This window comes from Mya arenaria, chromosome 7 (assembly GCF_026914265.1).
Source record: "Mya arenaria isolate MELC-2E11 chromosome 7, ASM2691426v1".
NCBI classification, from domain to species: Eukaryota; Metazoa; Mollusca; class Bivalvia; order Myida; family Myidae; genus Mya; species Mya arenaria.
Genome location: NC_069128.1, coordinates 41,826,995 through 41,887,942, shown reverse-complemented (window position 1 = coordinate 41,887,942; position 60,948 = coordinate 41,826,995). Strand labels below are relative to the sequence as shown.

The following is a 60,948-nucleotide window of genomic DNA, read 5'->3' as shown; positions in this document are numbered from 1 at the left end:
GAATGTAGGTTGTCAAGTATGGGTGATATTTTTTATGTTTTTTTGTTTATGTTAAAATAACTTGCCGTATGTATTTGTTTGATCTTTAACTTTTCATGTACTGACCTTGTTCATAGGTCAATGTCACATTCGGGGGCATTCGTCACATACTGTGACAGCTCTTGTTTTTGTTATTATGCAAGTTATAGCTCTTTTTGGACTCAAGTTTTGGTCAAATTTTGTGCTCTTGTTACTATCATGGGCAAGTACGCTGTTTTAGGCTCATTATCACACATCTCAATGCAAAGTTTTAATAAACAACAAGCCTTTGGGAAAAGCAGTTATCTTTTATTATGTATAATTTAAAGTGTATAAATATAACATATATTGCACATGAATTATTTTTTGAAACACATTTAAAATTTCTAATAAGAAAAAAATAACAGCCAAATCCTTGGCCACTAATTAGCAGAAAAACAGTCAAATCAACTTCTACTAATTAGCAGATAAAAGCCAAATTGTGGCTATTTATTAGCAGAAAACAGCCAAATCCTTGGCTTATGGGTTAAGATAAGATTTTAGGTATATCTATTCAACAATTTTATTCTTGACAAAATTAAACCAAATGTGCAAGGATTTTTTTTTGTAGAAATGCATAACAATTTGAAGAGTTTCAACCCAACCTCATCCCCATGATTATGTTAATGATTACATCACAGAAACACTTTCACAATTACATGATTAAACAAGAATACAATCATGAAGATATTAGGCAAAAATATAAACGAAAGGGAAAAGATAAACAAGAGGCCCATGAGGCCCTATGATCTACTAGCAGGATTCCTTTTGTCATTTTCAGAGCATGTTGCCATAGCATCCAAAGGGAGACAAACATTACAATAATACACAACTCTTCTTTAGAAAGTTGTCTCCCTTAGAAAATTATTTTGCACATCAAGAGCTGTAATCCAGTCATACAAGGACGGATTTCAAATGGAGTTAAGTAACTACTGTTTATGTTCGATTAGGATTTGATCAAAACTGAAAAAAGTATTGCTCTCACAAGCAATTATTTACACTCCCACAGACTCTAGGACAACGGCCACCACACCATGGCATAAGCTCTTCTGGCCTTTGGTCAGGAGAGCTAAAAGAACTAATCTACTGGCCTAAGTTCTATCTCATTTTCCATTTATATGATTGTTTTAACAAGAGTTGTCACAGGAACATGACAAATACCCCAAACATTTGCTTAATCTGTGAGACAGATGACATAGCACAAGTCAGCATGTATACTGCAACATGTTTAACAAGGGTTGTCAGAGAAAAACAACAAATACCCCAAACTTTGCCTTGTCAGACAGATAGCCACTTAATGCATAAAGGCCATCCAGCATATAAACATATTTTGTACCGTAAGGCAGCAAAGAGATAAAAAAAATAATGTAAAAGAAGATTTTACCAACATCGCACAGAATGGAATGTTTAGAAACGTGAAATATAATTTCATATGTCATGAATGAACATATAGACAAGAAAATAGTGCCCATGAGAGATATATAATATTGCAATAAAGATGAAAAACAGATAGGACACTTTCACAGGAGCTTTTTAAACAAAACATCAGCCATATTGCTGAAAACAAAAGTACAATCCCATGCATACTTAAGTAGGATGCAATCTGTTTTCTGTGGTCAAAGAAATTCCCATAACAGTATGTTAGACTATCATTACTATATCTATTACCTAAACATTGCATTCATATCTGAGCCTTTTTTATCATTGCAAAGAAACATCCCGAAGGGTGGCTAAGGGCAATATCTTGCCTATAGATCAGGAACTGAAGTGAAATCCTTTAATATATTTTCAAATGATATCTTTTATACTAATTTTTATGAAAAATTGTTTCATTTTTTTATATAAATTAAGCCAAAGGTTTGAAATTCACCTGATCATAAAATACACACGTTAATAAGAAACGGCCTTAATGTGTGATGTCCATTTGATAAAATAAAATATGATTTGACTGTTGAATGAAATAAGCCCATTCCAATTTTTTTCTATTTTAAGCTTCATCTGACAGGTTTTGGGTCAAACGCACTTAAAATTATCTGATCATGATAAAAATACATGTAAACAAATAAATGATCATCAAATATTTTTTTTGCCAGTGATTACAAGAGCGCCTCAGAGAGAAGTTCATCGATTATTAGACTTTTGGATGGACAAACCCGAATTCTTATACTATTGCTTGGCATCAAATTTTTTAACAAGCCCTGCTATATAAAATTCAGAATTTGAGTAAGCCCGGAAGCCATTTTACCAGTGCAGGGCTTGTGTTAAGTTTGATCACTGGAGGACGCCAATACTCATCCTTTTTCAGTAAATCAAGGGGTGTAACTTCACAAATGTTCAATCCAGAGTTACAGGCCTTGCTGTGTGATTTGTCTCTAGTAACATGTGTACCAGTTTTATTGAATAGCTTCAAAAGTTTTTTTAGTTAAATTGGCCAATGTTAATTTATATACAGAGTAGTAAGAACTCTTTGTGTTAATTGTTAATGAGTAAGAAAGGGACATGCGAACGCAGCATACTTTCAGTGAAAGTCCTCCAAATAACAGGCAAATATTAACCTAATTTTGAAGATACCTAATTAGGAGAAAAAAAATATAATTTCAGTTTGGTAAATACCTAGTAGTGCACCAGTTAAGATTTGTAAACCTACTTCATAATAAATATTTCTAAAATCATGGCAAAATTTAAACATATAAATTCAAATAAAAATAACAAAATCTATAAAAATTATTAACAAATAAATAAACAAAACATTAAAACAAAACAATTAAGTAAAATCTAATTATTATGTCAAAGAAAATTAAATCCCATCACCAACCCAAATTTAAAGTTCATCCAATATTGTATGAACCATGAATTTACTTTAATGCAATAGTATTCTCCAATGTATCTTGTAAAACATTTTCGCATCAACAATTTAACACTACAAACATGCACATGAAACAGAGTTGTCAGACATTCTGAACACATCAGTGTGGCTTGGTCAAGTGTTGAATGACTGCGGGCGATGCCTTAAGGCATACAATGGATTTGGACTCTCTTCCATATCCTCATCTGGACTTGTAAGAGCCTGCGGACTATCAGAATCTGGGCTCCAGGAGTGGGAAAACTCTGTCTGCACCTCGTTCGGCCCGGATTGTCTGCTGTAGGGAGAGTCTTTCTTGTTTTCCCTCCGATTGCTGCGCCCGTTAGCACCACTGCCCCCTACATGAATGTCCTCAAGTTCAAATTCCTTATTAGCTGGCAGCTTGAATGTCATGTTACCATTTATTGCACTAGAACCTCCCCCTTCACTAGGTGAGTCTATAGCTTCCGAGTTCTCCTCGCTACTCACATAAAAAAGCCGCTTTTCTGTCACCCCTCGTCCATGATACCCCCTGGGCATCTGAGCTGATTCAGAGCCACGCCCAGATTGGGTAGCGCCAGAGAGGGAGTGGCTCTCATGGGGAGGGTCAGGGAGGTCGGGGGAGGAGTCGGTGGCTGCGGAGGAGGATGAGAAGGAGGAAGAGACGTCCATCTTGTAGTGATTGAAGTGGATGTCAATATCCTCATCATTGTTCATGTTGCGGGTCCATCGGAGTGTGCCCTTTAGTATGTCTCGAACCTACAATATGAAATGCAGTGGTAAAGAATAACAAGACCATACAAGCAAAAAAATGATAATTTGCATAATAAGTCATTTGACCCCAGCTATCAAAATAGTTGGGGGGTTTGACAGTACAGTACAATATTTTGTGCCATATTGAGGGACATCTCTCTTTACTATCTTTCATCACATGACAATAAGCTACTCTGGGGCTGTATTCATACAGCACATGAGTGAATTATTTCAACTTTGTGAAAAAATTCTAATTTTTGCATAAATTTCCAATCTTATATCTTGTTCATTAAATGTATGTACATGAATTTATAATTCAGACCATTATTATGCTTATGTCAATATTCTGTTGTCCGAACATGGCTAATTTTACTTTAAATTTATCTTTAAAAAAATGGCAATTTTCTACTTATTATTAAAATTGAAACGTAGTTGCTTTAAAAATAAGGCTCAGACATTAACAACAGCTGTCACTTGTAAGTGAAAATTGTCCCTGAACTTCAAGTAATGCTCGTTACAATGTGCACGGAACCATGGATGGAAAAATAACATTCCAGACAAGACTTCTATGTAATGTAGCTGCAAAATTTCATTTAATACCTCTGAGTGTGACCTTGACCTTTGAGGTGGGACACAAATGGTCTCCGTGTGGTGTATGCCTGTGCAAATCTAATTTAATCAACTCACCCATACATGAGGGAGTTACATGATAAAATGGACATTATTAAATAGAGAGACAGATAGATGGACAGACATTGCAATCATTACAAGCCACCCTTTGGGAGTATAAAACAGTTGAAAAGATTTTCGTGTGGTGAATTAATTTGTTGTAACTACGGTACAATTCAAATGTTCAAATGCCGCTCACCTGTTTGATTCCAGCAATAGACAGCAGCATCTCATCCTCGTGTTCTAGATTCTGGTGTAACAACTCCGCCTGTAGACGATCTGGGGGAGCAGAAATTAAGTTGTCATTGTTAAAGTGATGATATAAGCATCCATTAAATCATATTCCACTGGTCTTTTTTAATCTGTGTGTTTTCCTATCTAAGGTAAGATGCTGCTTTGGTAGAGCAAACATGTCATATCTCCCGGCAGCGGAGGAAATCCCCCCATATTTTTTCCATCCCTGGTCTCCTGGCGTGGGGCTGAATATCCCAAGAATTAACACAAAAAAGCTTTAAATTCTTCCTTTATGTACGTTTTATCACGGGAAGAAATCTTATCAGCAAATTTATGGTAATGCCCTCCCTGCTCTACAGCTTAAAGCTGCACTCTCACAGATTTACCTTTTTTACAACTTTTTTTATTTTGTTTGTCTTGGAATGAGCAAATTTTTGCATAAATATCTGCAAAGAAGTGACAAAAGACTGCTGACAAAAGATCAAATCTTAGATTTTCATATTTCTGTTCGAAAATTAATGCTTTATGGCTAAAAGCGTTACTAACAGTTTAAGAAAAATGCATAAAACATAAATTTTTGAACTTACATATAAAAAAAACTGTGATCTAATTTTTTGTCAGCAGTCTTATATGACTGGTTTGCATGTATTTTCCCATAAATTGGCTCGTTCCAAGACAAAAAATGTTGTCGAACTTTTCAATCAGTGAGAGTGCAGCTTTAATTTAATTACATTACAGATGATGGTGTGTTTAAACTACTTTGAGGTAAAACAGAACCCCAAAAAACAGAGCTTAAAACAGAATTCACAATGAAATTATCTAAACTGGAATAAATTGATCTTAAAACATTTAAGTAACAATTTATACCATGCATTTAATCTAAAAAAAAAAGATTTGATGTGAAATTTAAATTTATAGTTAATAAAGTTGGAAAATCACCATTTAATTGCAGCATTCTCAGGCACATGGGAAATCATAATTATCCTAAACTGCAATAGTCTAAGTCAAAGGGGGTTTAATTAGCTGACATAACTCAGGAACCCAATTTAATTTTCAGATTATTTTAGGAACTTGTTGATAAAAGATAGTCCTTCTCTTAAACCATCAGGTTCACGCAACTGCTGCATCAAAATATGTCATGTTTAAAAGTACAATATGAGTGTTTTCATTGGATGGTAATTATAGATTGCCAATTCACTGATAGATTTCTATGGGAAATGTTTAGGGATAAGTATTCTAATTGAATATAAGTCCAAGGGCATAGACGAATCAGAAATTTCTATTATGCTAAAACAAAGTTAAAAATTGATAGCAGTACCCGGTACTATGCATGTACACATACCCTGTCACTTTCATTGCATTCCTTTTGGGCCAAGTGAACAGGACTTTGTTGACCTTAAGAACTTGGTATAAATACATTGTTAACTTTTAGAGGCATAATATTTTATGATGTGCTTATACATTATATAAAACAAGCGCAGCAGAAATATTTGTTTAAAATTTGTAAGAAACCTTGCAGATCACTTACATGAAACTTCCAGAAAAGCAAAGATTCGAAAGTTAACAACGCAGACGTTAACAAGTTGTTAACTTTAACAAAGTTCTGAATAATCAGCTCCACGTCACCTACCTATATGTAGATCCATTTTGTTGGCACAATAGTTACACATGGACTGTTTGTCATGGAGCAGACCTCTCACAGCAGCCAGCTCCGTTTCTGCTGCACTCGGTGGCTGCATGAGAAATATTACGAAACCTACATAAATGCATACAATCTCCACGGAGTGTTCTCCCTTGATGATCAAAGAAGAACTTGGCCACCACGTACAAAAAGTAGCTGAATTTTAGCTATTTTCATTTTATTTTATAAAGAGTTTGCACATATTTAAGCAAAACTTATTTAAATCAAGTTTGATGTTAATAAATCTAAATCCATTTTAAATTTAGGTAAAATTTAGTTTTAACGAATCTCATATGATTTAGATCATTGTCACATGATTTATGGATAGCAAAAGTTCAAAATTCATTTTTCCTTTGTACCAGTAAGCACACTTAGTTTAATATGATATGAATATCTTAAACAGTTTTTTATTTACGATAATAGTTGTCCCATGATAATGAAAATGCACTTCACACCAAGGCTACTAGGAAGACAACTCAGTTAATATCTCTTATAAAATGCAAAACAAATATTTTTATTTTTATTTCGCTCGCTCACCCCATTATTTTTTGGAAAAAAATCTGATGAACAATTTATCAATTTGGCGAGACTATACCCTACTATCTTAAAGCAAGCACTGTCCACAAAAATGATAGTTTTGTTCTAGAGGGTGTTCAAACAACCTTAAACAATAACAGTAAACATTCACAATTTCAAATTTTCATTAGTTTACACAAATCCTCTTGTTGTATCCGTCTACGGTGGTGATATAGATATGGTCCCAAGTACCAGGGTTGGAATCCTGCTAAATATTTTTCATATCTTTTTATTTTATTCTATCTATAAAACTATTTTTATGTCTAACCACCTTGATATGTTGTTTAAATTTTTCAAAAAAGTTTTATATTTGTTACAGCTTTAGTTCTATCTAAAAAAACACTCCAAGGTACAAAAATCCACAAGCGTTCTTATTTAATTCTGTTTGTTGTCACTGTAACTGACAAATGCCTCAGAAATGCCAGACAGATCAATTATGGAATATTGGAATAAGTACATTCAGAAAGAGCTTTGATGAACTATTAGCATACATGCAGGACCCCATGATTGTTGGCTTCAAGTGTGAGGAAGCCATGAACTATGCAGTAGGGACTTTCATGTGACACATTCAAAGCGCGGGTAGGGACCTGGGACTTGCATGTGACACATTCGGAGCGCGGTAGGGACCTGGGACTTGCACGTGACACATTCGGAGCGTGGTAGGGACCTGGGACTTGCATGTGACACATTCAGAGATTAGGACCTGTGTCTTGAATCTGACATGTTACCTTTAAGTGCCAAACAATTGTGCCTTGTTGTTTTAAAATCCCATGACGGAGATACAGCTCAACACACACACACAAATAAACCAGACAGAGTGTAGCACAGGGTGGACGCTGCATTTACAACTAATTCAAAGACAAACATTATTTCAACAATCACTATTTTAAGTTACAACATAAACACTTACAGCAGTCATTTGTTTCCTAGCCTTGTTTCTTCCCCGAGTGGGCAGCGTAGCAGAATGGTGTGTCGGACTGTCAGGGAGAGACACATTGTCTGGTGTGGTTATGGCTGACCGCACACTCTCCTGTCGCGCCAGGCTGGACCCTGATGGGGCTGTCCGGAACATTGTGTCCTCAACCTGGAAGTGGGAGCAAAAAAACATGAAAATATTGTTTGAATCAGGAATAATTAAAACTGAATTTTACAATACATAGTACTTGGATATTATTATACTCATAGGAAAATTGGTGGGAAATGAAAAATCATATAAAAATATAAATTTTATGATATTCTTGAAACCAGTCTAAAATGGACTTGAAAAAAAGGTAAAACTTAATAGGTTCACAAATATGCAGGCATTAGTTTAAATCATATTCTGTGGAGGATGACCTTGTACTATTTAGAGCAAAATTTGATATGGACATTTTTTTTTTCCAAAGTATACAGAAAGCACCATTGCAAAACAATGTTTTTTTCTTATGTATTAAAGGTAAATTTTACTCTTAAGAAAACATTCCTTATTGGTTTTAACAAAACATTTAAAAAAGAAGAGACCACTTAGCAATTAAGTCTTTGGAAAAGCAAAAAAAAGACTGGTAAGCATTGGAAAAAGTAGGTAAGATAAAATTTTAGTTTTAAACAGTAGTGGGTAACTGCTAACATTGTTTTCCCCTTTAAAAAAAACAAGAAACGCCACAATGTGACAAAACAAGGTTTTCAATGATTGACAGAAGAACATCAGCCTGTGTCTGTTTTTCTATTTTAAGTAACAGTGACCTTGACCCTAGGGACCCCAAACGCAATCCCATGAAAGGTATCCATAAACTCTTCCTTTATACCAAGTTGGGTCAAGATATGTCAACCCTAACTAAAGTTATTCAGTTTCAACCTTTTTTCTATTTTTAGTAACAGTGACCTTGACCCTAAGGACCCCAAACGCAATCCCATGCAAGGTTTTCATAAACTTTTCCTTTATACCAAGTTTGGTGAAGTATGTGAATCCACTGAACAAACTTTCTACTTTTTGTAGCCTTTGCGTGGTTTTACCTGTGAGAGGCTAGCCGAGGATCCCCTCTTGTGCTGAGGTACAGCACCTGGGGTGGGCACCACTGGAATCGCATCAAAATCTTGTTATATGCATGTACAGTAAATCTTCCTAAAATTTGAATAAACATTTTAAAGGGGCACAATAAAGGTTGATGTAAAAGCAAAACAAAAAATACATATGATTTATGTACAGATAAATATTAGCTATATTTGGGTGCTTTTTTAACTGGAGAATTTGTAGCCACATAGCTTTCAATAAAAAAAACATTTTCTAAAGCTAATATTTCTTTATATGTACTCAAGTATTATATTTTTGTTTGTTTTGATCATTCAAGTCAAATGAGTAAACATAATAATGCAATATAATTTAAACAAAAATTGGCATAAACCTGTGTTGTGTCCCTTTAAACAATCCATGCTTTCATATTTGGCTTGAAATATTTTAACATGCCCAAACTGTAAAAGCAGACTTTGAAAAGACCATGACAATGGCAGCTCTTTTCACTGCTACAGCCTGTGTCTGCATTTTACACTACATTGTTTGACCTAGATAGTTCAGCTCCATATTCCAAACAATGCAGTGATTTCAGTCTAAAATTAAACTCAAAAAGGTATCCTTGAAAGCCTATATCCAAGGGTCATTGCATTGCTTATTTATCACGTTTGATTGTTTGATCTGAAAATCAATAGGGGTCTATATTATGGATCTACATGTCATAACCAACCTACCCACCAAGTTTGAGGACCTTAGGTACAAACATTTTCTTTATACTGATCTGATGGTCATTTTGTTTCTTAAGGTCAATGTGACCTTTCAATTGCTGACCTCAAAATCAATGGGGGTCATCTGCAGTTTATGACCATCCTCTGTTCCAAGTTTGAGGACAATAAGCCGTAGAATATTCTAGTTAAACAGAAAAGCTTTTTTGGTTCAAGGTCATCTGTCTGTGACCTTAAACCTACTCAGACATCAAAATCAAAAGGGGTCATTACTGGTCATGAACAACCTCCCTTCCAAGTTTGAGAACTGTAGGCCTAAGCATACTCCAGTTACCAATCAGACATGTTTCTTTTTGTTTATGGTCATATGACTGTAAACTCTGACCTTCTGACCACCAAATCAACAGGGTCATGTACTGGTCTGAACCAACCTCACAACCAATTTGGAGAACCTTAGGCCCAAACGTTCTCTAGTTCTCTTGCAAGATTTGGTCAACCGACGGATAAACCAACCAACATGTGCAAAGCAATTTACCCCCACTTTTTCGAAGGAGGAATTATAATTCATGTTTCAGAGGAATATTCATGCCAGTATGAACAATGAAGCAATTAAAATTATATTACAGAAATATCATAATAAAGCAGAATTTTATTTTATTGTAAATTTTATTTTATTTTACGGTCTTTAAAAGCTATACAACGTACATAAATCACCATTTGATTCCAGAAATCATTTAGAGTTTATTTGCAAAACAAAGAAGATTGCATTATCCATCATAAATCACAAAAATAGCATGTTATAAAGGCAGCATGCAAAATTATATACACTGTTAGAGTCTAGATAGACAATAAGATGTGAAGTCTTAGGCCAGTCTCGCCCACATTTTTTTCAAATGCCCATTAAAGCATTTTTCTGCATATCTGAGACTAAAAAAGCCTTTTTTCTGAAACTTCTGTGCAGGCTTAGGCCTAGTACTGCTTATGGTGGGCAACACCAGAGGAGATCTAATAGATTTTATGACTTTAATATTGTACCATTTAAAACTTACTAAACAAACATGGTTATTTAGCATTTTTATTTTGTAAGTGGAGTTTGACCTAAATGTGATTTCCACAACAAAATGTTATCATGGATCACCATAAAAAAAGTGAGGGAATGGGGAATAAATGTCATGTTCCAGGCAGAGGGGTCAAGCCGTAATGCAGCCATTAAAAGGCGCCGGGAGACCTTTATAAACTCAACAACAACAAGAGTTTCACAAATACCGGTTAGCTCAATCGGTAGAGCATTGGACTGTGAATCAGACAACCCGGGTTCGATTCCCAGGCGGACCAGGTTACTTCTGTTGTGATTAGTTATGAAATCCTTTCTACAACTATTCGTACTGTACCACTGCCCCTGGCATGTACAGAAGTTGTCAGTTTCTTGCAGAGGGGAAGACACCTACAAATGTAGTACTGGTTAACCGCCTGATAGTCTGCCCAGGATAGGTGTGCGGTGGTTGAACTGTCACTTTGGGACCCTTCAATGTGCTCACGCCGGGACCCGGAGTATAAACTACTAACACCACCACCGAGTTTCACAAAGTACTGTGTAAAGCTATGTGGGAGTGCTCCTTAATTAAGCCCTGAAATCACCCTGAATCAAACAGCTGAACAGAACAAGGTGGTGCTCTCTGCTAACATATCACTGTGAAGGAGTCGGTTGATAGTGATCCGTAGGATACAGTTTAAGCAGCTGATATAGGCAAAATGTCTATATTCATTTTCCTGATGATACAAAAACACATGTAATTGGATATAAATCATTGTCAATATTCGATACAAAATATGCATGTAAAATAAAATATTGAAATTCCTGCCAGGAATGGGTAGGGTGATGTCAATACTGAGTTTGGGATTTTAGGATCGGTCATCTCAGACCAATATGCATTTCAAAATATAAACATCCCTGTAAATTACCAAAGCAACAATAATAGATTTTAACCACTTTTCCAGACAATAACAGTGTAATATGAGGTCAAACAGTATGCAGGGATGATCAAGTTCAGAATAAATCCTACCATCAAAATTCAGAACTTTCAAATAAACTGTAGCTGTTTAGTTGTAAAGGTGGTTTTTGCTGGACATTTGCAATCAGGGACGTGATTTACCTGGCAGATCCTTTAAGGGATCTCCTTACTTCAAATTTGAAGCAAACTGGATTGTCAATACTAAGAACAAATAAAGTAACCAAAAGCAACCTGTTTACTTTTTTTGAATCAATGAAAAAAAAAATCAAAAAATCTTTAGCCGTTAGATCTAGGGGAATCCGCAGAAAAAACACATCACTGGCATTTATTTATCGATAGTAAATTGTACCTTAAAATGGAATTACATTTGATCCACTTTAAACAGGGTTCTTAGCCTCACTGTAACACTGCTTGTGGCTGAATCCATTTTGCAAACCAAAGTTTTTGGATCAGGATTTTCGGTGTGTTACCATCCCTGAGCTTGGTAAAGCTGGTACTTACTCTGATGAAATATGAACTTTTACTTAACTTACATTTAAGGATCCAATATTGTATCCAACGTAAAAGAGTGTTCAACTGATGAACAATTTGTTGCCGTAGGTTAAGACCTGTTGTATATGTAAAGGTTACACTCTTTGGTCGATAAGCATCCAAGTGCAATAACACTTCCAAATGCAGATACCAATTGCTTACCAAGAGCACTACAGAATGTATTCCAGCACTCTTTTGTTGTTTATAAGTAAAAAAGGGGCATAATTTAACAGAAATTATAGCCAGAGTTTTTGGCCTTGCTATGCATGTGTCTCTGGAAACATCTGTCTTAAGTTTCATTTTAATATATTGAATGTTTTTTAGTTTATTGCCAAGGTTAAAGTTTCTGCACTATGACGCAGGTGACAACGACACCATGACTTGACTTTTTTTGAAGAATATACATGCTGAGAAACAGTATTAAGTAGAACTTTTCACAGCAGAAAATACTATACACTACTTGAATATACAAATAATCACTCCCAGACTAAAACAACTCAAATGCACAAGAGATGTACCACTCTCAAACTACAGTAACAATGGAAAGACTGGTAAAATGATAAAAACACATTATAAATGCATCTGTGTGTACTTTGTATATCAATTCACATCAAACACATCAGCTTTTGATATGCAATGTGAACATCATACAAAAAAACAACAACATAAAAATGGAAATTAATCCAAACTCAGACATAAATAAGAGTGATAGGCGAGGCAGACAACAGTTTTTGTGCTTATGTACATGTAAATATCAGATTAGTGGTTCAAAACAGAGACTTATAATTACTAGTAACGTGTAAGAAAAACCAGAACAAAATAAGAAACACCAGTACTACAGAAGATGAAATTCAAATAACATCAGTCGCTGGTCACATACAAGGCAGACAACAGTTTTTGTGCTTATGTAAATATCGGATTAATAGTGGTTCAAAACAGAGACTTATAATTACTAGTAACGTGTAAGAAAAACCAGAATAAAATAAGAAACACCAGTACTACAGAAGATGAAATTCAAATAACATCAGTTGCTGGTCACATACAAGGCAGACAACAGTTTTTGTGCTTATGTAAATATCAGATTAGTGGTTCAAAACCGAGACTGATAATTACTAGTAATGTACGTGTAAGAAAAACCAGAATAAAATAAGAAACACCAGTACTACAGAAGATCAAACTAAAAAAACATTTGTTACTGGACACATGCGAGGCAGACAACAGTTTTTGTACCTGGGGAAATATCAGTTTGTAGGTTCATGGGCTCACTTGAAGATTTGGACATTTTCTGTCGCCCAGACACCGTAAGGGTCTTTGGACGGGAAGTGGTGGTATACAGTTTACGTGTGAGGGATTGCAGCGTGTTCGTACTGCTGCTGTTGGATTTGGCCAGATTCGCAGCTTGTATTGCATAAGAAAGACAAATAAATTGCAAGTCCCTGTATTTTTAAATCATGCACATTATTCTTTGTACTTTCAATCTATTTTTAATTGAAAACTGTATTGTACGTGAAGAAGTTAGTCTGACCTTGAAAAATCTTCAAATGATGACAATAAAAGCCTTGCAATTAGCTAGTTTTTATTTCAAATACATTGCACCCTCATCTGTGAAGGTACCTTATTATAGTCTCATTACCGAACTAAGATGTTAATAAGTTCATCCCTGGTTTCTGTCAGAAAAGTGATAACTCTTTAACCTAAGATGCAATACCAGCTGTATTGCAAGCTGTTTAACTAGTGTACCTTTGTGTTCGGTGTGTGTCCGTGTTCGTTCAGCCGTCTGTGCACTTTGGTAGGTATATGTCGGGGGCCGAGGGTATTGCTGAATTCAATTAAGATAAGGTAAGATTTAGGTAATTCTCAATTTTGACTTGTAGTAACATTGAGGTAGATAATGCTCAGAACACATCTTTAAAATGAAAGAAATAATGTCTCACCTTTTTGATATACTAAATTACAAGTTACAATTTTAGTACAATTTTCATAGACAACATATCAATAGTTCTTCTCGATGAAATCCCAGAATTTACATGTATTTCAAGTTATCATCTCCACTTACATGAGGATCTCTGAGGTGCCGAGCCTTCTCTATGAAGTAGTGTATGTCTCCGACAGGTGGGTACCGCATCAGGGTGATCAGACAGGACGGGTAGTCACTTGACAACACTGCAAGATTAAGGGTCAAAGTAAGTATTAACAGTTTTCCAAGCATCTACACTCACAAAAGAGTTTTGAGGTGCCAAGCTTCCTTGATGAAGTAGTGGATGTCATAAACAGGACAGTAACACATCAGGGTGATCAGTCAGGAAGAGTAGTCACTTGACAACACTGCATTGGAAAGATTTAGAGAATTCCTTTTTTTCCTCCACAACTTATTATTACATTTCACAGGCAATATACAAAAATCTTTATTTAAAGTTGTGTATGTGCTAAGAAGAATCATTACCTCAACGAGCTATTTTCCGACATGAATAACAAACATACATTACATATCAAAACATAACAAAGAGCTGTTGGCCTGGAAATAAAAGCATATGGTTTTAAATAGGTACAATATTGGAACAAGTATTTACAAAAGCCATTCCTTAATATATTCATGTAAATTACAAAAAGTTAGATGGACAAAAGCACTGTGTACACGATAAAATCAACACACAGCACAAAAATGATGTAACTCCTTTTATTTTAATATTGAGTTTCACCAATCCTGTGGTGCGCCCTGGATTTACAAATACCGTAATATACTGTGTATTGGACGTAACATAGATAGGACGCAGGCAAAAAAATGGGTAGAAACCTTTAATACCATAGATAGGACGCTGTGAAAAAATGTCAAAATTGGACCTGCAAAATTTGGCATACACCATAATTTTTTATAATAGTTTTGATGATTTATTTTTGGATCGTGAAAATGGCAAACATGCGATATTAAATATCAAAATAATATGTGTTTCTTCGTTTGTATTATGTGAATAAATTAGACATTATGCATTATAATAGTATTAAACAGTACTTTGTGAATATTATTTGCAATAAAAAGAATATCTCACAATGATCTCGCAGGTAGAGAAGCATGGCAACAAAGATATAGTCAACCAGGTCAAAGCCGATCCCATCAGCAAATATGGCGTCCCAGAGCACCAGGATATCCTGCATGGGGAACTCTCGACCAAACAGCAGTCGGATCCAGCGACTAAAATTATAATATACATAAAGATCAAAACAAATATAATGTAATTTTAATTTACTTCACAATTAAGATCATAGAAAATTTTAATTACAATTAAGATAATAGAATGTTGAATAAGTGGCATGTGGCACTGCATTCAGTTTGTCAACTCATGAATGAATACAGCACTCTTGCTGGAAATTTGTCATATCTGAGATATTCACAAAATATTACTAACAGTGTATTGTTTCTTTGAAAAGTAATTACAAGGAATGCGTATTGGAAATAGTACCTAGGTTTTGTATATTCAACTGCTAAATAACAACTTACGAAGACAAAAGGTGAGCATGCAGCAAATATCCAATATGCTCGGCATATCATGCACAGATATCATTTTTCAAAATGATTGTCATAATTATGTTAAAAACACAACACATTGAATATGAACTGCTAAAATTGGAAAGCAGACAATTGAGCCCCTCATCTGCTTATCATCAGTATCAATATATATGTATGAAGTATAAAAACCAGTAACATTACTGGAACACTTAAGAAATTTGTCAATAAATGTACATACATGCCATAAATCTGAGGTGCGATCTCCTGACGTTCGAGATGCCCGTGCAACTCATGATCGACCTTTTTCAGCAGGTAATCTTGTATCCGGGTCAATTTCGTCACAATCACATTGGAAGGGTTCAAGTCCTGTGGACGTGCAAATGGCTGAGTGGACGAATGGTCAATGGATGGCTGCGAAATGAACACATGCTATTAGACAGATAGGCAAGAATCATGGTATGTTGGGTAAAAATAAGATCATAGAGGAATTTAGTCATAAATTGAAATTATCTTAGTGCCATAGTATCATTAATTTGCTTCATATATGTGTGGATTAAAGTTTAGCCCGCGTTCATGATTAAAAATAAACACCAAGTTAAATAAATACAAAAAAATGATGTTTTTTCCATTTATTACATTTATACAGATTAATCTATCAATTGATGTGTTACGTCCATCTGAAGTTTAAGTAAAAACAAGAGCTGTCACAGTATGTGACGAATGCCCCTGAATGTGACATTGACCTACGAACAAGGTCAGTACATGAAAAGTTGATCTTGCCTTTACGTGTCAAATACATATGGCAAGTTATTTTAAATTGCCTCTGAACATAAAAAAATACCACCCATACTTGACAACCTACACTGTTATGTCCTTATATTCAGAATTCCCTTGTGAATAAACACTTAGTGTATCTTTCACCTTAGAGGTAGGGACATGGGTCTTGCACACGACACGTTGTCTTCGTATGTGGAACACATGTAGCAAGTGATTTTAAAATCTGTCCATACAAGGGAAAGTAACAGCCCTGACACGACAACCTATACTCTATGTCCTTATATGCAGCACTCCATTGTGAATAAACACTAAGTGTGACCTTGACCTTTGAGGTAGGGACACGGGTCTTGCACGCGACACGTCGTCTTGGTATGTAGAACACATGTGTCAAGTTTTTTTTTAATCTGTCCATACACGGGAAAGTTACAGCCCGGACACGACAACCTATACTCTATGTCCTTATATGCAGCACTCCATTGTGAATAAAATCTATGTGTGACCTTGACCTTTGAGGCAGGGACACGGGTCTTGCACACGACACGTCGTCTTGGTATGTGGAACACATGTGGCAAGTTATTTTAAAATCTGTCCATACAAGAGAAAGTTACAGCCCGGACACGACAACCTATACTCTTATGTCTTTATATGCAGCACTCCATTGTGAATAAACACTAAATGTGACCTTGACCTTTGAGGTAGGGACACAGGTCTTGCAGGCGACACGTTGTCTTGGTATGTGGAACACATGTGGCAAGTTATTTTAAAATCTGTCCATACAAGGGAAAGTTACAGCCCGGACACGACAACCTATACACTATGTCGTTATATGCAGCACTCCATTGTAAATAAACTCTAAGTGTGACCTTGACCTTTGAGGTAGGGACACGGGTTTTGCACGCTACATGTCGTCTTGGTATGTGGAACACATCTGGCAAGTTATTTTAAAATCTGTCCATACAAGGGAAAGTTACAGCCCGGACACGACAACCTATACTCTATGTCCTTATATGCAGCACTCCATTGTAAATAAACACTAAGTGTGACCTTGACCTTTGAGGTAGGGACACGGGTCTTGCACGCGACACATCGTCTTGGTATGTGGAACACATTTGGCAAGTTATTTTAAAATATGTCCATACAAGAGAAAGTTACAGCCCGGACACGACAACCTATACTCTATGTCCTTATATGCAGCACTCCATTGTGAATAAACACTAAGTGTGACCTTGACCTTTGAGGTAGGGACACGGGTTTTGCACACGACACGTCGTCTTGGTATGTGGAACACATTTGGCAAGTTATTTTAAAATCTGTCCATACAAGGGAAAGTTACAGCCCGGACATGACAACCTATACTCTATGTCCTTATATGCAGCACTCCATTGTGAATAAACACTAAATGTGACCTTGACCTTTGAGGTAGGGACACAGGTCTTGCAGGCGACACGTCGTCTTGGTATGTGGAACACATGTGGCAAGTTATTTTAAAATCTGTCCATACAAGGGAAAGTTACAGAGCCGGACGGACGGACGGACGGACAGACGGACGGACGGTGCGATTTTAATATGCCCACCTTCGGGGGCATAAAAACACCTTTTCCCTTTTCTTCCATTTATTTCTCTATTTAAGCAAATTGAGCTAAAAAGAATTGAGCTAAAAATGGACTCCAAACAAAAATATCACAAGTATAATACTGTAGATTGGACACAGGCATTTTTTTTAATTTTGGGGTAAAAAAGTGTGTCCTATACACAGTATAATACTGTAGATTGGACACAGTGTCCTATACACAGTATAATACTGTAGATTGGACACAGTGTCCTATACACAGTATAATACTGTAGATTGGACACAGTGTCCTATACACAGTATAATACTGTAGATTGGACACAGTGTCCTATACACAGTATAATACTGTAGATTGGACACAGTGTCCTATACACAGTGTAATACGGTACAACTAAAATGCCTTATTGAAACAGCCCCCCAGGTGCTGTGATTGAACAATTGAGGTCCATAGATGACAATAAAATAAACATTTTTACTCTGAAAGGGCAGATTGATCATGTTCGTAGGGTGCACGTCTTTGCAGAGCATAAACGTTTTCAAAAACATTCTCGCTGTCAAGAGTAACATACCCTTGTAGGATAGACTTCCTTGGAGACATACCATGGCTCCACTGTCTCCATTACCTGGGAGAACATTGCACTGAAAATACGAGAGATCTTCATCACCATATATGGGTGTAGGCTTAGAGTGGAGATTCAATCTTAAACATTCTCTGGGTTGTTGTTGTTTTTTTTCTATTGAAGTCAATGAAAGCCACAAGGTTAAAAGTGAAAGGAAAGCGAGAATTTAAGAAATAATTTTAATATTTCGCTATCACATCTTGCATGGTAATAAACAGCCGAATGTGACTTTCTAAAATGTATAGTAAAAGACAAAAAGTGAAAAATTGTTCATGATCATGAATGTTCCTTGATAAATAAATTAATACATCTTTGTCCATCAAAATGAAATCCTTTGCCGAGTTTAAATAGCAGAACATATTACAAATTCCTTCCAGGCAATCACCAATTACTCCAATTGTTTACCTGACCAAAAGCTTTCTTTTACTATGTTTTTGTGTCTCTTGTAAGCTTGATATTTTTTTACCACACCAAAAAATTTACCAGATTTGGCTAAGTATCGCAAAATCGCTCTATTAAATATAAATCAGAACAGGATTTTTACAGTACCATTAGAGAGAGAAGGAATGGAAATCGCCTTACTAAGCATCATGTTCAAGGTACTTTGGGTCCAGCATATACTTAATTCTCTCACTGAAAAATAACAATACCATGACATGAATTTTACAAAACATTAAAATTACGACACTTCAACCATAACATGCAGAAATAGGCCTTGTAGTTTTCAAGATGTTAGTTCTTGGCATCATATCAAAAATGATTAACATTAAAAGGAAATGTAATCAAAAATACCCATTAACTTAAAAAAAAAAATCACAAGAGAGTCATTGTCGGAAACCACGATTTATTATCCAAATTACAAAACAGAATACACAGTGGGAAAATAGGCTACAGAAACTTTTTAAGCATGAATATTTATATTCAACCATAAATTCTCAGCTTTTTCAGTATTGCCCGAGAGGTGTCTAAGGCATAAAATCAGAAGTTCGGTTTTCATCTCATTAATTATTCATTAGTATGAGGTATTCAATGGATTAAATCATAAAAAATAGACCAATCAAATGTCCAGATTTCATCTCATTAATTATTTAATAGTACAAGGTTTCAGTATTCAATTTGACCAGGGTATTAAATGGAGTTATACATTATGAAAAGACTGGGTACCGAACATGCAGGATACTATGACGTTTTTCTTACTTCAAGAGCTATTTCTGCAAGTCAGGGTTAACTTATACCATTTTAAATGTATAACTTTCTTCAATGATTTAATGTTTTATTTCAACAAAACTAACACAATGCAGTAAATAAAAGATTGAGCATTAAATTATAAGAATAGACAACCAGCAAATTAGGCATAACAAAATTAATGTTGGGATTCTGGTTACCAGATAAACCCCCATTTCAAGTCCCGACCCTATTTATATTTTAAAAAAATCTGTAAAAGCTGAATGAAAACTGTTTGGACAAAAACAAAATGTTATGAATATACAAAAAAAAAATTGCATAAATAGATATTTTCCCTAGCTATGTGTTTTCGTTCGCATGTAACCAGAACCACAACATTATTTTGTCTGGCCTTATTTAGTACAGGCAGGCCTGATAGGCAGGCAAAATATCATAAATATGGATTTGCCACTGTAACCGGCAAAGGCCCCCAAAGTGGCTGTTAGTTAACATCATAATAGAATACATGTTTGTTATAGCAATAAGTTTTACACAGATATTGAATAACAGTGTGTGTTAGGGTAGACAAAGTAGTGTAATAAAGAATCATTGTGTATTCAAAGCAGTTAAAGTTAAAACAGAACCATTTAAATAGGAGAAAAAATTGTCATCTAGAAAAACTAGAAGCAAAATGGCAAGCCCATCGAAAGAGCCTTCTACACAGACATAATGCTCTTCCCTGCTATTGCAACACAGTATAACATAAAGTTAAACAATATGTGGAACCTGCGACACAATGCCTCATCATATTGAAAACCAATGAAAAGTTTTTTTGAATATCAGCCACATTCAGTCCAGACCAATCCTCAACAGAACTCATTTTGACATTTAATCATTTAAAGTATGACCTTGACTTTTAAGGTACAGACCTGGGTTTTTTATGCGAAACACCACTTAATGGTCATTAACATCCATGTCAAGTTCCTTGGAAATCTTGAAATGCTTGATTAAGAAGGGCCTAGAAAAGGTACAGTTCTATTAAGAGTACTCCTTTCAACTTTTGACCTCTAAGTGTGACTTTGACCTTTGAGGTACAGACCTGGGTCGTGTGCGCTAATTGTCATCACATCATGGTGAAGGATCATTTTAAACTTTGAGCTTTTATCATGATGTTGACCTTTGAGGTATAGACCTAGATCTTGAGTGTGACATGTCACCTCATCATTGTGAGAATTCATGGCAAGTCTTTTGAAAATCCTATAATGCATGGTCAAGATACAGCCAAGACAAGGTTCAGTCTGGACAGACGGACTAAACTAACATTTTGTAACTTTCTTGAAAAAGCAATGATGGTGAAGTAATTCCTAATTAAAAGATTCACCATCTAATAACACAGATTATGTAAAAAGAATATTAACTATAATACTTTTCGTCCCTTGCTTGTCTGAGTCTAGACTCACACTGAAGGGCAGTTTGTCAACCCAGGGATTGCCAAATGCTAGTCGCTGAATGAGAACCTTGCATTACAATAACTAGATGCCATTTGCTGGGAGCACAGACATATATTGTACAATACTCATTCAGCTAAGGACAATTGGCCTGGCTTACCAATGAGTGTACAGTATAATATCATAAGATTTTGAATATCTAAAATTAATTTGAATGTTTTTCTCACAAAAATCAATTTCACTTTGCCTAGACTAACCAATAAGCTTTGACTTTTGAAAAAGATATTATAACTATTGAGAACTATCTATTTCGAAAAAGCGATCAAACATCATACATGCATTGATAAAATGGCCGTAAAATGAATCATTTGTATGGGACAACATACAACTGTGTAGGAAACATCATAAAGGCTGTGTACAGAAATATAGCAAGTGGCCCATATTGGCCCTGTATCACTCACCTGAAACTCAACTCAAAACTTTCAAGGGATGAACATAATCAAATATGACCTTGACTTTAATGGAGCACTTTTACCAATTGAATATCATTGAGATTGTGAATAAAATATTGCTTCTGTAGAGTAGATTGGTTGTATCTAATATTTGACCTAGTGACCTATTTTTGACCAGACATGACCCATAACAGAATTTGACCTTGACTTCATTGAGACTCACAGCTCATCATTGAGACTCACAGCTCAGCAAGTTTCATAAATATTGAATAGAAGTGCATCTGCATGCACAAGTAATATGTTGAGGGACACATAAGTTTCAGTACCTATACTGCCATCTATGGACATACAGACATTGATCGATCACAGTAGCTCACCATGAGCACTTTGTGTTCAGGTGAGCGAAAAAGCTCAAAAATACAAAACAAATTTCAGATATTCAGTTGACAGTGCAGGACTATGCCAGAGAAATAAGCCACTGATTTGAGTGTGGATATATTTAAAGAACATCAATTTTACCGCATATATTTGTATCTCAAAAGAAAGAAAATGTGGTTTTCTACAATTAAATAGTAAACCAATCACATTAGCAAAATGGAATTAATAAAAGCAATAAAACACATGAAAGCTTCAAAGTCATGACATTACAAGAGCTAGGTACATAGAATATCTTCCAAATAATTAAAAGACCTGGGGCCGGTTAAGGTAACGTAGCGTTATATTTAACAGAGGTTTTGAGCAACCGGCCCCTAGAAACCGTTGCTATAATATTTCTCAAAACAATTTTGTACATTGGCACTGCGGTTCTTACTGTTGAAAAATCTAAATGTTAAGCTAGTGTAGTCATACCCTATTCCTGGACGTTGGCACCCTATTACATATTAATATGTATACAGCTATTTTATCAACATGCCTACGACAAAACAGCTGAAGATCTAGATGAATATTTGGTGAGTATTGGAAATCATATTAAAAATTTCATTGTTAAAATGTTAATTAAAAAAAAACAATGTAACCTTAAAAATGTCTAATAATAACCAATTTCAAACTATTTACAAAAACTGATCCCATGATAGGCTTATTGATAAGATGGCTTCTACATCCTTCAATAAATAGATATCTGCAAGCTTTAATACTGTAAGCTATCGCAAAAAAGAATAATGTGATAGTGTTCTAAAGCAGATCTGTTAGTGTAAAAACCTCCACCCAAATGTACATTATCAACTTATCTCACCGCGAGTCTGGATCTACCTCCCTATAAAATCAGAAATCAGTCTAGAAGTCTCCAACACCAGACATCAAGTCTATATTTGTGTTTTTTATGTAAATTTCCAACACATACAGGTAACCACAAGAAGTTCATGTTATGTGCTGAAGCCAATTGTTTTAAAGTGGTAAATTATTTTGATTGGTCGAAAATTAGGAAAAAAAAATTCATTGGCCAATTTTTATCCAATTATAACTATCAACCAATCAAATCATTTAAATGTGCGAATAGCAAACGATAACCTTTGGACAGCTTGATGGTTTTAAACAATTTCCATGACGCTGAATTGCCCTGATATAAATATTCATAGCAGATAAACCAATGGATAGATTCACTGGTCAACTGACATATTGACAAACAAATGTGCATGGAATATACTCCTTTTTTAAACAAGGTAGGTAATTGGTTGAGTGAGGTCTTAATCTGATTTAGTGTCATGTCAATTGGCTACGGCACAATCAATTTTTTCTAAACACAATGACAGTAATTGTTATATTGTATTCAGAAAGATGCTTGAATTTTCTACCACACCAAAGTAAAACAGTTATGCAGGTAACATTTTTTAAAAACATGACATTACACAAGAGCCATAAATGGCAGTAGTAGTAAAAGATGGTGAATAATTTTTTTGTTGGATTTAATATATATTAAAAAGAAAATCAGCATATCTGACTTATACTGCCACTATTTCAAGAGATATGTGTGTGGGTTCCAATTTCTCGTCTGTTTTTCTCCATTATTGATAAAGGGGCATAACTCCAGAAGGTATTTTAGTATAATATATGGGCTACCCATATCCCAACTGTTAAGGTAAACTTGTCCACAAAGTTTCATGTAAATATGACTCAATTTTTGTTTCTTATTGCCCAGAGTTTTATCTGCTCTTCACTACTGCCAAACAGTTAAGTCAGTTATGACAATACCCCAACTTTAATTTTCAGCTAATGTGATACAAAGCTAACTCTTATTCATCTTTTTTTTCAGTGAACAAGGGGCTTTAATCAATATTAACAAGAGATGTTTGTCAAAACTTATGCCCCCTGAGTGCCATGTTGTCAGGATTATATGGACAATTGAATGAAATATGCATGGACCAAAATGACAGTTGTCACTGACATTGGATGCCGTTGAGGCAGTTTTAAGATTATGACCATTCAAAGTGTGAGGAAAGAGTGTGTTGTGACCATGACCTTTGAAGATGCATCAGCTGGTCACAAAAAATCTAAATGTCAAGTTTGAGGGCCATGGATGCAGGCATTGACAAGTTATCACACAGACAAGATTTTTTCGTTCAAGGTCACTTTGACCTTGACCTGATGACCCCTAAAATCATAAGGGTTCATGTACAGATCAAACGCAACATCAAGTCAAGTTTGAGAGCCATGGGTGCAGGCATTTTCGAGTTATCACTCGAAACATTTTCGCATTCAAGGTCACTGTAAACTACTGTAAACTTGACCTTTGACTCAATGACTCCTAAAATCAATAAGGGTCATCTTCTGGTTAGGCCCAACTTCCATTTCAAGTTTGATGATCATAGGTTCAGGCATTGTTGAGATATCACTGGGAGAAGATTTGTTAATTTTTTGCGTTAAGTGTTACTGTGACCTTGACCTTGGCCCGATGACCCCCAAAGTCAAGAGGGGTCACATACTGTCAAGTTTGATGACCATAGGTCCAGGAATTGTAGAGTTTACATTAAAGGTCACTGTGACCTTGACCTTTGACCCCTAAAATCAATAGGGGTCATCTACTGGCCAGGCTCAACTTCCAAGATAAGTTTGAGGGCCATGGGTGCATTGTTGAGTTATCATTCGGACAACCTTTTATCATTCAAGGTCACTGTGACCTTGACCTTTGGCCCAATGACCCCCAAAAACAATAGAGGTTGTCTACTGGTCAGGCCCATCCTCCATGTCAAGTATGAGGGCCATGGGTGCAGGCATTGTCGAGATATCACACGGACAACCTTTTACCATTCAAGATCACTGTGAACTTGACCTTTGGCCCAATGACCCCCAAAAACAATAGGGGTTGTCTACTGGTCAGGCCCAACCTCCATGTCAAGTATGAGGGCCATGGGTGCAGGCATTGTCGAGATATCACACGGACAACCTTTTACCATTCAAGATCACTGTGACCTTGACTTTTGGCCCAATGACCCCCAAAAACAAAAGGGGTCATCTACTGGTCAGGCCCAACCTCCATGTCAGGTATGAGGGCCATGGGAGCAGGCATTGTCGAGTTATCACACAGACAACCTTTTACAATTCAAGATCAGTGTGACCTTGACCTTTTGGCCCCATGACCCCAAAAAATAATAGGGGTCATCTACTGGTCAGGCCCAACCTCCATGTCAAGTATGAGGGCCATGGGTGCAGGCATTGTCGAGTTATCACAATAACAACCTTTTACCATTCAAGATCACTGTGACCTTGACCTTTGGCCCCATGACCCCAAAAAAACAATAGGGGTCATCTACTGGTCAGGCCCAACCTCCATGTCAAGTATGAGGGCCATGGGTGCAGGCATTGTCAAGTTATCACTCGGACAACCTTTTACCATTCAAGGTCACTGTGACCTTGACCTTTGGCCCAATGACCCCCAAAAACAATAGGGGTCATCAACTGGTCAGGCCCAACTTCCATATCCAGTGCGATGACCATAGGTCTAGGCATTGTTGAGTTATCACTCGGACAAGCTTTAAAATGATTTTACCATTAAAGGTCACTGTGACCTTGACCTCTGACCCGATGAGCCCTAAAATCAATAGGGGTCATCTACTGGTCAGGCCCAACCTCCATGTCAAGTTTGATGACCATACGTCCAGGAATTGTTGAGTTATCACTGGGACAAGCTTTGGTCTACCGACGGACAGACCGACCCACTGACAAACCTATCGACCGACCTACCGACCGACATGTGCAAAGCAATATACCCCTCTTCTTCATAGGGGGGCATAATTAACGACAGAGGTATGGGCTTTCATAAACAAGTACCAATTGTCTTTGGAATCATGTGTACCAAGTTTCATTGCAATATCGAACATTTTTTTTGTTATGGCCAAAGTTAAAAAAAATCCTTCTGTTGCTTAAAACACCAAGGCTATAAAAATACCCAGATTTTTTTCTTCTAAAAACAAACAAGCTCAAAAGCTGACAAATGAAAATCTTTACAACTTAAAACAAAAGTAATAGAAAGAACTGCCTTGGTAAACAAGAAACATGAAAACCAGCAACGTTGAAGGCAACTTACTCAAGTGATTCCATCTCTGAGGCATGAAGAAAGGCCTGGTGGTCGCAGTGTAGCACAAAAATCATGGGAGCTAGCAGCTCATGCATTCCCTGTAACATAGGGCACAGGTTTATACAATACGACAATAGGGTGAAGGTTTGGGAAATATTATAGTAGGGCATGGTATTTTACAATATGATTGAGAAGGGCAGAATACTCATATTTCTTCACTGTAAATATGAACAGGAATTTGTGTTTAATTGCATAAACATTTTAGAATTATCATTAAAGAGAATTATTATTTTCAATGCATATATTTGTATATATGCTTGGAACTAGGAGTAAACTAAGTGTTCATTTTAACTAAGTGACATATTCATGCTATTAATCCCGCTCAGACAATATGATTGGTTTGTGTATGAGGAAATATGTGATCTACAAAACAAATTAAGTACAAAAACTACACGACATTCAATTTTAAGAGTTATAATATATTACTACAATGGATTGTCATGCATATAAAAGAAAAGAGTGTCACGAAGCGTACATCAAGATTTGTCTTCATTTTTCCTGAGTGGAACATTAAAGGAGCCTAACTTGTTAACCAAGTTTAATTTGAATATCTTGAATTATTTTCCTTATGGGCAAGGTAGATAAATCTTTGGTCAACGTTTCTGAAGACAACAATGACACTTAAAGGCTATAACATACCTTATTCTTTTTTATCAAAACAGATGGGCTAAAAATATGTTACACTTTGAGCATGTTTGTATAGATCTAACCAATTTATTCACACTATGGCCATAAAGACATGTACATGTAGTTAGAAATGCTTGCTTCAAAATGGACTTAAGACGTCTACATGTACTACGTGTACTTATCTAATAATATCATGGTCTAGATCAAGCAAGACAGAAATAAGTAAGTCCATAAATTTAATACTTCTGAAAAATATAGTCAGCATTAGCTGGGCATGCTAGTACATGTAAAAGCATAAGCCAACATGCCTATCATCTAGTATTTCCATTTCAACCAGAATTTGTTTCAGGAACACAATTAGTGCTGCGAAGCAAATGCCAATACTCATCTGTTGTTCTTTTTTAAGTCTAATATGACAATTACTACTGCAAGAGTTTCTTTACATTTGCATATAGTCTTTTGCAACATGTGTACTAAGTTTCATATAAGTAAAAGTTTTGTACCACGCTTGCCAACACTGGAAACAATGTCAACCCTATGACAATACCCCTTCATCTTTTTCTTTTAAATACAGACCAGATAATAATAATAGTATACTTGTTTATTTCTTCACATTTGCCCCTAAGTTATTTTTTTACACTGATCTACAAAAAGAATTTATATGGACAGACCTGTTTGTATGAGATATTCGGATGTTCACGAGAGTAGCAGAATAAGATGTCAATCATTAACGCCCTGACGCTCTCACTTCGATAGAACTCTATCTCCGGAAAACTACAACATCGAAAACAACAAAAAGGTGTTCACACAGCTAAGCATTATAACAATGTTGGGGTGTTGCCCGGTATACTAGTAACACACAATAATGGACACTGGATATTGCTGTAATACAAGTGTGGGTTATCAACCCTTTTGTGAATGGGGCCAGTGCCCTTAGAATTGTTAAAATAGCAACAATATACCTAACTTTTCAATAATATATTTTAAAATACAAACTAAATTTTAAGCCAATGAAATTGCAGATAGGCAAGGTTCTAGAAAATATTAATGTTATGAAATTTCAACTTTCACAGGTGTTCATAACTCTGCCTACAGCCACTAATACGAATGACACTCCCTGGGTCAGTTTTTGCATTGTTAATATGCCAGCCAAGGAGGTTATAAGTCAGTTAGATGACCTGAAGTAATATCTTAATGATAAAGAAGGGCTTGTACCCTACGCTCAATCCACCCATTCTTAATTATTGAGTTACTTCATGTCATCATACTATTATTTAAAGGAGCAAACAAAGAAAAGCCTCCTTTAAGATATGGATTTGAAGATTCTCATTAGAATAAGACTCCATTTACACATATCTGCACAAGTTTTACTTGATAAGTGTTGAAAAATTAGTTTAGGATCGTAAATTATGAGTCTGATGTTGAGAAAAAGAATACTTTTAGGATTGTGAATGGACCAAATTTCAGAAGAATATTTGATCTAAAAATAGACTTTGCATATCCTAACCGTATAAAACAAACAATCAAAATCTAAGATGAATACACAAAAAAAAATCGGAAAAACATATACATGTTTAAGCAACAACATCTTATTTTCTCAGTCTGCCAAAGAATATCTTAAAAAACATGTTAAAGACAGAGTGACAGTATTTGCTGCCTGCTTGCTACATATCCATACATTTGCATAGCGAACAATGTGAACCATGCATGATTTTTGCTAGGATCTTTATTTTTGAGAAATTGCCCAGGTAAAGTTTTTGAAAGACACCAACAATGCTAATGCTGATAGTGATTCCTCTACTGTTTAGTAAAATTGACATGCTAAAAGTATTACATGTAAGTACTGGTACAACAACAAATAAAAAACATCTTCTTTACAATGCACTCAACAGCAAGCACAATTCAAACAATACATTGTGAATCTACAAATTTAAAAACCAAAAAATATACAACAGCAACGATTCAGAAAAGCTCCATGAACTGTAAAAATATCTTCTAAGCGTTTTTATGACTTTTTTCCAAATATTTAAGTTGTAATTCTGAAAATGAGAATCTGCATCAATAAATAAAAAATGATGAACCTTTTCCAAACTTCACAACAGTTAAAAACTGTTTAACAGAATATCCATCTGTTGCGATTTCTGTGTTTATTCAGAAATCAAAGAAAAATCTCATTGTGAACAAAATTGGAAAAAATCACACCACCAAAAATCTGTGAGCTGCCAATAGTCTCTTTTAAGTATGTTTACGACTCTTTAACAAAGCAAAGAGCTTTTCTGGTCAACCACATATTCACACTGGGGGCACCTGTCTATAGGAGACGTCAGGGTTAAGTTTGGCATAGATGAACAAAATGTCGACCATCAGGTTACGGAGCTGGTTCGACTGGAAAAATTCTATCCTCGGGTACCTAGATAATACAGGGGCGGTATTCATAAATTATCTTAAGTCATTTCCTAACTTAAGTCGTTTTCTTAAGTTAAGTACCCCACTTATCATATGATAAAATAACTTCAAAGTATCTTAAATACTTCTTCATTTATTTCATTAAAAAACATAAAAGTCACTTTTATGTTAAAAACACTTATACCTTTCTTTTAATTTGACTACATTTTTTTTCAGAATTTGACTTTAGTTAAGAAATGACTTAAGATGTTTTATGAATACTGCCCCAAGATGACAGGGTAGATTATGAAAAAAGAACTTAAGTTGCAAATATTGATAAGATTAAGAGGTAAAAACATATACATGTTTTTGACATGATGACAAACAACCCTGTTAAAAATATTAAGAACTGATGAATGCAAAGATAACTAGTCACATGACAACTTGGGAAGAATGAATACACTTGGCCCCAATTTCTGGAACAATCTTATGTCTTTTATAACAGGATCAAGCTAAACACACTATTTTTGTTTTGTATAAATTGTGTAATGTTCTCTTTTGGCTTTAAAAGAGTATTGAGATTTTTAAAGGAACTAATTTTAAGTATAATCACGATAAACTACTTTTGCAAAAATCAAGTTTAAGTAATAAATAATAAACGGATTATAATAGATATTTCAATAAATTGGGGCATGAACTTGTAATCAACATATTCTTTTATCAAACAAAGAAGGTAAATATTGACAGGACTTGTAATCAGTTTCAGCCCTGTATCAATTACTATGGCTCAACTGCCAAGGGATCTAATCCTAGAATAAATAGTTGTCTTTGTAAAATGACATCTTTTAAGCAGTACAGGCCATGAGGCTCAGTCCAAATAAATGAAGTCCCATACGGTTTGGAAACATGTAGCAACTACTGCTGCATTATTTTAATGCATGTCACCATGACAACCAGTAATATAGATAGTAAATTTAATCTGGAAATATGACATCAGTTTCCTGCTACTAAAAATAGAATGGCATGTCGCTGTGACAAGCAGTAATATAGATAGTAGATTTAACATAATCTGGAAATATGACATCAGTTTTCTGTTACTAAAAATAGAATGATGCTGTTGATGATGGGACATGTTTTTAACGTACAAGGTAAATTAATTTTATTAAGTTAGTTCATATTTCTTTTTATTAATAATGTACTTGATATGATTAAAAAAAACATATATTTCAACATTTCCTATAAGAACCATTTCATGTTACGAAGGTCCTTTTAGTTTAGTTTTCCACTTAAAGTTTAAACAAGGTGAAAAGTTCATTCATAGCAGATAATCCTACATGTTAAACAAGGCAACATGATTTCCCCCAAGAGCTACTTACGTTCTAATCACGTCCTGTTTAATGGTGAGTCTCAACTCGTTATCGAGGAAAAATCGGTTCCAAGGACTCTGTAATGAGAAAATCATGACAATTTTTTTACTGAGATTTAATTGCATTGGCTGTATTCATACAAAGCATCTTAGTGAAAATTTCCATCATAGTCAACAGATTCCCATCTTTGTGAAAATTTCTATATTTCTATCTAAGGCCACAACAAATTGATCATTTGTTTGTCAGATTTGCTGCACCTAAAATTCAAAAAAATAAAAAAAATAAAAAAATGAAGAGTTATTGGAATTACTTTTCTGGTTATCACAATAAATCATAATTTATTTACCAAAATCACATTTAAGTATGTGTTTTGTCTAGCTGAAATAAGCTACTTAAGCCTGTTAAGCTTTAAAAGTTTCGAGAAATTGGGGCCAGATTTATACCATCATTCAGCCCAAGCATTCAAAAGAAAGTAGTAAAATCTAAATAAAAATATATTAATAATGCCCATCTAATCTCTATACATGTACAAGTGACAGTGTAGAATTACCTCATCCTCCTGTGAGAGGGGGTTGTTGAAGGTGAGGTCAACGCCATCCACTGCCTTACGAGGGTTCACTATTAACTGTAACATCAACATATAAAAAAACATATATATATATGTGTTGACAATAGAGAAGCTCATGCCTTCATATTCAATGTTTTTACACACTTATGTCAAACATGTGAACGGTCTGCCCAGCCCACTTACACACCCATTTTTTATTATAGTCTAGACATCTGCAGACAATTGCATAAAACTGAGTATTTCTTTGGTTTGGTCAAATCTAGCCAAAGTGTATTTTGATTGGTCAATATTTATTTAATTATTTATATTAACCAATCAAATCAATTAAATTAGCAAATTAACCAAAAGATAACATGTGGACAACTTATGAATGGTTTATACAAATCGCTGCTTAAAGTCACTAAGATTTATAAACAAAATCTTTAAAAGACAGATTTTTTTACTCTAAAAACACTGACCTTGTCTTTGATTTCAACATATTTCTGCCTCATCTTCTTGGTGCGACAGATCCACTGTTTCGGGTCTTCGGGTAAAACCTCTAGGAACAGCTAGAAGTAGAGTATATCTCATGTCTTAAGGCATGCTACATTTTAGGCCAGAGAAAATTTATTTGTAGATTGTTACCTGGATTTAAAACAAGAGAGTTGGGGAGAAAATGCCATAGCTAGTCTGTTGGTTGTTGTTTTTTTCAGTCAAAAACGAGGCATAACTCAACAATTATTCAAGCCAGAGTTATGTGTCCTGCTGAACAAGTAGGTCATTAAGGCCAAGATAAATTAATTGCTATATTTTTGATCCATTTTCTTTCAAATGGGGGTTTGATGTCACAGGTGACATTTTTTTTTTTTAAATCTTAGATTACTGTTTCACCATTGAATACGTGTTAATGGTAATTCTTACTGCATATGGGACCATATATAATGTGTTTCTAGATGAACCACGAACACCATTGTACCAATTCTACTTTTTTACATGTGAATGCTTATATTAACACTGGCTGGTACAAATAAATGCCATTCCCAGAGAGTTCCAGACTGATACCCAAACACAGACTGCTCAATGTGGCTCATATTTCATTTGTAATGGTTTCTCAAATGTCAGACTAGCAATGCTCATAAAAATTACTCATAAAAATTACTCAAATAATAAAAAAAAGACCTGATTATCAAGCCTGCAATAATCAGTGGCTTTGTACATTTTAAGATGTCCTGCTGTGTAAAATTCGAATTATGAGCAAAATAATTTAAAAATAGGACTAGCCAGCTTATGATTATTTCAACAGAACAGAACAGAACAGAACAGAAAGATGATTTATTTGGATTTAAACATATTGTTTCTCATCCATACAAATAATTATAACACAAAATGATGGTAAATAAATACAAATAATTTCAACTAATGTTGTCCTTTAAAATTCATTTACAATATAAGCTGATGCAAGAAAACACACACACCCACACTTCTTTAACTCATTTAACTTTAATCAAAACAAAAAAGGCATATGATATTTGTGTACAGATATAAGTGAAATTTTGGGGCTTTTTAGCTATGGAATATGTGGCCATGCAGCTATTAATTAAAAAATCAAAAACATTCATAAAGCCTAATATTTTTTGACAAATTAGATCAACATAATAATGCATCCCAAATAAAAATGGCATCAAACTATATTATGCCAAGTTAACCTACCTTCCAAGAAACGCTGCGGAACCGAGAACTGCGCAGGTTACCACGTATGGCGTAGTTTCTTAGGTGACGCAGGTAACCTTGCTTCAGAAACAACTTCTCCCATTCCAGGCTATGAAATTAATTAGCAGGAATAAAAGTAAAATATCAACTTGACTTGCTTCTTTTTGATATGGCACAAATATATCTGATTACGAAGACCATCTATTATAGCCTAGTTTTTTTAAGGGACTCATTTTTTGGACCAAAAAATAGTTTTCCAGGTTATGCATCTGAAAACAGTCATTTTATTATTATTTTACTCTAGGATGTCAAAATTGCAGAAACAAATACAATTATAGTATAAAAAAGTATTTTGTTTTTTTGCGGGATGTAAATCGACGCCAGAAACGTCAAGAAAAAAAAGAAAACAGTCTTCTAAACCACTAGGCCACCAGGACTTATACAACAGACATGGATATGTTGACCTTTTAGCAATACATTGATAACATTACATAATAATATCAATCATCTGCACACCTGTATGAGTGTGTAATGCTGGTGATGGTTGGTTCCGAGTCACTTGTCCCAACCTCCATAATTCCTTCGCTCGCCAAACTGACCACACTGGCCGCACTCGGTCGACGGACATTGTTGTTGTCCTCTCGCGGGCAGACATCTGCAAATGTACACACAATCATGAAGTACTAATTAAGTACCAATAAATCTAAATTCCATATGAACACCATAAAATCCAGGAGTATAAGGCTGTTGGCATGCCCATGCTGGCAGCATTTGGTTGACAGACATTTTTGTTGTTCTCATGAGTGCATGCCATCTGTAAACATGAGCTTGTTTTATGTGTCTAACTACTATATGTGCTTGAGTAGAGCAATTTGTTAATAATCTAAGTAAGCACAAACCCAAAGCCTCACACTCGCACAGTAGCCAATTGTCAAGAGTTTGGGCTTAATATTTGCTTAATTTTTCTATATTTTGAAGACTGTGATATCAGATCAGTTAGTTTATACTCATTTATTACACGTACCTCGATTGTAAAGATAGTTGAAAGCTGATATGAATCACTCTCCCGTCCATTTCCTTGGTAGAACCAGTACTGGTGTCCATTTTTAAAAAAAGCTTTGAGAGAGTACTTCCCCCTGGTGGGGATCAAACCCACAAAATCTTGGGTGAGAGGTTCAGAGGATAGTAAACAAAAAAAATTGTGATACGTTGAGGAAATGACCAATACCCGTTGAATTGGGAATTTCCGCATCTTTTTACAGGAAAATTTGTATTTTTAAATGAATGCTTTTGGTAGTTTTATATACTCAAATACTCTTTTTGACCATTTGTTGGCTTTTATAAATTAAACAACAATAAACTACAGGTTTTCAAATAGAACATCTTCAAGTGATTTTTGTTTAAGAATTTCTGATTCGAAATTTAATTAATATTTCAGGAAAAACATACTTTATGGCATGGGGAACATAACCATAATCATCTATTATGTCTGAATTAAAAACCTGGTTATCCAATTAATCCAATACAGTCGAACCCCATTGGCTTGAACTCGCTTGGCTCGAATTCCTTGTTAGTTCAAACTGGATGTGAAGGACCAAATTCTTTATACTGAATGTAAGCATTCCCACTTGGCTCGAATTTTCCAAGGCTCGAGGTATTTTTGCCAGTCCCTGGGAGTTTGACCCAACTGGGTTCGTCTGTATTCTAAATATCCATTCCTCGGTCATTTACCTGGTATCTTCTCTCCAAAGCTCTCTAGAGTGTTCAGTATGTCCTCCTTGCTTGGAGGTGTTGCCATGGATACAGGGCCCATTCCTGGGGCGACACCTGCTGTCGGGCTCTTCAGTTTGGGCCCACTCATGGAGCGCAGGCGACTCAACATCTTCTCCATACTCATTGTGGTCCCTGGGTTGGTATTACTTATGCCTCCTCACATTATTAATAGACTGAAAATAAAGACCATATAACAGCATCAACATCAAGCTCTCTGCAATATGGGTACTCATCTCCATCTATAAAATTCTGCTGAAGAAGTATTATGATGGGCAAAATCAGCTCAAGCGGAGTGAAATGTGATGACAATGGCAGGTGCACAACTAGTTCGTATAAACAGCTGCTTCAAAGTCTTTGACAACTTTTGATTTAGCAACTCTATGTAATAAGGTACACAATAAATATTCAAATGTTAAAAAAACGTTCCCTAAATGGGCATTATTGTGACTCAACAGTCCATGCTGACCAACATAGATTGGAATTTGTGCTTTTGTTTCTCTTGCTCAATCATGGCGAAACTTGAGTACGCAAGCAGTAGGCTAAGTCTTATTTTTCAGAGCCCTCGCTGACAATTTGCCTGTCTGGACTGATTTTGAACATGCTGGACCAATTTCAGAAACAGAAAATGGCTAAAAAATTGGGCAGAAATGTGTTGTGTTTTTTTACTTATGCAGTCCAAAATGGGTAAGTCAGTAAAAAATGTAGAAATTGTAATACACAAGCCATGTTTGTCATTCACACATTCCCAAATACCCTAATAAACGTTTGGCACCATAATAACTATCAGACCAACATGACCAGCAGCTTTGTTCGGCTACGATTATCACTCAATTAATGTTAATTGGCAGACACTTGTAATTGGTCAAAACACATGGAAGATCACAGGAGACATAATAAAACCAAAACAAAACCCTTACCAATTGATTTAGAAATTTTAGAAGCCTTGCTTAATAGTATTTGTGAACGCAGGATTCCAAGAATTCAGTACACAATGGGGAAGAGGTGACACACAGAATAAAACACTCACTCACTGCATATAAACATAGTTCCAAACATTCCAAGAATATATTTGACCTATCTGAAATGACTGCCAGAACATGCTAAATCTGAGTCATACCAAATAGCCCTCTTATATGGCAGCATCCAATACTAGATCTAAGGAAACATGCCAAATATCTATTTCTGAAAAATGATGTTCATTTGTACTTGATATGAGATTGTCTCAAGCTAGCCAGTTTATATTGATTGATTAGTAATGCAAAACAATGCAGTCATATTTTTGATGACGAATAATGAACTGTCCCATAATATAGGATTGCTCATCTAGGCAAAATTCCTTTTTGGGAAGCCAGGGGAGGTATTGCATGCACTTCCATGAATTTCTTGCAGCAAATAGTTAATACACTGTTTTTATGACAAGTTTTATGTTTTAATCCACCCCCAAGCGGCAATTAGTAAATATGAACACAAATTTCCACTCGGGGTAAATTGCCCCCTTGGGTTTTCATGTCATATGAACTGAAAACCTGACATGACAGTAGGGGTATTTTGATTTTGGAAGTTTTTTTGGTAAATATTCACCCCAATTACATCATTATAGGCAGAAAATTGTTATCAATCCATAATAATTATTTATTTTAGTCAAACATGTGTCGAAATACATGGGCCCAAATTGTTTCTAAAAATCCACTGGTACTGATTTTTTGCATTTAGCTTTGAGTTTCATTAAAGGCTCGTTAAAGGGATCAAATTGGAGTGTGAGACCATTCAATATGCTATATTTACACCTCAAATTCCATTCCATAAATAAACTGTTTTTCGGCAATTGTGTTTATCAATCGATGAATGCAATATCTTAGGATATGTTCGGATCGCAATTCATCGCATAACAATATACATGAAAACAATTGATCTTGTTATTGTTGTGTTGTGTCTGCAGGTCCCGTAAAATATAAAGTGTTAATTTATTATATTTTAAATGTATTGTTGCCATAGTGTCATTTCAAGTGGTTGATCTGTTCCCGTGTTATTGTGAGCTAATTTGAAAAAATGTATCCGGTAACAGTCGGGTTGTTCTATTTATAAAATGGGTAAGAAAGGATTACTGAAAGGTTTTCTTAAATGAAATATTTATTAAGTATTTTTAACAATTCTTGAATGAAATAATGAATTAATGGTGTAAATATAAGTAATAAATTGCGAGGTTAATGTCATTATCGGGGATATGAACGCAATTGGGCTGGTCCTTCGGACTCCACTCACCTTGACCAGCCCAATTACATTTATACCCCGATAATGACATTAACCCTGCAATTTATTCCTTAAATAATTTAAAAGGTACCAAACTCCACTCTATATAAACTTAGAACTTTCAAATTACAATTTTTAAAAAAAAATCCTCGATTTTTATTGTGTTTTTATTGTGTTGAACAACAGTAATTTTTGCAACTAACTGCCTTCTAAGGCCTGTTTTTGAAATTTTGTTGCAAAAAAAACAACATTTTACTTCTGGGGCAAATATTATATTGGGTAATAGACAAAAAATCCGTTTTTAGTGGGGTTTTTTCAAATATACAAAAAAATGTATGTCGCAAAAAAAGTAAACTAAATGCCTTTTTGCTTCAAAAAACGCTATAGATATCATCGGCATTTAATTACACAACAATCATGAAATTTCACAATAACATAATTCCAATAAATTGGAAAGCAGCGAAATAATTAATAGTATTTGGCATGATACAACTCCCTTCTTGGCAATAAAACTCTGTTCATCAATACAATGTAAGGAAATGAAAATGTCACTAGAATTTAATTGCTTGTGAAAGCATGAATTATTGGTGTTACAAAGCTTCGTTGAATTCCATTAAATATGGAAATCGTGGGACACGTGACCCCCTGTTGCCCTGTTGATTCAGTACAAACGTCAGTCCTAAAATAGAAATAAGAAATTTCAGGAGAAAATTGATGCTAAAATTATGAAAATTAAGTATGTCAACACGGATTCCTTTTGGGATCAGAAACTGTCTGAAACCTCACGCACAGAATTGGAAGTGATTTATAGTTCATAGCTTCAAACAAGCCAATGGGAACCAAGTATTTCGTTCACTCTGTTTCAGTTAATGGTGTACGTGACTGAGCTGATTCATATATTTGACCACGATGTCATATTTACTGATCTACTGACCAGAGGTCAGCCTCTGGTCAGTTAAAACCTATTTTTATAACACAGTCGAACCCCGTTGGCTCGAACTCGTTTGGCTCAAATAACTTGTTGGCTCGAACTACATGTAAAGGACCGATTTATTTATACTGAAGGTAAACAATCCTGCTTGGCACGATTTGTTCGAGGCTCGATGTATTTTTGTCAGTCCCTGGGAGTAAGAGCCAACAGGGTTCAACTGTACTGTAACATGAAAAAGACTCATTTGAAAACATTTTTCAGATATAGTTACAAACAGACAAAACAACTAGTCTTAAACTGATTTTTATTTGTGCTGGGCACAATTAGTACCATGCAGGCACATTCATTCAAGAACAAGAGCGGTCACAGACTGCTATATCCCCCGCCTCATGGGGCATTTTTTGTAACGAAAGCCAATCAATGGTAAGGGTAGTTTCTCAGGAACATAAGAAATGCGTAAAATTAAGAAAGGGCAATAACTCTTTCAAATACGGTCAAATTGCAAAAGCCTGACAATATGCGCTGCATCACTTTATAGTCATCAACATAAGTGGAGTTACGAAGAAACCAATTTTAAATGTAAAATAAGCAAAGGGCAATAACTCTTTCAAAAATGATCAAATCAGGAAAGCCCGACAATATGCGCTGCTTCACTTTATGAACATCAATCTGTGAAAGTTTGGTAGAAATCGCATGAAAAACGTAAGAGCAGTTGCGAAGAAACCAATTTTAAATGTAAAATAAGCAAAGGGCAATAACTCTTTCAAAAATGGTCAAATTAGGAAAGCCAGACAATATGCACTGCTTCACTTTATGATCATCAATCTGTGAAAGTTTGGTAGAAATCGCATGAAAAACGTAAGAGCAGTTGTGAAGAAACCAATTTTAAATGTAAAATAAGCAAAGGGCAATAACTCTTTCAAAAATAGTCGAATCGGGAAAGCCCGACAATATGCGCTGCTTCACATTATGATCATCAATCTGTGAAAGTTTGGTAGAAATCGCATGAAAAACGTAAGAGGAGTTGCGAAGAAACCAATTTTAAATGTAAAATAAGCAAAGGGCAATAACTCTTTCAAAAATGGTCAAATCAGGAAAGCCCAACAATATGCGCTGCTTCACTTTATGATCATCAATCTGTGAAAGTTTGGTAGAAATCGCATGAAAAACGTAAGAGGAGTTGCGAAGAAACCAATTTTAAATGTAAAATAAGCAAAGGGCAATAACTCTTTCAAAAATGGTCGAATCGGGAAAGCCCGACAATATGCGCTGCTTCACTTCATGATCATCAATCTGTGAAAGTTTGGTAGAAATCGCATGAGAAATGTAAGAGGAGATGCAAAGAAATGAATGTGGGCCGGACGGACGCACACACACACACACACACGGAATCGCGCCTACCATTACTATATCCCCTCGCCTTTTCAAGGCGGGGGATAATAAAAAGTTATCAAGACAAATCGGAGAAAGTACACTAACAGACTCTTGTGTGTGTCCACTCTAAAAGATTCCAAGTGAACTTTTTATCACAATATGGTAAAAGGAATATGGAATATTCATGGAATGCATGAAAAAATACATTCTTTTAGACTAATATTAGCCAAAATATCTTGGATGGAACCCTCAACCCCCTTTAACACATTCAATTTCTGTATTTTTTGTTTCAGGCAGGGAGGGGGACCCATGTTTTGAGTTGCACTCCCGTCTTAACATTTAAAAATAACGCCATAAAATAATGTCCTTGACCAATGATTTGGAATGGAGGGAAAATAATTAGTATTATTAGACATGATATTATACTGCTCTTGATATTAAAATTCAGTTCATCGATAAAATGACAGGAAATTCAAATGTCACTAGACTTTAATTCCTCGGCTTCTGAAAGCATGAATTATTGGCATTAGCTTCATTAACTTCCATATAATACAGAAATAATGAGCCACATGACACCCCGTTGCTTCGCTGACCAGAATGAATGTCAGCACTGAGATTAAAACAGAAATAAGAACAGTCAAGAGGGATTGATGCTAAAATTGCGGAGAAAATGGACGTCATCGCTGTCTACTCTGGGGAACCCGTACTGTCTGAAAACACACGCACACAAAATTTTAATGACAAAAGTGATTTATAGTTCATGGCCTCAAACAGCAGAAATTTTTTTGGGGTGCAATTTAATGCCTTCTAAATTCTGCATCTTCTTGCAAAGAAGAGTTGTTGTTTTTTCCAAAATTCATTATATTTTCCCAAGTAATAAAATACAGATTATGTGCATGAATAAAAAAGCAATGAAATTTCTTAAAAAAATACCAAAATCTTAAGACTACCCGGTAGCTCTTTTACAGCATAATGTATGCCAAAAAAAGTAAAACCATATTTTATATTATTTGCTATAATTTCAGCATGACTTTGTTTTTTTCCCAAAGTTGAAAAAAAATCCCAATTTGGAAGGTCCAGGCGGTGAAAATAATTCCAAAAAAATCAATGAACAGGACAATCTGAGAACCAAGTATTTTGTGCACTCAATTCTGGTTAATGGTGAACATGACTGAGTTGATTCATATATTGGGTCGTGATGTCATACATACTGATGTCCTATTTCAAGTCGCAATGAAACACACAAGTCAGTTATAACTTATAACCTATGCTGATATAAGAATAAAACCTGAGATTTCATTTACCATTTTCACAACTTTTTTTTTTTCTTGGAAAGAGCAAATTTTTGCGTAAGTATCTGCAAATCAATGATAAAAGATTGCTGATAAAAGATCAGAGTGCAGATTGGCATATTTCTGTTCGAAAATGAATGTTTTATGACTTAAACCAGTACTAGCGGTTTTAATCAAGTAGATTGGATGGTTGAGTATCATTGTATCAAGTCTCAATGCAATACCTCAAGTTGTTGCTGAGATAATAACCTATGTGTGCTTGCACGCAAAACCTTAACCAGAATATCTAAGTCAAATAATATAAGGCCTATTATTGGCATTAAATGCAAACTAGAGTTATCTAACTTGGTTAATTAAGTAGGTTGGATGGTTGAGTACCATTGTATCAAGTCTCAATGCAATACCTCAAGTAGTTGCTGAGATATTAACCTATGTGTGCTTGCACGCAAAACCTTAACCAGAATTTCTAAGTCAAATAACAAAGGCCTATTACTCGCATTAAATGCAAAGTAGAATTATCAAACATGGTTAATTAAGTAGGTTGGATTGTTGAGTACCATTGTATAAAGTCTTAATGCAATACTTCAAGTAGTTGCTGAGATATTCACCTATGTGTGCTTGCACACAAAACCTTAACCAAGGGGTGACGCCGACGCCGACACTTGGGTGAGTAGTATAGCTCTCCTTAGTCTTCGAATAGTCGAGCTAAAAATGCATAAAACATGAGTTTTTGAACATAAATATAAAAATCTGAGATCTTAAATTTTTTGTCAGCAGTCTTTATAATATCACTGGTTTCCATGGATTTTCGCAAAAATAGGCTAATTCCAAGACAAAGATAAAGAAAGTTGTCAAAATGTTCAATCTGTGAGAGTGCAGCTTTAAAGGTACTTGCTGATGTTTCTGTAAATGCACTTTAATGTATGACGAAATAAAGTGTGGCAAGTCATTAGGAGTGTTAAAACTAAGATACCAAAATCTGGAACCCTTCAGCAAATGTTGATATTTGCGCAAAAATCGTCTTTGAAGACCACAATTTTCACTAGTGCATGCTACCAGTAATAATCACTTAACATTAGCTTTGTTGTTGCATGATCAGTTGATTGACATTACAACTATTGTTATCAATATAATGCTAAGATGTCAAAATATCTACCACATTCGTTAAAGTACCAGTGGCCTTGTGGTTTAGGCGTCAAATTCATATAATTTTTTTTTAGTTAACTGGCGTGGGTCCACTAAAACCAAACTACCTTTTTATATTATAACTGTATTTTTTTTCAAAATTTCGATACCATAAAGTAAAATATTGATATTATAAGTGTTTTCAGATTCATTGCCAGGAAAACTAATTTTTGAGCGAGTACCTTCAATTTGTACCGAGCACAGTTTGTACCGTGCACATTCATTAATTTTATAAACTGGTCATTAAGGCAAACTTCATTTGGAATTTATGCTCATTACAATTGAGCGCACAATAAAATGTTTTTATACTGTCAGTATATTACACAAATTACCACTTAATTAAAAGGAATTGAAATATTTCCCTGAATTACGCAAAATATTAGCCTTATCTAGGTAATAAACTTTCATGTTCACACTGTCTCTTCGTCAAACAAAATGCATATCAGCAACAACTTGAACAGATTTATGAGAATTCACAGCAAATTCACATGTCACTAGGATTTAATTCCATCTGAAAGCATGAATTATTGGTATTAGCTTCATTGACTTCCATATAATACAGAAATCATGAGCCACACGACACCTCGTTGCTTCGCTGACCAGAATGAATGTCAGCAATGAGACTAAAACAGAAATCAGAGCAGTCAAGAGAGAATTGATGCTGATGGTAAAATTATGGAGAAAATGGATGTCATCACCAGTTTTTCCCTGAATCAAGCAAAATATTAGCCTTATCTTAGCAATAAACTTTCATGTTCAGTCTATCGCTTCGTCAAACAAAATGCATATCAGTAACAACTAAAACAGAGATAATTTGGACATTCAGGGAAAATTTAAAGTAGAAAATTTAATGCTGCAAAGATGTAGATAACGGTTGTCAATATTGGTTCCTTTTGAGAACCCGTACTGGTACTGAAAACACATTTACATAAAAGATGGCATTACGCTATGTATCAAGTTATTTTCATTCTAACCCTTCATTCATAACAGGTAAACAGAAGTGCAGCGAAGCTCGTTTGTCTGTGTGTTTGATGTTAGCCAAATAATGGGCATAATTCAAAGATTATTAAAGCAAGATCAAGTTTCAGGCCTAGCAAAATATGCAAACATTGTCATTGATAACATGTATACCAAATTTCATGTCCTTATCTTGAACAGTTATTATTTTATGACCTAGTTAAAGTTTTAGCTTGAATTCTTCCGACTAATAAAGGCTACATGTATATGTTGCCAATAATAAATAACTAGAGTAATGATAATGAGCCTTGTTGTACATTTGTGTTTTATCTCTGATAACATTTGTACCAAGTTTCATTTGAATATCTTGAATATTTTTTCTGAAGTTATTAAAGTTTTTGCACTATGAAGACAATGACACCAAGCTTTCACAATATCCCAAGTTTTTAAAAAACAAAAAAATAATAAGCTTTGTGTTTTCATATTTATTTTGCCTTCTTGCTCACATTTTTATTTGTTAAAAATCTGTTTTTATTAGTTGATTTGGTCTGTGGGCAATCATATATTAATGCTAAAAATATGGAGATAAACAGATGTCGCATGAGAGATACAATATATACTCTACCGGGAAACAACAGACAAATGCAAATGATATATTAGACAGTTATAAGACCTGATTAAGAACCGACTGCAGATATGGTGACAGAAATGCCAGACTGAAATTTGCATTAACGGGACCCACTGGTCCCAACAGGCTGGCGGTCGGAAAAAAATTAGGTTCAATACTGCATTTGTGCTCTCCTACAGAAAATCAAATACTGCAATGAAAACTACAGTAGCCACTGCAATATTTACCAATCAAATGTTAAATCAGGGGTTGTTGGCCCTTCCAGATATTCCGCCCCATTCCCAATGCAATCTAGCATATGTTTTTCACAATGACCATCAAAAAATAAAACAGAAACATTTTTTTTTTTAAATACCATCGTGAACATAGTTGAGTACATGTTGACTGGTAATACTAACTAACACAAATGCTAATGACATTTTTCAAAATTGTACCTGTGGTAGGGGGGTTTATATGAAAGTAACTTGGCTTGAAAATTAATAAATTGACACAAAACACGATTATTTTTCCCAAAATTGGGTGGAATCCTTTCTCCAAAATACTTGCGAAAAAAACCCTTGAAAGATCGCCCATCAAAAAAATTGTGAAATCGATTAACCAGTTTAATCATATTGTCAAAATCCAGATGACAGTCTTGAACATTTCATTATGTGTCGTTAAAGCAAACACATGAAAACTAAACCAACAGTTAAAAGAGACACACCTGCAGTGCATTCAATAGGCGAGCATTGACAAAATGCTTTCAAACGCTTTGTTTTGTATCCCTGTTGCAACGCAGCGCATACACTGTAAGCAGGGCACCAAACAGCAAACGTTCGTCGCATACAGGTTTACTGAACGCATGGCAGGCAAGGATATACAGATTGTTTCGGTTACAGGGGACCCAGCCTAAACCTCGAGGGAACCGATGTTTCGAACGACCCGATTTTTAATTCTCAAGTCTTTTATGAAATATATTTCAGTGTGTTTCAAGTATAAAGTAGTCTCTTTACTAAAACACCAATATGTGTTGCGTTGTGAAAATCGCTGTTCAAAGGCTGTCGCATACTATATGTATACTAAATATAAAATGTAAAAGAAATATCAATAAATCAATAAAACGATTTTTTTTTTACAAAATGGCCATCTTGCAAAGCAAAAAAGAATTCTTTTCAGGGATTCCGATGTTGGATATGGAAGTGTTTATTCATTTTTTTATTACTCATTTACATTTCTAAACTTCTAATTTCTAATTAACTTCTCGTCATTTACTCCACATAATTATCTTCTAAAATGCCTATATCAACTAATATTGGTCATGCGTTAACAGTGTTAAACGGGTTTTCACACCTTATCAAATTGCCTTCCAACTGTCATTGCAATTTATACAACTTGCGAAAGTTTTGATACCTAGCAAATTAGCAATTGTTTGTTTATTTTGAAACACGCGTTCAGGAACAAGTGTGAAATTATGACCTCGAGGGAGCCATAAGGTTTTGTGCATGATTAGTGTACTTGGGACCGAAAATATTGCTCGACTCCTTGACAAAATTAGGTTTCGATGCAGTGTAGGTATATTTTATATGAAAATAGAAGGAAAAAAGTTCGGGACCAAGCTCCGACCTAGAGGGAACGCCGGTTCTCGAACGACTGCTTGTTCGATCGACAGTAGTTTTACTGTACTTGATTTTAATGAAAAATTTGAATAAACACTAAGTCCTATTGCAGACCACAAAGTGAATATATTTTATGCCAGTATTATTATAAAAATAGACCTAACTGTAATAAAGGATTATCAATATTGATCTACTATAAATTTACACAAATATTAATTACACAGCTGAACAAACATAACAAATGTCTTTTTTATTCAAGCAAATCTGTTGTCCAAAGAACAGAACTGAACATCAAAGGAAGTTAAAGACCTTTGCAATTTATTTTCAGATTCTTTCGCTGCCTGAGTCTGTTCTAATAAATCATGAAAAAAAAACACAAAGCTGAAATCTTATTTGAACCACAGGTTCTAAACACTGCACCCTTCGGAGACAATATTTTAGCGGTGACATTTCTGGGACAAACTGGTCAATTTCAGGAAAATATGCAGCTGAGATGTTTTTCTCTGTTGAGGTGGACTAAAACATTATTTGAAATGTTCTTAACAATATGACGTTCTGAGACTACATTTAATCAGTGAATTTGAAACTTGCTTTTTGCATTTACATACTTGTAAATATAGGGTTTTAGCCAGGTTCTAAAAAGGGCAGGAAGCTTCAGAAAAAGGACAGGATCCTAGGGGAGAAAGGGCATATCTATTCGGTTGTGAAGCACTTACACATTATGAATTTCACAGAAAATGTAAGGAATTGTGCTAAGTTGAAGTAAAATGTTAGGTTTCAACTGCCATAATTTTATGTCATGAATTTATGACCATATTTCAAGTTTTAATAAAAACAAAAGAAATATTTGAATATCTAAATTATTTAATTCTACAATGGCAGGAGGGTGTCAATGTTCGTCTGCATGAGGGCAGAAGGGTGCCACCAAAAAAAAAGACAGGGTCCAGCACCCTTCCATAACTCTTTAAGTAAAACGCTAGTAAATATGAAAAAGATGATAATGTTTTTCAATCATTACATCTTATTTCTTTGAAATCACATCTGCATGTCCATATTTGGATAATATACATCCTCTGGTATACTATTAAACTCTGATTCATTGGAGCCGTGGAACATTTTGATAGGCAAATTTTGTAATCATAAATTATTGGGGTAGTTTCATTTGTGTTGATTGAAATCTAAGCCAATACAATTACATGGTGTGTTTTATCTATATCTTAGTAGTAACAAAATTAGATGTATGATGTCATGGTTAATTTTCAAAGTTAAAGAGTATTATATAGTAAGATGCAATTTTATTGGAAGAAGAATTTTTTACCCAAACTCGTTAATATTCATGAAAATGTAACAAGAGTTTAAGCACACAGCACCAAGACGATAACAAAAATTGTATAGTCGACAGAAAATTTTCCTACCATACTTATGTAGTGTAAACAGAATCAAGTACAAGTGTTACTTACAATGCAAATCGTCAGAAAACACTGCTTAGGACAAACCAGTTTATTTTTATGTCAAACAGATTTTTGCCGAAGTAATTTTGAATGAACGGGCAAGATAGAAATACAATTTTTTCATAGGCTAAATAACTAGGATTGAGTGTAACGGAAACCTTCACATTACCTATATACTTAATACTTAAACAATTTAACTTTACTCTCCTGTTCTAAGTGTAATTTGAAGAAAATAATCCACAGAGTATTAAATTATATAACTGTGATATTAAAGTTAACAACATGATTAACAACATCATCGTAAACCTTTAAAGGTAAAATTATTTATGGCATGCTAGAAAAAAAAACAAGTACAGGTGCAACAGGTGTCTCAAATCTTGTTTAAATACTGCAGATCACAAGTGTATCAATGAAACTTTGAGAACAGTACATTTTTTATAGTTAACAACAATGATGTTAACAACCTTGTTAACTTTAACAACATTTTGAACAATGATTCAACTCATTGTTAACTTGTTGAAAGATTCTTCTGTATCAAAGTGCATCAAAATATTATCACTTTTTTGGTTAATGTTTAGGTGAAAATTGAAGCAGTCACTTGAACTTAAAACAGGCGCCTGAAATCAGACAAAAGAAATATCAATTTAGTGCAACCTTAGGTGAAAAGTAACATAATTTGGCATGACAATACCACAAAAAGAAACAAAAATACAAAATGACATATGGTAAAAAAATGATAATTATCTTTAAAGGTTGTATATATAAATGGACAAGGAAACAATATAACAAATGTCATTGATTTCAATACAAAACATCAGTACAAAGCATCACCAGGGAATAATTTACATTCCTTATGCTTCTGTATATCAAAACATGCTCATTAGCTTGTACTTGTCTAGGGAGAGAATTGTTCTAACAAGAGCACCGTGGAGAGAATGTCAATGCTCATCTGTTTTTTTTTCAGTCAAAAAATGGCATAACTCAATAATTATTAAAGCCACAGTTATGGGCCTTGTTATAAATGTGCATATTTTAAATTGCAATGTGTATACCAAGTTTCATTTGAATTTCAAACAGCTTTTGAGATATGGCCAAGATAGAAGTATTTGCACGCTGACACCAATAACTAGGCCAAAGGTATGATAATAAATAACTCTTAGAAAAACAGACAAGCTTTAAATCTGAAACATGTATGACTTGCCTATCTAATTTAAACATTGTTTACTTTGCAACAATTGTGAATTAAGTTATGGTAACTTATACTAAGTCACTCTTGTTGACACGATGTTGCGCAGGAGTGTGGATAAAATGTGTTGCGAGAAACCAGAGTACCTGGAGAAAACCCATTTCTCCTGCTTGGCAACTGCTACCCAAACTGTGTCCAGTCTGGGAATCGAACCCACAGATCATCTTGGTGAGAAGCGAGTGCGCTAACCACTGCCATTACCAGACAACTCTTTTAATCTTAAATTTGTTGGTCCATTTGTTGTACCTTCTTAAAGGGACTGTGTCACAGATTGGCACCAAAAAAAGTTTTTTTCTGTAACGAATCTCAGGACAATTGTTTAATAGAATGTGTTACGCTTTGATATCATAATTGTAAAAAAAAGTACCAAAATGTAAAAAGAAAAAATTGTGTCGGAGACCGGGTTCGAACCCGCGTCGCCAAAATTGAATTCCAGCGTCTTACTCACTGAGCTACCAAGGCTTATACTAATCAGGTGACATAATTAAGCTATACACCTTCCTCGGTAATATCACGTGATAACACCGACTAGCCAATTACGCATAAGGAATTAATTCTACCTGGTAGACATACCCAGTAATCTTTTTTAATGGAAAAATATGAAATAACTGCTAAACTTAAATAAATTGTAAACTATGTGGTACTTCAGTTAGTAAGTTTCAATGCATTGTACACATCGATGCCAAGTTTATTAATAGAATAAATGGCAAACAGTCACATTCAAAATGAACATAGTCTCACAGTAGTTTTTTTTTTAACAATTATTATATGTGTTATTTTGCCCATGAATATCAAATGTTTCCAATGCCAAAAAATATTCTTTTTCCAAAAATGTTGACTAAAAATATCCAATCAGAAATCATAAAAAAAAAAAAATCCAGATGTTAAGTTTAAGAAATAGTAGTTTATTGCTGTTTAATTTGTAAAAGCCCACAAGTTGTTTAAAGAGGTACGTATTTGAGTTTATTCAACTTAAATAAGTATTTACCATATTTGTTAAATACAATGCTATTATAAAAATTCCCAATTCTATTGGGAATAGGTAATTTCCCCAAAACATTGGTGGGAAAAACCTGCTTCATAACACGAGCTATCCAGCATTATGCATGCTTAATAGCATTAGAATGAATTGTGAATTTTACAATAAAACAAACTTTAATTTTTAACACAAAGCAATAAGCACTAATGCTTTCGATAAATTCCAGCAAAGCAAATAATGTTTCTCAATAATACACATTTATCGAGGAAATTTGTAAGAAATAACTATGCAATCATCTCACAAATTAAATGACTTACAGAATAATTACACTGCTTTCAAAAATAATAAACTTAATTAAACAAATGTTACCATATGGGAAGTAATTTAGCTCCATAAGTGATGTCCAACACTTTCCAATACCAAATCATGAAATGCAAACAGGCAAGTCTGCCGGGGTCTAAATCAATACGCCGGCAACTAGTGCCGATATTCCTCCCCCTGGAAAAACCAGGGAAAGATTATCCAGCAGATATTCCAATGCCTTGTCTTCTTTTTAAATGCATCCAATATCATAAACTGATACGATGACTCAGGGCGTTATTTGAGTCCAGGATTTTAGTCGCAAGTTCGACAATCTTAAAACTGTATAAATGGCACAACATTGATTATATTTATATATCCTCAACATTGTGTTCATTAAGACACTTGCTGAAGTTCAGTTCACTTAAATTTGTAGCAAAATAATGCAACTATGGCACTAAGTTTATTTCAATTTACGTCTAAACCCAACTCAGATCTTTAATGAAATGACCCACATATTCCTTTTATGAAACTCACTGACCTTGGATCTGTTATTTAATGGCCTCATTCGCAGACGTTATTTTTGGGAGGGTGGGGGATTTGATTTTGTTCAAATTTGGGAGAGGGGAGGGTGTTAATTTTGTTTAAATTTGGGAGGGTGGATGGTTGTTAATTTTGTTTAAATTTGGGAGGGGGTGTTAATTTTGTTTAAATGGAGGGGGGGGGGGGGTAATTTTGTTTATATTTGGGAGGGGGGGGGGGTATTAATTTTGTTTAAATTTGGGAGGGGGAATGGTTGTTAATTTTGTTTAAATTTGGAAAGGGGTGTTAATTTTGTTTAAATGGGGGGGGGGTAATTTTGTTTATATTTGGGAGGGGGGGGGTATTAATTTTGTTTAAATTTGGGAGGGGGGGATGGTTGTTAATTTTGTTTAAATTTGGGAGGGGGTGTTAATTTTGTTTAAATGGGGGGGGGTAATTTTGTTTATATTTGGGAGGGGGGAGGGTATTAATTTTGTTCAAATTTGGGAGGGGGATGGTTGTTAATTTTGTTTAAATTTGGGAGGGGGTATTAATTTTGTTTAAATGGGGGGGGGGGGGGGGGTAATTTTGTTTAAATTTGGGAGGGGGTGTTAATTTTGTTTAAATTTGGGAGGGGGTGTTAATTTTGTTTAAATTTGTGAGGGGGTGTTAATTTTGTTTAAATTTGTGAGGGGGTGTTTATTTTGTTAAAATTGAGTTATTTCTTACTTAATGAAAAAAACACAAAAAAGTTACTGGGCCAAACACTCATTTGTACAAAATTTCGTAAATCCAACTTTAATATAAGCCAGTTTTTAAAAGCATTTATACACTTTTCAGCAAAAGCATTTTCTAACACAAAAAAATATTCACAGAGTTGAGTACCGTAATTATTCAAAAATAGAGCTCTTATCTAATTTGATGATGCTTTACCATATAACATAAACTCAAATAAATTTCCCTTTTAAGGCACACAATATTGTTGTACACAAATCATATGCTTTTAAGACTTTGTGACAATGCGCTCTATGTTTACCAGAATGACGTCGAAACCATAAAAATAGATTAGTTATAATTGCGGTCTGTGTATGAGATTTTGCTTGTTTGGCTATTTCCGCGCTGTATTTCTGAATTCCAGCGTTTTATTTTTAGCAGAATACTACTATTTTTAGATCGCTATATTTATAAGATTATTGTGGGTCAAAATAATGGAGGCTCTGGTAGGAAGGCAACATAATGATATTCACTCTGAGTTTAGCCCAAGATGTTCCAGAAATTATTACCAAAGTTCTGCAAGTTTCCCATCGCCTGCAAGTTTTGTTATTATAACCTGCATGACTCTGAGCACGCTTATTATTATTAATGGTGTATTTTTGACATTACTTTTATGAGATATTATCAAGAAACAAAAATGATTGTCTGAATGTCAAAATAATTGTTTATCAGGTTTCGCATTGCTAATGCTTCAAATACTATATGATTTGCCTGCTATACAATAACAAAATACTATTCATTCTATGACTTTTAGGCGTATACTTTTCTAATAATATATTCTCCTTTTTTGGCATAAAAGCTTCATTCCAGTGTATTCTTGGCACAGTTCTAGTTACGTATTTGAATGAAATTGAGAGTGTTAATTGTTTAATTAGTTTTTTTTAAATGCATTCGTGGGTATGACTGGTCTGTTTTTCATATTTCAGTGAATGAGAGATACCAATTGTTGTATTAGTTTGTATTTTTTAAAATGTATTCGTGGATATGAGTGGTCTGTTTTTCATATTTCGATGAATGAGAGAGATCAAGTGTTAAGTGGCATAAGTTTGTATTTTTTAAAATGCATTCCAGGATATATTTGGTCTATTTTACACATTTCAATGAATGAGAATTCAGCACAATTTAGGATATAAAATCAAGTTCTTTTCAACATTTTGTGAATTAGTGAAATTAGTAACAAAATACCTAAAATCGTAAATTAACAATTATAGTTGTTTCAAACAAGGAAACAAAGGAAAGGCACCTTAAAAAAAAGAATTTTAAAGTGACTCGCTCATGTTTTTGGACCAAAAATTTGTTTTCCCATTAATGCATCTGAAAACACTAAGCCTTACTTTATCATTATTATAGAAATTGCAGAAAAAAAGCAGCTATAGCATAAAAATGTATTTTGGTTTAATTGGGGTTCGAACCCACGCCATTAAAGTCAAGAAAAAAGTAGAAAACAACCGGCTAGTCCACACGTCCACCGGGACTTTAATAAAGGTGGTGGATACGTTGATCTGTTATGGACTCATTGATAACATCATGCGATAATGTCAATCAATCAATCAGGCAACACCACAGCCGTAATTAAATTTATTGAATTAATTTTCAATTTGGTTACTAACCATAACAGTTTTCAATTCTGTGTGTTCATTGATGTTTTTCTTCCATCTTGCAAATTGTCACCTGTAGTGGAAAACCTTTGCACATCCAAAACAATTATTCCAGGGGCCCAAAATAATAAGTGTACAGGGATATTTTGTCATTTGTTCTGTATCCACGTAATGCTGTTGCTTGAGTTTGCCAAGTTCATAAATTATCAATAGACTTATGCACCAGTCAATTGTAACCACGGCCCCCGAGGTCCGGGGAATAGCTGGGGCTTTGACTTTCGGTCCAGCCAACCCCGGGTAAAATCCCCGCCTTGCGCGGATGAACTGATGGTCAAATCCCTGCCAAATGCCCTCGCACCCAAGGGATCTTAGATAAGACCCATTCCCCGCTATATTTTACGCGAAGACAAAACCACTGCATTCACCCAGCACTTCAGGGCCACCTGAAGGTAAAATAACCCGGCCCTTTTCCCTGTATATACCCGGTTTACCCCCGGACCTGGGGGGGGGGGGGGCCATGGTTACAATTGACTGGTGCATTAATGACGCCCATTTAGGTGGACTACAGCCCATGTCTGATAAACTGACGAATGCTCATTGTTGAGCAGTTCAGGCTAATAACATGGCTATAAAACATATTTCTGTAGTGATGAAGTATGAGTGACACTATGAATGTGAAAAATAGATACAAAATAATCCTTGGTGACATTAGCATAGAGTTAGAACTAAGTTCAGAGTGTGACAAGTGGTATGTAATCTATATAGAAAACATATACAGAAACCCAGTGTGAAAGGCATCTTACTAGAGTCAATTGTTAATGCCGTGATCACGCAACCTAAAAAAATCAATATCATATAATTTCTTTAGTTACCTTGAATGTTGTCACTGAAAGATTATTTATAAATTGCAATATTGATCTTGAAACCGGAAGCTTAACAAAATTATGCAAAATGTCTGTGTCACATGACCACCATGAAGAATGATGCACACAGATAAAATATTTAAACAAAAAAGTAAAATATATATTTTTACCAGTTGAATTTTAAATAAAATAAAGATGTATATATATATATACTATACACTCTTCTCTTATTTTATTGTTTTCTTTTCGGAACATCTTAAAATGTGCATTATATTAAGTAGCAGTCAATGGTTTTCGAAATTAAATGAACTTGAAATCTTGGTCATTGCATAATTCATGAACAGTATGTGTTTTACTGAACAAATAACTATTTTCATGTGATAATTATAATATATTTAGTCAGAACAGAGTTTTACAAACATTCTTCAATCATGCCATGGAGGAGATTTTTTGGGTAATTCATTCTAACTCTTCGTCTGTCTTCGTCATTTTATATTTTTTTATAATTTAAAGCACACAACAGTTTTTTAAGTAGTTAGTTAAGCCTTATTGACTATTAAACATAGGGAGTAGGATTTGTTGTTTGTCCCAGTAGGAACTCAAATTTGGTAGCACACTTCTGCCCTCCCAGTAGTCCAAAGACCATCACGTGCACCCTCATTTCCTCATAGTTTTAAATGCTTAAGATAATTAAATCTTTCTTTTTTTTGTTAAAATTGATCCAAACTTTAAATGTTATCATAATTTCATACAAACTTGACCTTTTGGGCTTTCCAAATCTAATATTACTTCATAAATATGTACAATTTCTAACATTATCTGTGAAATTCGTAATGTTATTTAAAAATTCTTCACATCCCGACAAAATGTGTCCCATAGAACTGTTCCTTTTCTTTACTGGTTGAGAAGCAGTTTCCGACAGTTTTTATACGTTTTTATTGAATTATTTATACGTGTTTAAATACCTACTAAAATTGTTCACAATTTAGATAACTACATCTCAAGCTGCTATTGTTGATATATTTTTCACATGTGTGACGTCACATATAGTGTATCTAATAGGGGCGCAAAGAGGGTACTTACATTGTTCTGATTAGCTTGTGATGAGAAGCAGTTTCCGACAAATCGAATGCGGGGCAGATTTAAGGTGCCTATTGTGTGCTTTTATTATCCGTTTATTAAATATACTTAATATAATACTGTAATAAGAGAAATATTATTTCATTCTTCAGCATTTACAATTTAAACTTTAAAATTTACGATAGTCAATTCATACTCGAAATCAGGCAGACACTGAATACCAATGATATTTTGATTCATTTCTGATAGAAACTTGTGTTGGTATACATTTTAGTGAATGTGGGTGCGAAACAAGCATGACACCAGTGTTCACAAATATGTACACAATATCATCGTTTGTATAAATCAATTTAGGAAAACCTTGTAGCTATTCATAAATATGCAAATTAGGTTCACACGCATGCGCAATACGGTGCGCGTGACGATCCCCCTCATGCAAGTTTGTGTACAAAATAAAAAATAAACATTAAACATTAGATAATAATAAAAGTAAGTAACGTGTCTCGGTAAGAATTTCAACTTTTGATTGCCTAGTTATCATATAGATGAATTGCAGTACCTTCTCTATGAAGATCTAAAGAAAGTATGATTTGTCGGAAACTGCTTTCTGTCGGAAACTGCTTCTCAACCAGTACTCTGTCATTTTCAAAACTGGGCTAAAACCATATTTATGTAAAATGTGTTTTTTAAATGATATATATCCTTAAAGAATAATGCTTTAACTAAATATTGAGAAGTTTGCTCAGTTCTTGGTCAAAGGAAATTGACACAGCTTTTAAGCTAGTGCAGTAGTATGCATTAAATACATATAAAATCTTGCCAAGTAGATTAGGTAGGAATTAAGGCTTGTTCATGCAAAGGTCTCATTTTGATGAAAACTGTTGGGAGTGCTCATAGCTCCAATAATGTGTGTTCAGAGTGTTATTAATCATTTTGATAATTGCTTTCTGAACCCAGTCTTGAGTCTGCCAAGAAGTCAGTCGACTCTTAGAATGTCGTCCATTAAGGCTGATGCAAATTTTCAATTTTAATGCAAACCTCATTTGACTTCAATGATCAAAGCCAAAAAAAAATGGTACAGACAAAAATATAAACAATATTTTGGTGCTTTTTTATCTGTCGAATTTGTGGCCACATACAAATGTAGCTATTAATTTAAGAAATGTTAATAGTATCATTAAAGTCAAATGAGTTAAACATGAAAATGTTTTGCATCAATCTAAATTGTGTTCCTTTAAGACTTAAGAGCCACATGTTCTGCAAGTCATTATTTTTTCGGATTCATTAAGGTACTTGTTAACAGTAACATGTAAATTTGATATTTCCACTTTCAGGGCGTTTATGAATGATCCAAGAATAATTCAGAAGGTGAGAGTATTTTAATTTTACCTTCTTCAATTATGTAATTATTTTCTTGTTATAAAATTGCATAATTCATTAATGACATAATGTGAAGTGTAGCAAATGAAAACTTGAACTATTTCAATTTATACTTTAGTCTACATTTTTTCCGAAGGATGGTGGCATTGCTACAAAAAAAAAAAATTAATAAAAATCTTTACAATCATATAATAACGAATATTACATTTATATTTACTTGTTTCAGCTTGCTGACAGTTGGCCTATGCGGCGGGCAGCAAAGTCTGCTGTTTCCATGTATTTGAGAGGTACTTGCATTGTTAAAGCTGCACTATCACAGATTGATTGGTTTTGACATAGTTTGTATGCCCCCGAAGGTGGGCATATTAAAATCACACCGTCTGTCCATCCGTCAATCCGTTTGTCCATGTGCCCGGCTCAATAACTCGTGTCGTTATCCAAACGACATGTCGTGTGCAAGACCCATGTCCCTACCTCTAAGGTCAAGGTCACACTTAGTGTTTATTCACAATGGAATGCTGCATATAAGGACATAGAGTATAGGTTGTCGTGTCCGGGCTGTAGCTTTCCCTTGTATAGACAGATTTTAAAATAACTTGTCACATGTGTTCGATATACCAATAAGACGTGTCGCGTGCAAGACCCGTGTCCCTTCCTCTAATTTGTGTTTGCTTTTTTGATAACCTGGAAACCAGTGAAATAAGACTCAGCTGACAAGAGAGCAGATTGTAGTTTACGTTTCTTCGTTCAGTTATTGATGTTTTATTGCTAAAACTGGTACTTAGCAGTTTTGCAAACAATTTAGATCTGTTCTATTGTGAGTTATCTTATATGACCGAGTTAAAAACATTGATTCCCAAATCAGCTGATTCTGAGACAAAGAAATATAAATTGTCAATCTGTGAGAGTGCAGCTTTTAGACCAAAAGAAAATTTCTTACTAGAATTCCTCATTTCTGTTGAGCTTAATAGTCATTGTTGTTGTTTTTCAAAATATGGCATTAAAATCATGTAAAAAATTGGATTTCAAGAATGTACTAAAATAATAAATAACCTGTTTTTAAAATTGGGGCCATTTAATGGACATGCTTATCAACTGATGAATTTTTCAAAACTTTCATTATTGGTTCACATGCGATAGACTCAGTCATTTGAAACAGTTTCATAATGAAATGTGTTCGTCTGTTGAATTTGGAAAATAAAAGTTTGATTTGATTTCTGACACTGGCCTATATTCATTCAATTTTATAGATATTAATTAGACTCACTCATGTTTTTGGACCAAACATTAGTCTCCGGTAATTCATCTGAAAATTTTTATCATTATTTTACTCTATGATATCAAAATTGCAGAAAAAAAATACAGTTAGAGTATAAAAATGTATTTTGGTTTTAGGTTCGAACCCACACTGGTAAAGTCAGTGAAAAATTATAAAATAGCCGGCTAGTCCACACGGCCACCGGGACTTTAACAAAGGTGGTTGATATGGTGACCTCTTAATGATACATTGAAAACATCACGTGATAATGTCAATTAATCAAACATGCAACACCTCAGCCGTCATTAATTTTCAATTGCTAATTAAGCTAATGAAAATTGTGGTCTTTAAAGACGATATTTGAGCAAATACCAACATTTGCTGAAGGGTTCAAGCTTTTTGTATTTTTGTTTTAACACTCCTTATGATTTGCCAGACTTTATTTCGTAATTAAAAGAAATGTGCATTTTACAAACCATAAGTGAGTCACTTTAAAACAAGCAGTTTTAATGAAATGGATACGTCTGATTGAATTTGGAAAGTAACAGTTTGTTTTGATTTCTGACACTTGCCTTTATTCATTCAATTTTATTGATAATAGATATTTTGTCTTAAACTTGTTGATAAGCCTGTCCCAACATATATACATACATTTATGTTTTGTAGGCAAAAATCACTTTAAAGATGCAGTAGACCAAAGCAAGATGAAGTCAGGTGCTAATACATCCATCGGTCGATTTACAAGTACATTTTCTGAGGAGGTAAAAAAGGGTATGAAAGATGTTTCAAAGCCACAAGGAACTATTAAAGGCACAAGGACTTCTAAGAGACAAGGGAAAAGATGAGGAAGAAGTAGAAACTAGGGACTTCTTGACATTTGAACAGTTCCTATGGAGAGTGTTGTTAGCAAACTGTGATACATTCTTGGCAAAATTGAATTAACAGTTGAAAATGAGTTTCAGGGAATTATGGGACATTTTTGGTACTTGTCATTTGAATGTATGAAGAGTGGAGATATAAAATACCTACTAGACATTTTTAGTGTGTTTAAAACACATCAAAATATGTTTATATATACAGTCATCAAAATCATACTTTTGAATAAATAAGCCCTAACTCTTCCATTAGTGTTTGGCATTAAAAAAATAACAAGTCTAGCTATATATTATCCAGAATTTGAACAAGCTCAAAAAGCATTTAACCAGTTGAAGGCTTGTGTTAATTTCAATCACTGTTTATACCTTCATGGTTCTGATAATCTGGGGGGGGGGGGGGGGGGGTTCTTCATGAACTAACTTGTATTAATGTAACCAGATACATGTATGTTTGGAACAGGAAGTCATGAATCAAATTTTGGCGTATAAAATTGTAGTTAATGACTATATATTAGTAATATGGAGAAGAAAAAAAAAGTGTGAAGTCCTTTTATAACCATTTGTTTCTTTTACAGTGGAGGAAATTGAAAAATTTGGAATAAAGGGGATTTCTCTCCAGTGCTCTTGATCTTGTGTCAACGTTTTGCTCGGTCTGAAAACAAAATGCCCATTTAATAAAAAGTGTTCACCGCCTAAGGATATTTTCTCTATGGGCAATCTAAACTAGAAAGATAGATCTGAAATTCTCTCTTCCTATCAATTTTTCTAGTACACAACCTTGGTCCATAGACTTAATATCAGTATCCCAAGGACAATTAAACTAAGGTTTGTGAACAATCGCATGTTGTTCTGGGATCGGGTAATAAATTGACACAAGATTCCTGATCGGTAAACACTGTAGGGAATTCCCTTATATCAATCTGGAATTTCCTCCACAGTTTTATCCTGTTCACCAAAGAAAAAACTATTAAAAGTATTGTTGTATAAGAAAAAGACAATAGAATATATTAAAAGATGTATTTAATAAGTTTTGAAGTAAAGCAATGTAATTTTATCTTTAAATTATAAATATACAGACTACACAGGATATGAAATAGTTATGGAGTCTTCAAATTGTTATATGTATGCATTTTAAAAATACTTTGTTGCTGCTGAATAGTCAATTCATATGTTACACTTTCATTTCATTAGCCTGTCTGTTTTCCATAGAAATGAGTCTATGTATTGTCATAGCTTTGGTCAGGTGTCTTTAATGTCAGCGTTCTTGAAATGCAAAAGAAATAACCTTGCCTATAACTCAAAAGACATACAAAATTGAAGATATTCAAATAAAACTTAGAACACATGTTTATCAGAGAGACAATGTGAACATATACAGCAAGGCCCATGACTGAGACTTAAAAATGTTTGAGTTATGCCCCATTTTAAAATATAAAGAAAACAATAGATGAGCATGGGAATTCTTTCAATGACACTCTTGTTTCCCCTTTGTTAGAATGTTTTAATATATGGAAATACAGACTGTCAAGGCAAAGTGACTGAAGATACTTTCAAAGAAACATGTACATGTATGTATACTAGTGTGTATGAAATGATAGAAAACGCAAATTTCAATTTTTATTTTCTGTTATTGACAATAAATCAATAAACATGAACTGTTAGTATTTGGGTAATGATTTATCCTTATAATCAAATATAAGGTATTGCCATACAAACACTGTGTTGGCTTATAATCAAATATAAGGTACTGCCATACAAGCACCGTGTTGGCGTGGTTTCCTTATAATCAAATATAAGGTACTGCCATACAAACACCGTGTTGGCGTGGTTTCCTTATAATCAAATATAAGGTACTGCCATACAAACACCGTGTTGGCGTGGTTTCCTTATAATCAAATATAAGGTATTGCCATACAAACACCGTGTTGGCGTGGTTTCCTTATTATCAAATATAAGGTACTGCCATACAAACACCGTGTTGGCGTGGTTTCCTTATAATCAAATATAAGGTACTTCCATACAAACACCGTGTTGGCGTGGTTTCCTTATAATCAAATATAAGGTACTGCCATACAAACACAGTGTTGGCGTGGTTTCCTTATAATCAAATATAAGCTATTGCCATACAAACACAGTGTTGGCGTGGTTTCCTTATAATCAAATATAAGCTATTGCCATACAAACACCGTGTTGGCGTGGTTTCCTTATAATAAAATATAAGCTATTGCCATACAAACACCGTGTTGGCGTGGTTTCCTTATAATAAAATATAAGGTATTGCCATACAAACACCGTGTTGGCGTGGTTTCCTTATAATCAGATATAAGGTATTGCCATACAAACACCGTGTTGGCGTGGTTTCCTTATAATCAGATATAAGGTATTGCCATACAAACACCGTGTTGGCGTGGTTTCCTTATAATCAAATATAAGGTACTGCCATACAAACACCGTGTTGGCGTGGTTTCCTTATAATCAAATATAAGGTACTGCCATACAAACACCGTGTTTGCCTGGTTTCCTTATAATCAAATATAAGGTACTGCCATACAAACACCGTGTTGGCGTGGTTTCCTTATAATCAAATATAAGGTACTGCCATACAAACACCGTGTTGGCGTGGTTTCCTTATAATCAAATATAAGGTATTGCCATACAAACACCGTGTTGGCGTGGTTTCCTTATAATCAAATATAAGGTATTGCCATACAAACACCGTGTTGGCGTGGTTTCCTTATAATCAAATATAAGGTATTGCCATACAAACACCGTGTTGGCGTGGTTTCCTTATAATCAAATATAAGGTATTGCCATACAAACACCGTGTTGGCGTGGTTTCCTTATAATCAAATATAAGGTACTGCCATACAAACACCGTGTTGGCGTGGTTTCCTTATAATCAAATATAAGGTACTGCCATACAAACACCGTGTTGGCGTGGTTTCCTTATAATCAAATATAAGGTACTGCCATACAAACACCGTGTTGGCGTGGTTTCCTTATAATCAAATATATGGTACTGTCATACAAACACCGTGTTGGCGTGGTTTCCTTATAATCAAATATAAGGTACTGCCATACAAACACCGTGTTGGCGTGGTTTCCTTATAATCTAATATAAGGTACTGCCATACAAACACCGTGTTGGCGTGGTTTCCTTATAATCTAATATAAGGTATTGCCATACAAACACCGTGTTGGCGTGGTTTCCTTATAATCAAATATAAGGTATTGCCATACAAACACCGTGTTGGCGTGGTTTCCTTATAATCTAATATAAGGTATTGCCATACAAACACCGTGTTTGCCTGGTTTCCTTATAATCTAATATAAGGTATTGCCATACAAACACCGTGTTGGCGTGGTTTCCTTATAATCAAATATAAGGTATTGCCATACAAACACCGTGTTTGCCTGGTTTCCTTATAATCAAATATAAGGTATTGCCATACAAACACCGTGTTTGCCTGGTTTCCTTATAATCAAATATAAGGTATTGCCATACAAACACCGTGTTTGCCTGGTTTCCTTATAATCAAATATAAGGTACTGCCATACAAACACTGTTGGCGTGGCTGTCTGCCCGATTACGTGGTTCAAAACCGATGTTGAAAACATTTACATGAATCTTGGTTCACAAGATTTAAATGATTCTACCATGCACAAATCTGGAGCCAGTCACATCTAAACGTGGGTTAAATATAGTGAGTTTCAGACAACAGAGAAACCAATGAAAGTTCCTCTCGTTTAAGACCTAAGCGTTCTCCGCTATTTCTTTTTATTCATCTTCTGTATTTAAATGGGCACGTAGGAGGTTGGTGGTGT

General features: G+C 34.7%; 2 protein-coding genes across 6 annotated transcripts; one reads left to right on the top strand and one right to left on the bottom strand.

Moving 5' to 3' along the window:
- Positions 1–312: 312 nt before the first annotated feature.
- LOC128240572 (TBC1 domain family member 5-like) lies at positions 313–52,625 on the bottom strand. Of its 5 annotated transcripts, none has more exons than XM_052957262.1 (22): positions 52,540–52,625; positions 34,544–34,758; positions 33,329–33,467; positions 32,813–32,921; positions 31,582–31,671; positions 31,106–31,180; positions 30,565–30,632; positions 29,111–29,213; positions 26,126–26,214; positions 22,838–22,858; positions 19,122–19,172; positions 18,489–18,558; positions 15,811–15,983; positions 15,115–15,257; positions 14,124–14,230; positions 13,808–13,886; positions 13,298–13,465; positions 8,805–8,866; positions 7,723–7,896; positions 6,186–6,288; positions 4,521–4,600; positions 313–3,658 (listed from the first exon to the last, which is right to left on the bottom strand). In XM_052957262.1, the coding sequence occupies exons 2-22, from the start codon at positions 34,707–34,709 to the stop codon at positions 3,038–3,040; spliced, it is 2,691 nt and encodes an 896-aa protein (XP_052813222.1). In that variant the 5' UTR covers positions 34,710–34,758; positions 52,540–52,625; the 3' UTR covers positions 313–3,037. The 5 variants fall into 5 exon arrangements, with proteins under 5 accessions (XP_052813222.1, XP_052813221.1, XP_052813224.1 ...); XM_052957261.1 differs by lacking the exon at positions 29,111–29,213 and adding an exon at positions 27,475–27,577; XM_052957264.1 differs by lacking the exon at positions 22,838–22,858.
- A 192-nt stretch (positions 52,626–52,817) lies between these two features.
- Positions 52,818–58,778, top strand: LOC128240046 (protein NCBP2AS2 homolog). The gene is made up of 4 exons (XM_052956531.1): positions 52,818–52,984; positions 54,945–54,978; positions 55,217–55,277; positions 56,915–58,778. Exons 1-4 carry the CDS (start codon positions 52,962–52,964, stop codon positions 57,091–57,093), a joined length of 297 nt encoding a protein of 98 aa, XP_052812491.1. The 5' UTR covers positions 52,818–52,961; the 3' UTR covers positions 57,094–58,778.
- Positions 58,779–60,948: the final 2,170 nt, after the last annotated feature.

What these genes read in the sequence shown, in the direction of transcription:
- LOC128240572 (XM_052957262.1), bottom strand. Translation starts at nt 34,709, where the DNA reads ATGAGTATGGAGAAGATGTTGAGTCGCCTGCGCTCCATGAGTGGGCCC. An exon ending in CTTTGGAGAGAAGATACCAG is followed by an intron (nt 33,468 to 34,543) that starts GTAAATGACCGA and finishes GTACATTTGCAG; the next exon opens with ATGTCTGCCCGCGAGAGGAC. An exon ending in TACCTTGAACATGATGCTTA is followed by an intron (nt 18,559 to 19,121) that starts GTAAGGCGATTT and finishes TCGTATTTTCAG; the next exon opens with TGCAATGTTCTCCCAGGTAA.
- LOC128240046 (XM_052956531.1), top strand. Translation starts at nt 52,962, where the DNA reads ATGCCATGGAGGAGATTTTTTGG. An exon ending in CCATGGAGGAGATTTTTTGG is followed by an intron (nt 52,985 to 54,944) that starts GTAATTCATTCT and finishes TTCCACTTTCAG; the next exon opens with GGCGTTTATGAATGATCCAA. An exon ending in ATCCAAGAATAATTCAGAAG is followed by an intron (nt 54,979 to 55,216) that starts GTGAGAGTATTT and finishes TACTTGTTTCAG; the next exon opens with CTTGCTGACAGTTGGCCTAT.